Here is a 71,755-nt window from a genome sequence, read left to right as displayed (position 1 = left end):
AACTGGGAGCAAGAGGCGTGCAAGAAGCTGAGAGTGAGTAAGCATCCTGCTGGAGGACTGAGAAGTACAAGCGTTACCAGACATCAGGAGGAAGGTCCTGTGGTGAGGACAAAGAAAGTGTTGGGAGGAAGCCATGGGGAAGTAGCCCAGGGAGTTGTAGCTGTCACACAGCTGTTCCAGGAGGCACTCTAGACAGCTGCAGTCCACAGGGCCCTGGGCTGGAACCCGGAGTAGAGGGCAGGTGTGGGTTCCCCCGAAACCTCCCAACTCCTGATTAGACACAGGAGGAATTGACCTGGACTGTGGCTTCTACCAGAGGGGAAGGTCTCTGGGCTGTTTTCCGACCCACAGGGTGAATCTGTGAGGCGAGCAAATCTGCCAGTAAGAGAAGGACCTATCACAGTAGAGGAGGAACTTTGTCACACCATCTTTAAAAAAGGGAAGAAGGAGGATCTGGGGAACTATAGGCCAGTCAGCCTCACCTCAGTCCCTGGAAAAATCATGGAGCAGGTCCTCAAGGAATCAATTCTGAAGCACTTAGAGGAGAGGAAAGTGATCAGGAACAGTCAGCATGGATTCACCAAGGGCAAGTCATGCCTGACTAACCTAATTGCCTTCTATGATGAGATAACTGGCTCTGTGGATGAGGGGAAAGCAGTGGACATGTTATTCCTTGACTTTAGCAAAGCTTTTTATACGGTCTCCCACAGTATCCTTGCCAGCAAGTTAAAGAAGTATGGGCTGGATGAATGGACTATAAAGTAGATAGAAAGCTGGCTAGATCGTCGGGCTCAATGGGTAGTGATCAATGGCTCCATGTCTAGTTGGCAGCCGGTTTGAAGCGGGGTGCCCCAAGGGTCGGTGCTGGGGCTGGTTTTGTTCAATAGCTTCATTAATGATCTGGAGGATGGAGTGGACTGCACCCTCTGCAAGTTTGCAGATGACACTAAACTGGGAGGAGTGGTTGATAAGCTGGAGGGTAGGGATAGGATACAGAGAGACCTAGACAAATTAGAGGATTGGGCCAAAAGAAATCTGCTGAGGTTCAACTAGGACAAGTGCAGAGTCCTGCACATAGAACAGAAGAATCCCATGCACTGCTACAGACTAGGGACCGAATGGCTAGGAAGCAGTTCTGCAGAAAAGGACCTAGGGGTTACAGTGAACTAGAAGCTGGATATGAGTCAGCAGTGTGCCCTTGTTGCCAAGAAGGCTAATGGCATTTTGGGTTGTATAAGTAGGGGCATTTCCAGCAGATCGAGGGACGTGATCATTCCCCTCTATTCAGCATTGGTGAGGCCTCATCTGGAGTACTGTGTCCAGTTTTGGGCCCACCACTACAAGAAGGATGTGGAAAAATTGGAAAGAGTCCAGTGGAGGGCAACAAAAATGATTAGGGGGGCTGGAGCACATGACTTAAGAGGAGAGGCTGAGGGAACTGGGATTGTTTAGTCTGCAGAAGAGAAGAATAAGGTGGGATTTGATAGCTGCTTTCAACTACCTGAAGCGGGGTCCAAAGAGGATGGAGCTAGACTGTTCTCAGTGGTAGCAGATAACAGAACAAGGAGTAATGGTCTCAAGTTGCAGTGGGGGAGGTTTAGGTTGGATATTAGGAAACACTATTTCACTAGGCGGGTGGTGAAGACCTGGAATGGGTTACCTAGGGAGGTGGTGGATCTCCTTCCTTAGAGGTTTTTAAGGTCAGGCTTGACAAAGCCCTGGCTGGGATGATTTAGTTGGGTTTGGTCCTGCTTTGAGCAGGGGGTTGGACTAGATGACCTCCTGAGGTCCCTTCCAACCCTGAGATTCTATGATTCTATGATTCTATATATATTATTGATGTATAATGCAACACATCCTCCCTCTTTACCCTACCTGTCCTTCCTGAACGAGCTATTCCCCAATATTCCAGTCATAAGGCTTATCTCACCAGGTCTCTGATGCCAATTAAGTCATAATGTAGCTTATGGACTAATGCTTCACATTAGTTTATTCCCCGTACTCCTTGTGTTTGTATGTAGATATCTAAGCTGTTGAGCAGATTGCCCCACTTGTTGCTCCTATGACCTTTTTGTAATTTTTCATGTCCTCCCCAACATCTAAATCACGTTTTTATACTTACCTGTGGGCTTTTTTCCCTTGCCCCCTTTGACCCTAGGTTGAGTCAATGTTCAAAGATGGCCGTCATCTTCTTGGGGTGGTGGACCCCATCTCTTCCCAGCAGACCTTCCCAGAACCGCTTCCCATGGTTGAGGAAGCCACAGCTCTCCTGTTGACACCATCGGTGCAGCCAGGCATTCATCTCCAGGAGGCATGTGTCCCTGCCTAGTCCTTGCCTGAGTGAGGAATCAGTAATGTAGATATATAGGGCAGATGTCTCTGTTGCTGGGAGCTGCCAAATCATAGGCAATGGAGACAGAAAAGACCTGTTGGTGCATCCAGTTCATTCTTCCATCAGTGCAAGATTGCTTCCAACTGTACATTCACTGGTGTATTGTCCAGTCCAGCTTTATATGGTGTGGGCCTGATCAAAGCCCATTGAAATCAGTAGGAATCAGTCCATGGATTTCTAAGGGCTCTGGAGCAGGCTCTATGTCCCAGCTCTGACACTTCCATCCCTTTCTTTGGGAGACCTTCCCACAGTTGGACGCATTTCACTTCTGGGGGTTTTCCCCTTTCTCAGTTGTACATTTCCATTGCTCCTAGTTATCTCACACTAAAAGCTTCCTTTCAATTCTTGGTTCTTACCTCTTTTCAAAGATTCACAGGCTCTTTTCAGCACCCTCAAGCCATTAGCTGCAGCTTCACCAGGCTCTACTTATTTCCTCGTCAGTCAGTCCCTCCAGCCCCCTGAACATTTCTGTTGCTTTTGCTCAGGGGTCCTTCTGGTTCTCAGTATCCTTTGGCTAACAAGGAACCCAGAACTGACTCTATTGACAGCAATGAGACTGATATGTCCATGCAGTGTGATGTGAACAGTCCAAAGTCACCATGGCCTTGTAGGTGCTACACTACATTGCAAGCTCACGTTTAATTTATTTACTGACACTTCTCCTAGTCCTCTTTCATTGTTACAGCTTTCAAGGTTCCTTATTTTCACGGAGCAGTGTCTCATACTGTATGCTCTGCATTATTGTTCTCAAGGTATATTAGAAGACAGATTCCAAACTGGATCTCATTTCATTCTCTCTGCCTATCCTTCTAACCCAGAGGTGGGCAAACTATGGCCCACGGGCCCCATCCGTCCTGTGGGACCATCCTGCCCGGCCCTTGAGCTCCCTCCCATGCAGCTTCCCCCTCTCCCACAGCTTCAGGTCACTGCTCCTGCCGGGCAGCGTGGTGGTGTGGCTGGCTCCGGCCGGGCGGCGCGGCTGCCAGACATGCTGCTCTGAGCGGCATGGTAAGGGGGTGGAGAGCAGGGGCGGGGGCTGGATAAGGGGCAGGGGATCCCGGGGGCAGTCAGAGGACAGGGAGCAGGGAGTGGTTGGATGGGGCGGAGGTTCTGGGGGAGGCGATCAGAGGACAGGGAACGGGGGGGTTGAATAGGCGTGGGAGTCCCGCGGCACCTGGGAGGGGGCAGGGGTGTGGGATAGGGGTCGGGGAAGTCAGGGGATAGGGGGTGGGGTCCCAGGGGACAGTTAGGGGCGGGGGTCTCAGAAGGGGGCAGTCAGGGGACAAGGAGCAGGGGTGGTTGGATGAGGGGGGAGTCAGGGGGCGGGGGCCAGGCTGTTTGGGGAGGCACAGCCTTCCCTACCCGGCCCTCCACACAGTTTTGGAACCCTGATGTTGCCCTCAGGCCAAAAAGTTTGCCCACCCCTGTTCTAACCTCTCCTTCTTCCTTTGGATTATTTCTTTAACCTCACTAGTGTTCACAGAACCTCCCACTATCATCTCACTGGGGAATTTCTTCTACATCGTTAATGAAGATGCTACATAGGACAAATCCTAACGCTGGTCCCTGTGGTACCCACTGGGCCCTAGCTCTGTGTGATGCTTCCTGGGGCTACCAAGAGCTGTAAGGACCCTCACTCTCACCTGCCCTTAGTGTGAGGAAGCCTTGTCTGTGCCTGCCCTGGGTCAGCTCCCTGACTCCACTGGCAACACAAGCATGACCCTCTAGGCCTCACAAGTCCAGCTGTCACTTCAGGGGTTGCAATAGGCACTCTCGAGCCCTCGAAGCATTCACTGGAGTGTCCAACCCTGGGTCACTGGCCACTCTCAGAATTCACTGATCCTTGCTTCCAAAGAAATAATACACCCGAGCATACCAGTTCCACCTCAAAGCAGCACTCCACTTAACACGCAGCACTTAGGTATGTTGATAGTGAAATCAAGTATACATTTATTTAACAAAGCATAGGGATTCAAATAGTAGCAAGTAGAAATGCTGAAAACAAGTGGCTCTATATAAAATCATGACAGGCATTCTAGAGCTGAGATTTAATTAACGAGATGTTCACATGTCTAATAAAGTATTGCTCATCTAAAATCCCTGCAGTGCTTTACAGCCAAGCAGGCTGTGACCCTTCTTTCATGAGACATGCATGCTGTCAGTTTGCTGCCTCGGTGAAGGATTCAGTGTGTCTCTTTGCACTTCAAGAAATACCAGACCATTCATTTGTCTTTATTCATAAACAGGGCAGCCCCTGCTATGTTTTATCTTGTAAATTTCTTCTCTTTGCTTAATTCACACCTGGCTTAGTATGCAAATAGGCTACAGTGTGAAGCTTGCAGTACACAATACACATTGTTCCATGTGCAGGCGGTGCCCGACATAATGAGACCCTAGCCTCCAGGCACTGCTGTAATATATAAACAATAATACAGCCGCAAATCTAATATGTTCCTTACAAAATCCCAGTGTTGTTCGTGATTCCATTTATTGTAGATCTCAAATGCTTTAAGTGCTTGTACAGTTTTCACTCAGAGTAACACTAGCAGCCTGGGTTTCATTTTTGAAAGTGACTCAGGCACTCATGGACTTTCAATGAGACCTAGGTTCCTAAGTCACTTAGGTGCTTTTGACAGCTTTACCCTCCATGCTTATGTAGGCAAAACTCTCACTGACTACGAAGGCAGGATTTGGCTTTAGATGTTTTCCTCTTATGCCAACCCTGAGGGTGGGGCTTGTGGCGGGACAGAAAGGAGGAAGGTCTAGATGAATAGAGGGATAGGGGCTAGAGCAAGACAATGGAGCATTTTGGGATCATTTTGTCACTGACGCTGTTGGGAATTGAGAGTGAGTCAGCTGCAGCCCAAGGTGTAACTGAATCAGGCCCCACCAGGACTACGTTGTGTCTTGTCCTGGCTTGCAGAGAATGACTTATTGAAATTCTCTTTGCCGGTTACTTTCAGAATCATGACAGCTAATGTATTGCACTTTCAGGCCCAAAATAGAACTTTTCCCAGAGTAATTACTTTCGATTTACTTGCAATAAATACACTGCTATTTTTCCCTTTCCAATAATTGAACTTATTTATTTTTAACTAAGATTGAACATCCTTCTGGAGTGTGAAATGAATGGGATTGCCTTGGGGGCTCAGTACAAATCATTCATTGCTACTGAGTCTCTCAAGCCCAAATTAGCCCTGATGATCCTTCTGCTGAGCTCAAGGACCAATTCCCTCTCCTCCTGGGAGCAGACCATTGTGTCCCCTAGGGATCCTCCAGGCACCATCTCCTCTGGGTGAGCTCCCAGCAGGGACTTCATGTTGATGATGTCACAGGGAGGAGGTCAATGACTGAGAATCAAGCCCACCTTTCTTGTACCATTCTTAAAAGAAAAGACACCTCTCTGCTGTCCAGTCTAATGTGGACTCCCCCACTCTCACAGTAAAAGTCCTTTTTCAAATGAACAAATATAATACAAACACGCAGCACCTCTCCCCTGTTAAGTTGTCAGCAGTGAGGACTGAACCTGGGAACCACTGTATCTAAAAATATAACCCTTTGCTGCCTCTCAAAGGTGGTAGCAGACACAAGCTCTTTGTGGTGCAGCCACTAGAGTGGGACCAAGAGCAGCGTTGTGTTCATCTCATGTCCTTCCACTACAATCCTAGATTTGTCCAGTGTTGAGCACATGATATGGCCTGGCCTGTAGCGCTGGTGAGATGGAGGTACTATAAGGTGGGTGCAAAACTAGTTGGAAAACCATTCCCGGAGAGTAGTTACCAGTGGTTCACAGTCACTCTGGAAGGGCAATGAGTGGGGTCCCGCAGGGGTCAGTTCTAGGTCCGGTTCTGTTCAATATCATCATCAATGATTTAGATAATGGCATACAGAATACACGTATAAAGTTTGTGGATGATACCAAGCTGGGAGTGTTTGGAAGATAGGATTAGAATTCAAAATGATCTGGAGAAATGGTCTGAAGTAAATAGGATGAAATTCAATAAGGACAAATGCAAAGTACTCCTTTTAAGAAGGAACAATCAGTTACGCACACGTACAAAATGGGAAATGACTGCTGAGGAAGGAGTACTGCGGAAAGGGATCTGGGGGTCATAGTGGATCGCAAGCTAAATGAGTCAACAGTGTAACGCTGTTGCAAAAAAAAGCAAACAATGTTCTGGGATGTATTAGCAGGAGTGTTGTTAGCAAGACACGAGAAGTAATTCTTCTGCTCTACTCCGCTCTGATTAGGCCTCAACTGGAGTATTGTGTCCAGTTCTGGACGCCACATTTCAGGAAAGATGGGGACAAATTGAAGAGAGTCCAGAGAAGAGCAAAAAAATGATTAAAGTCTAGAAATGTGACCTATGAGGGAAGATTGAAAAAACTGGATTTGTTTAGTTTGGAAAAGAGAAGACTGAGAGGGGACATAACAGTTTTCAAGTATCTAAAAGGTTGTTACAAGGAGGAGGAAGAAAAATGGTTTCTCTTAACCTCTGAGGATAGAACAAGAAGCAATGGGCTTAAATTGCAGCAAGGGAGGTTTAGGTTGGACATTAGGAAAAACTTCCTAACTGTCAGGGTGGTTAAGCACTGGAATAAATTGCCCAGGGAGGTTGTGGAATCTCCATCATTGGAGATTTTTAAGAGCAGGTTAGACAAACACCTGTCAGGGATGGTCTAGATAATATATAGTCCTGCCACGAGTGCAGGGGACTGGACTAGATGACCTCTCAAGGTCCCTTCCAGTCCTATGATTCTATATTGACTTTTGAGCTGCCAACTCTTGTTTGGAGGTAATTTAAACATCTCTAGGTTGCCAATCCTTCTCTGCGGCTGTGGGAAGCCATTTGGCAAGGCCGATGTGCATTTTGATGTCTTTGGCGATAGCAGGAGTGTTCATGTTGCGTTCCAGCAATTCTCTAAGTCAGTGAATCCTGATGAACTCATACCACTACAACATAGCCACCTGGTGTAAGCCTGCGTTACACGGGGTTAACTGATCTAATGGTTGAAGAGACTGAATATTCATGGCATACACGGTGAGTGCTCGGTGCAGGTGCTGTGAGATACAGAATGGCATGTGTGCTGGAAGGGAATGATCCGGGATAGAAATGCACCACTTATACCCTACAGCTCTGCGGGGACTAGGAGAAATACTCCTCCTCCCAGTTGCTTGGGACATCTTATCTCTGCCATTGGAGAAGCAAGATGCTAAACATGAGGGCCTGTGGATGATTTTGGGAGTCCAAATTCAGATGCCTTTAAAGGGCCTGATGATCAGAGGGAGATGCTCAGCACTGTCTGCAAATCCGGCTCCTTTAGAGTGTCAACTTGGGAATGCAAAAGCTGAGACTCCCCAAATCATTAGTCACTTTTGGAAAGTGACCTCCATGGTGAGCAATAGGCCAGAGCCAAGTGGGACTCCACAGGTGAGCACCCTGGGGCATAAGGAGAGTTGACCTTTGTAACCCTCTGGGATTTATTCAGAGAGGAATGAGCAGAGTCTGCTTCAGCAGCTTGGTCTGTCCCTGCCAGGCTTTGAGCCGAGTTAGATTACGAACGCTTTGGGGCAGGGACTGGCTTTTTGTTGTGTGTGCAACACCTCGCCCAAAGGGGCCCTGTGCCCTGACTGGGGACTGTAGGTGCTACTGAATAAAAAAACAACCCTGAATCTACTGACAGCAAAAGTAACTAGGCCCAACTTTTCCAAGCAGTTCTCTGATTTTTGGGTGACTTAGTTCTGAGATGCCCAGTTCTAGAGGTTCAGCAGGTGTCGACGTAATATTAGTCCACTTTTGAAGGTATGCAGCTCCTAGCTGCTACAGGCTGGAGCTACCCATGACCTAACAGCGGACAGTTCTCAGGGCTGCTAGCAATCCCGAGAGCCACGCTGGCTGCTGGAGACAATGTTCAGTACTCACTAGCTAAGTGTCTAGGGGTAGAAGGCATCCACCCTGTTCCTGAACACAAGTGGCTTTGCTGTGACATCTGCTTTCAGTGCTCCATACAGGGGAAGATCTGAAGACTGTCTCCACTAGCTCGATATTCAGCGTACACCCCCGGGAATGTAGAAATCCCTTATGCTGATGAGATCCATTCGGACTTTGCAGTGGCTTAGGCTGGAGTGTGTGTGAACTCGTATTTCAGTGGGTAAATAGGAGCTGGACAGGCTGCATGTCTATTCTGGCTTTGACAGACTGGCAGGTTAAGTCAGCCATGCTCCACTGGTCAAGTATCCTTTCATTTTTCATTTTCACTGCACTGCCTTTGTTTCCCTGGTAATCTAATTCCTTTGCCATCCCCTCTCCCTTGTTCCCCTTTGGCCACAACACCTCTGCCTGACACATGATATTACCACCATAGATCACCACTTCGAATGTAAAGTTGTAATTACTGCCAAGTAAATACCTTGCACTCGGGAGACAAACTCCGGCTGTTGCAGATTCAATGTGTCCTCCCAGCAGACAGTTCCGAGCTGCTATCTCCTTAGCTACATGGCTAGAATGCTAAAGGAGCAGCCGTGAAAGTCCTAGGGAAAACTGCCACAGGCACAGGTTTGAAGTGTTAGTCTGAACTTTAACAAAATCAATGGGCACCCGGGCTGTGCTATGAATACTGCTGAACTTTGTACTATTATCAGAAATAACTGTGACTGACAAAAATTACTCTCCAGTAACCTTTCCTGGGGCCCCGTTTTCTCTTTAGTGATACACATTTTCTGATATAATCCAAAGAGGTAATTAAGGTACCACTGATTTCCTTGAACTATTGCAGCACAAGAAGAATGATCCCTTTTTATAATGCCAGCAGGGCTCCATTTTCCTCTCAAGGTGGATAAACACATTCCTCCCGTCTTGCCACAGGGCATGTGGAACCTGGAATCCAAATTGTCCCACTCCATTGTGTTTGGCGCCTGCCCTTTGACGGGGCATCTTTTGGTTTTTTATCTCTCTCTTCTCTTCTTGACTGGCTGGAGATCTTATCTCTGCCAGACGATGTGCATCGGATAGTCTAATCCTTGAACAGAAATAATGGCTAAACCTGTAATAAACAACTGCTGTGCTTGCACCCACCCTTTCTCCTCCTCCCTCTGTGTCTAGGAGAGCAGTGGTCACAACACCTGGCCTTTGCGCCATCTCTGAAAGGGCGATTGACTGAATGCCTAGCCTTATTGGCAGTGTACAGTATATTTTTAACACAGCCTCACAGATTCAGGCAAATGAAATACAGGCCAAGAACTTGCATTCTGCAAAAGCCCACAGCAAGAGGTTAACATGAGCCCTGGAGCTGCCTGATTCTTTCCCCTGGAGGATGTATGCAACTGGTTAGAGAACAAGGATGATTTTGTTAGGATTTGCCAAGTATAGCTTTGGAGGCATTTGTAAATTCCAGTCCACTGGGCCTGGGCTATGATATTCTGTCACTTGTGCCCATGCAGATATATTTGTTGGGACCAGCTCAGACCTTGTGCCCTTTCACTTTAATCATTGGCACCTTTCAAACTACTGAGCCAACTCGCTTCAAACTTGGCTTGTTTTGTAGGTCTCATTGAGACTTGAAAATCAAACCAAGCTTGAAGAATTTGGGCCTGATTCTCAGCCCCCCTGCATCTCGGGTGGTGGCATACACCAGTGCGAAGTGGAGTAGAAAGCTACTGCATAGCGGTAGCAATTTACACCCAGTTTTCACTGGTGAGAGTAACAGCACAAGGTGAAGCCAAAGGAGAATGTGCCCTTGTGTGTACAATGCTGTGGTTTACTCTATGTACGGTTTGTTGTATAAGAAACTCTGGTTACTGTTCTAGCACGTGTTGGTATTTAGCAAATAAATTATGGTAATGCAGAAACAGACCATGTTTTAGGACTAAGTGCAAGAGAGCAGAGAGAGGCTTGGACTTTCGCCCTTAACTTGCATTTCTCCATGTCTGTGCTTGCTATCTCAGTCCTAGTTTTGCACTGACACTGGAATATAAAGGAATAATATTTGTCAATGTATCCTGGATGCTTTGTCCTCAAGGACTGTAGATACTCTAAACTCACATCACCACTTCATTGGGGCAGTCTCTCAGGTGAGAGGTACAGTGACACCAGGACAAAAACCTGTTCCAAATAAACACACCTGGGCCCTGACATCCCTCCCCCAAGCAGGCAGAATTGCAATGTTTAAGATCTTGTCTGAAAAACCCACCCCATGAATTGCATGGCCCTTCATTACATAATCAGAGGCGAGGGGCTGTGGCTTGAGCATGAGCAATCTCTGCTCACCCGATGCTTCTGCTGATACGCCATCCCTGACAGAGAAGGTAGAGGTCCCGGTGCTATTCACAGCCTCCCTCTGCAGAAAATGTATTTGCCAAATATCTCCCCTCCCACAGTGCTGTCCTTTCCTTTCCATCTCGTTACAGCCCCTGAAAGGGTAAAAGTCACAGGAGCCGCAATTCAGGGAAGGTGTGTGTGTGTGTGTGTGGGGGGGGCGTTGTTCCCTTTGCTGTTCTGGGAGGACACCTAACAATGCTCATATAGTGTCATGCGCTGCACAGCTATGATAACATCACCCTGCCAGGACTGCTACCCGGCGGCTGATTACTGAGCGCTCATCTCACAGAGGGGCCAGCGGAGGCCCAGCAAGCCAAAGCGTGGCTGTGTCCATGGGCGCCAACTTATATGGGCTCCTGGGGCTTTAGCCCCAGGAATATTCACAGTCAGGGGCTCTGCTCCAGCAATATTTGGAGCTAGGTTTCTCCCCTGCTCTGGGCTGCCGGCAGCCGCCGGGAGCCCAGAGCCTTTTAAATCCCAGCCGCAGCCGGGAGTCAGAGGGCTCTGGACTGCCCGCTGCGGTGGGGAGCCCAGAGCCTTTTAAATCCCAGCCGCGGCCGGGAGTCAGAGGGCTCTGGACTGCCCGCTGCGGCGGGGAGCCCAGAGCCTTTTAAATCCCAGCCGTGGCCGGGAGTCAGAGGGCTCTGGGCTGCCCACTGAGGCGGGGAGCCCAGAGCCTTTTAAATCCCAGCTGTGGCCGGGAGTTAGAGGGCTCTGCGCTGCCCGCTGCGGCCGGGAGCCCAGAGCCTTTTAAATCCCAGCTGCGGACGGGAGTCAGAGGGCTCTGGGCTCCCCGCGGCTGCCAGCAGCCCAGAGCCCTTTGAATCCCAGCCCCTGGCCGCTGATTGCCCCCTCCCCAGACCCCTGCCCCAACTGCCCCCCAGGACCCCCACCCCCTATCTAAGCACCACTGCCCCTATCTAAGCCTCCCTTCTCCTTGTCCCCAACTGCCCCCTCCTGAGACCCCACCCAGCTTCCCCCCAGGACCCCACCCCCTACCTGTCCCCTGATAAACCTCCTGGACTCCCATGCCTATCCAATTGTTGCCTGTCCCCTGACTGCCCCTCCGAACCTCTGCCCCATCCAACCCCCCCTGCTCCTTGTCCTTTGACTGCCCCCCGGAACCCCTACCTCTTCTCCAACCCCCAAACCGCTTACTGTGCCACTCAGACCAGCGTGTCTGGCTCCGTGCAGCTCCAGACAGTTCCTGCCATGCTCCCCCATGGAGCCCACAGCCCTCTCCCACCCCCAGCACCTGCCTTCCAGATTTGAACACCTCAAAATTCAGGAGTGCTCAAGCTCGGTTTGGGCAGCTTTTACTTCATTTCTCCCAAATCAGTTTCCCCTGCAAGGTGCCAACTGAAGGTGTTGGAGAACAGAGAGATCGGGTGGCCTCCTAATGCCTGGAAAAGAGACAAAGGCCGGAGGAGGGAGTGTCAGTGCCTGTGCGGACTTCTGGGAAGTGCACGGTGTGGAAGGGGATGCTGTGATGCTTTGGAACAACTCCATACAAAGCCAGTCAGGACTCTGGGGGAGCCTCCTCTCTTGGAGCATACTGTCTCCAGGGCAAGAAGCTTACACCTTCCTGGGTCTGACCTCGTAGCATTCAGCATGCCCTTCCACACTGCACTTTCCAAAGTGAGTCTGCCCAGGCTGGTCCTGGGGCAACCAGAGGTCCCTGCACCCCAACTCCGCAGTCAGATGTGACTCTCAGCCAGACAGTAAAACAGAAGGTTTATTAGATGACGGGAACATAGTTTAAACAGAGCTTGTTGGTACAGAAAACAGACACAAACACCCTGTCAGCTGTGGGCGATCACTTTTCCCAAAACGATCACTCCAGATCTGACCTCTTAGTCCTCATCCTTAAAGGAAACCTGCACAACACCTTCAAATAAGGAGCCTGGGAGCTTAAATTCATAACTGTCAAGGACACTAAAACTCATGGACTTAATAAAGACACTGGATTTATGGCTTAGTACAACAATCTGTAACTTGCTAATCCCCCTTTTTTGTCCTGTAACTGCAGCAGGGGTAATGGGCCACTTCACCTTGACTGGTGCCTAAGGCCTGGTCCCCACTAGAAAATTAAGTCAGTTTAACTATGTTGGTCATCGGTGTGAAAAACAGCACTAGGTCAATGGAAGAATTCTTCTGTTGACCTAGGTACCATCTCTCAGGGAGGCGGATGCCTATGGGCGAACCCCTCCAGTTGGCATAGGTAGTGTCTACGCTGAAGTGCTACAGCAGTGCCACTGTAGCGTTTGAAGTGTAGACAAGCTCTTTGAATATGTGTTGAATATGCTAAGCCAGCTGTTTCACCTTATATGTAGCGGTGATGCTCTGAGTACCTTTCTCAGACTTGAAGAAGAGCTCTGTGTAGTGCAAAAGCTTGTGGACTTGTCTACACTGTGGCACTGTAGTGCTTCAGTGTAGACACTGCCAATGCTGATGGGAGGGATTCTCTGCCAGTGGAGGTATCCACGTCCCTGAGCGGCAGTAGCTAGGTCAACAGAAAAATTCTTCCATTAACCTAGCGTTGTCTACATGGGGACTTAGGTCAGCTTAACCACACCATTTATAGGGGGATTTTTCACACCCCTGACCAATGTAGTTAAACCAACCTAATTTTCTAGTGTAGACCAGACCTGTTTCTTTCATCAGCAGAAGTTGGTCAGATAAAAGATATTACCTCACCCGCCTTGTCTCTGAAATTTATGGATCCTTCTTACTTCTCTCCCTTTCAAATCAGCATTCGTTCTTAGCTCCATAGAGAGAACTTTGATTGAATCAATTCCTTCTATTTAATTTGCATTTATTAAGTATTATTAATAATGGCTTAAATGGTAACAATTATTAGAATTATTAATTCATCCATTAATCAATGCAGTATTAATTAGATAATAATTAGTCAATGATGAATAACCTCACAGGGCATTTTAACAAATGTAATTTAGGTGCAGTGAGGAAGTGAAATGAAAAACATGGAGCATTGTTAAGATTGCTCAGTGTAAGGGGGTGTCTTTGTCTTAACTGACATACAATTATACATCTAGCTAGCCCCTATTCCCTTAATTTCTGAGTATCTCACAGTCTTTAGCTTCATCACCCTCCTGTGAACTTACTTGCAGACGGGAAACGAATGCCCACAGAGTGTGAGTTTTAGAGCCAACGCTGGAACATCTGCCCCGCTGTAGTGCAAGCTTGAAGCTGTAGATCTGGGCTCTGAGATCTGCTGCAGCTTTAGTCATGTGGACATACCCTAAGCGACTAGCCTGATGCCAGACAAGTAGTTTGGGAGGGAGGAGGAAATTCATCCTACAGCTTCTGAGTCCTAAGCAAGAGCTTATCCACACTTGAAACGTCACAGTGGCACAGCTGCGGCGTTTCAGTGTAGACACTACCAGCGTCGACGGGAGAGGTTCTCCCATCAGTGCAGGGAATCCACCTCCCCGAGAGGCAGTAGCTAGGTCGATGGACGAATTCTTCCGCTGACCTAGCGCCGGCTACACCGGGAGCTAGGTCGGCTCCGGGGTGTGGATTTTTCACTTTCCTGAGTGACATAGCTGGATTGATCGAGCTTTTTACCATAGACCAGGCCTAGCTGTCTAGTCACCACGCCACCCTTCTTTACACGCCCTGTTGTGCGTGTTGAACTACTCGAGTGCTTGCTCCATCAGGCTTCTTTTCTCCAAAGCGCCTGGCGGGCTCTGGTTGGACAAGGTGGGGTCCAAAGCTCTGGTTGTTGATCCCTTTAAGCTCTGGTGCATTCAAAAGACTTGTCAACTGGGCGCAAGCAGTTGCAGATGGAAATGCCTGGAGCCTGACCCTAAGAATGAAGTGGATGTAGCATCCCTCAGACTGCGCTAACATGCTTATCTTGTGGCTACTGGTATTCAGATCCAGTTCCAGCCGGTGTTGTACTGGATTTTGGACGACTCTGCAGATAAGATGCTAAAAGACAGAGGAATACAACACTGCAGGGAGGCTAGCAGGACGGCATGAAACCCTGCACCGCTCGCTCGGTCATGAGCTTGAATCCAGCCTGTGTCCTGTAGTGGCTGAAAGTTCTCACCCTGAGGGTGGCCAGCTGGCCTGTTGAAATACGGAAGTGGGTCTGGGGCCGGGTGTTGGCATCACAAAGCCCCCATCCCTTGCTGGGAGTTTGAGAGGAGAGACCACAGACAAGTGGAGCAAGGAGACTTCGTTTCCCTGTTGCTCTATTAGTGGGTGGGACGAGGGGTGCGGTGGAGCCGTGCTGTGGCCCTTGCTTGGCAGGACTGTCAGGCAAACACCTCTCAGCAGCACTAAACTTGCTAAAAGGTAATAAATGAGTGTTGGAAAAGGGCTAATAATCAAGGGCAATATGTTAACCCCCAGGCTATTAAAGGTCGGGGGGTATGTAGAGTCTATGCTCAGTCACCCGGCTTTACTCTTCCAGATCTGCAGCAAGGAGAGAGCAGCACCAGCCACAGACTCCTTGCAGCCCAGGGGAGAAAGGGAGGAGACCCCCACGGACCCTTTAGTACGAGGATCCTCCAGTGCTGGGACTGTAGGAGGCAGCAGCAGCAGAAGGGGGAGAGGGGGAGGGCTGAGAGCCAGCACATCAGGCCATTTTATGGGGTCAAATCCAAGTAGCCTCATGCAGCGATGGGGCGGCGATGCCAGCACGTGGCCCGCAGAGGTGGAGGTGGCCCTAGCCGCGAGTGTTGTGTGTGAAGCCTGGGGCTGTCCCACCCAGTTCAGAGAGGGAGCTAACGTGGGCTGTGCTGCATTGACCAGCAAGGCCACTAGAAGAGCAGTGCCCCCGCCCAGCGCTGAGAAGAGAAGGAGGAGCCATGGGAGCAGAGTGCCTCCTCTCTGCAAGCTATAATGCCCCAGAGCTTTGACTGGAGTGGTTGATGCTTTAAGAGTCGTGCTCAGGGCCACTGTCCGCACTGGGGTCTCCCATAGAAGGTGGGCCGCGTCTAAGCTGGTCATTGGAGATGACAAGCAGGGGCATAGCAACCAAGGCAAGGTGGTATTTGCCTTCATCTGATCTACCAGGTGTGGCTGAAGTGCCAATCCCCCAGTACTGTGAGTGCTGCCAGGTTCAGCCCGGCCACTCACGGCAGGGGAGTTTGCAGAGCCACAGACCGGTCTGGCCCTATTTTCTGAGGCTATGTCTGCACGTACAAACTACAGCTGCGCTGCTGCAGCACTTCAGCATTGACCTGCTCTACAGTGAGAGCAGGGCGTCTCCGGTCGCTGCAATGAATCTACCTCCCCAGGAGACGGGAGCTGGGTCAACGGACGAATTCTCCCCTCAGCCTAGCTCTGTCCACACTGGGGGTTAGGTCGGCTTAACGACATCTTTCAGGGGTGTGGCTATGCGTATGTCAGTTCTCAGTGTTGACCAGCCCCGTGCATTCAGCCCTTGGAGACTGTTTCAAAGAACCTTCCTCTGCTGCTGTGTCAATGAACAGTCCCCCTGAGAAGGGCCCTGGGTTGAAATCTGTTTCAATTAAGAGGGAACATGTATTCCCCTGTATATAGAACCTTTCCAGTCACCTCCAGGACCGTTTCTGTTCCCTCCCGTGTAAGATTTAACAGTATTTTTTTCCCCGACTGATACTCACCTGGGATCTCAAAAAGGCGTTAAAAACTGGTACAAGCTTCGTTTTGCCACAGCTACAAGTTCTGTTGGATTTGTAAGTTACAGGTTCCCTTCAGACCTCTCCACTGGCAAAGGCTTGTCGATTTGTCTTTCTGGGCAGGGATCATAACATTGATCTGAGGTGTTTCATTATCCAACCTCAGACAAGGTTATTTAGTAAAATAACAGAGGCCCGAAAAATGTCTGCATTCAAATCCCATGAAAACGTGTGTCTGGGCACTATGAATGTTAATTAGTACTGGGATGAACTGAAGTTAAATCATGTCACAGGCGGAAAACGGCACAGCTTTGCCTGCTGTATGGAACCAGGGATCTAGTGGCAAAGTCCTGGTGGAAGCACAAGGACTTTCACTGCTTTCCAGATGACTTTAACGGTGATTTCTCAGCGTCACTTCTCTCCAGATAAAGCTGCCACAAAATGAGCTGCTGGTCTTCAATGAGGCAGATAAATGAGATGGTTTTAGGTGAGGCATATTGAATACTCCTTGGGCTTCTCACTTTCTCGCAGAATAGGCTCCCAATCACAAGTGGCAGTGATGTTTGGGAAATTAGTTCTGTAGCAAAGGTGCTGCTTGGGGCTTGTCGGGAGCTGGGCTGTGGTTATCATATGGGTCCTATTAATACCGAATAACATAAGGGTACAACCCTCCTTGCCCTGGGATAGTTCTCTCAGGGGTGCTGAAATGGTTTTTAAAAGTTCTTTTGTCAAGGCCGTGGGAAGGTTCCATACTCAAAGGAACTCCTGTGAGCAGCAGTGCCAGGGGCAGGGTAGCACATTGCAACTAAGAATGAAAGACCCGATTCGCTTCTCCTCATCACCAGTTATATGCCAGGGTAACACCACTGGATTCACAGCAGCTACCTGAGATTTACAGCAGGCTATGAGAGCACAGAACTGGGCCTCCACTTTTTCTCAAGTGTCCAGGTTTGAGCTAGAGGCGCTGATCCCTAGCACATCCCGTTCAGACAGCAAAAGATGGGCCTGCCCCAAGAGCTTAGAGTCTCCATTGAAGACAAGATGCAACACATGGGCGAAGCTCACAGGGACGCAGGCCAGACTAGCAGTAACACGAACATGCTGTGGCACTGACATGTTGCGTGCGCCAGTTGTAGGTACGCAGGGAAGGTTCATTTCCTTTCAGATTCTCTCATCTCTGTATCCTCCTTATTTGCTCCCTTTACTCCCAGATAGTTTGACAGCCATGTGGAGTCTCTTGCAGGCTTCCTGCTTCCGAGAAGCTGCTTAAAGAATTTCTTCTGATTTGTTTTAAGGTTTTTGATGTCTTGCTCTTCAGCTTCTCATTTGGCCTCCTCCCGACCATCTAATTTTTCACGCTCCTTCCAGTCTCTGACGGACACCTGTTAGGCTCAAATAAGCTCTTGAACCTTGTCATTTAGCACTGGTCCACATGTTCCCTTCCTGCTGCCTTTATAGTTCAGGGATACGCATCCCTTCTGGGATTCTCTTGCAGTTGTTTAAATAGCCTCCATGCTGCGTGAATGGACTTCAGTTTCTTTTTTGGACTAGCTTCCCCAGCTGTCTGTGTGTTTTTAAAAAAAAGGTCATTGTTGACTATTTCGCTGTTGGCTGTGTTCACCCTGCTCTGCAATAAGCTTCATACAAACCTAGTGCTAATTGTCCTCAAGCTGCAGAATTTCTTTTTGTGGGGAGGGTTTGTAGACAAATCCCTTGCTTCACTTGTGAAAATATGCCAAAGCCGCTATGTAACTGAGCGTGGAATGGGCCCCGGGTAGGGTGGGGGAGGAAGAGATGAGGTGGGGAGAGTCCAGGTTTATTTCATAAAAAGTTTTCCTGCAACTTTTGCCTTTTCCTAAGTAAAAAATTAAGACATTTATTACAATATAATGAGGTAGAACTTCACTTACATACCAATAGGGGAGCTGACAATAATATATGGCTTTAATTAGCAATCAGGATTTGAGGAACAACCTATTATGCTAATAGTTTCAAAGCTGCCCTGTAAAAAGAATGCCTATGGAGAGATTTGCTAATGACAAGGAGATCTCCATTTTGTAATATAATCATGTAATTCTCTAGACAATAATTACACATTTGCCTGCATGTTTGTTATGAAACTCTGGACTTTAGTGCCGGTGCTGTGTACTCCCAGTGGGACCCAGAGAAGAGGATAATGACCCATAAGTATTACTCCAAAGGAAGTGAAGTGATTTATTCTCTGGCACTTCCCCATCCTGTCCTTCAAACACTTAGGCCCTGAAGCACCGCAGAGTCCAACTCAATGAGCAGTGCGGTCTCATCCAGAGTTCATTTATACGGGTTTGAACCAGCAGCACCTCTGCTGCTGTCAGTGGGATGACGGCACATGAGGTAAGAATCAGGCCTGCCAATTCTAGACTGAACACAAATAAGAGACCCCCTTAGCCCCCGGAGGCAACTCGTCTTGGGCCGTCACGGTAACGACTGTGTAGTGTCTTACAGTGGTTCCCAACATGAATAAATCAACTCTCCCGACAATCAGGAAAGTTAGCGTGTCTGTGGCGGAGGAACGGGCCCCAGGAGACCTTCCAAGTGCTTGGTGTAGATACCAGGCATCGCTCTCCAGTCATGGCTCTCCTAGGGCCAGTGGTGGGGGGTTGCTGTGGGTAGTTGACCTGCAGCTGGATGTGACTCAGGCTGGTCTCTGCTGACCCCCAAGTCATGGTCAGTAGAGTGTGAGCTAACTTGACTCTGCACAACCATGTTCTAACCCAGCGGTTCTCAAATGTTTGCACTGGTGACCCCTGGGACACAGCAAGCCTCTGAGTGCGACCCCCCCCAATTTAAAAACAAATTTTTTATATTTAACATTATTATAAATGCTGGAGGCAAAGTGGGGCTTGGGGGTCAGGCCAGGCATCGATTTTTTTACTGGAACGCCGAGTTGAAAAAGGACCCTGGTGGCTAAGGCAGGCTTCCTACCTGTCCTGGCTCCATGCAGCTTCTGGAAGCAGCCGTCAGGTCCCTGCGGCCTCTAGGCCAGGAAGGCGCCGCGCGCTGCTTCCACCCTGAATGCTGGTAAGTGCCACTGGGACCCCGCACCTCAAACACCCTCCCACACCCCAATCCCCTGCCCCAGCCCAGAATCCCCTCCCACACCCAAACTCCAACCCAGCCCTACCCCAGAACCTGCACCCCCAGACAGAGCCCTCACCCTCCCCACACCCCAACCCCCTGCCCCAGCCTGCAGCCCCTCCTACACCCCAAACCCCTCATTTCTGGCCCCACCTTGAGCCCACACCCCCAACCAGAGCCCTCACCCTCCCTGCATCCCAACCCCCTGCCCCAGCCCCAGCGCAGAATCCCCTTCCACACCCAAACTCCATCCCAGAGCCCATACCCCCTCACCCCAACCCCTAGCCTGCAGCCCCCTCCTACACCCCAAACCGCTCATCCCCAGCCCCACCCCAGAGCCTTGACCCCCAGCCGTAGCCCTCACCCCCCTCCCGCACCCCAACCCCCTGCCCCAGCCCTGTGAAAGTGAGTGAGAGTGCAGGAGAGCGAGCGACGGAGGGAGGGGGGATGGTGCGAGTGGGGGTGGGGCCTCGAGGTGTTTGGTTTTGTGTGATTAGAAAGTTGGCAACCCTACCCCCGCGTAATAACTCGCAACCCCCTGAGGGGACCCCCAGTGTGAGACCCCCTGTTTTGTAGGGAGGACAAGCCCTTGGGGAGAGAGCAGATAAACAGGATTAGGGCATTTCAGAAAAGCTTAAACCTTTTCCTTTCTGAGCTAGCCAGGTCCCATCCACCAGTCTCCCTACAGGTAGCCTCATTGGCTGGGTGCAGAGTTTTAACTGAATTTCCTCTCTGCAGTTCTGGGTGTGGTTCTGGCTACGGAGGGTGCAGTCAGCTCCTTGTCTGGTGCTTTTACCCTCCTCCGGGCCAGGGCTCTGGTGAGAGGTTTCCGGCTCTCGCTCTCTCCCAGCACCCTGCTCTGTCCCCAGGTTTCCTCTCATATGAAACATTCCACTTGCTATTGGTCACTGCCAGTCAATGACTCCATGTCACTGAGATGGCTGCCAGCTCGGCTGACCCCTGGGATCAAACTCCAGTAACGCAGTGGCAGGGGAGGTAACTTCAGTATGGCCAACCCTAAGTGCTCAAAAGCCATGAGACTGGCTTTGAAAATCAATAGGTTTGGGGTTGTGTTTATTGGTTTTGGAGGCTATCTAGTTTTGGAGTCTGCAGGAGTCATTTTTTCCAACTTTATTCTGCAACTAGCACTAGAAACTTCCTTTTTTAAAATGCAAGCTGAGGTTCTTACATAGTCACATGACTCCAGGAGCTGGGGCTCCATGGAGAACACCAGAGACATGAGACTTGAAAGTGCAATTCTATCTCATTAAATAAAAACCAAAAGAGTTGGCAACTCTGTGGGACCTGCAGGGCTAAACACAGCGGTCTCTACAGCCAGGATCTCAAACTGAGAGCTGCTACAGACCCATCTGCATTGGGGGACATAACACACATGAACAGTGGGCAGCAATGCAGATGCCCAGGGCTACCTGCAAAGGCTGTGTGGTAAGATCCTAGTCAGGTTCAGGGCTCTGGTGAGGGGCCAACATCCCATATAAAATACCCAGCATCCATATAAAATATCCTAGCTGCCTTTGTGACCAGTCAGCACCCGAGGGACACAGAACACCTTGAGGCTGCTCTAACTTACTCACAGATAGGGCTCGGTGTGATCATCTAGTTTGACCTCCTGGGATCAGGGGAACAGAAAGGTGTCTTTGCCCCAACCCCTCAGGTCCTGTGCTGAGCGCAGCATGGCTGGACCCAGGATTAGAGTCCTATTGTTCAAAGCAGTGGTTTTGGGATGGGGTAAATAGAGACATGATTCACTGTGATCCTATCATGAAAGCCACCTGCCGGCTTCCCTTTGTTACTGTGCTTTAATTATATATTTCCTGCTGATCCTTTGATAAAGCCTGTTACGTTTAATACAAGGCACTGAATGCAGATCAAGCACCGATGTGACAGCGACAATGCTCACCTGTGCAGAGCTGGCTAATTAGTAACACTCTCCCCTGGCTCCATGCTCCCCCTCCAACAGTGCTGAGCTCAACTTCGAGCCGGACAGAAATGAGAAATAAAAGCTACGGACCCTTACGCTGTGTTGCTGCTTCAGCAGCCTGGAAAGGTGCTAGAGAGGGATTCATAGCAGGGACTGGTTCTCTGCACACACGCTCCCAGGCTTGCTCGGTAAAGTCGCGGCCTGGTTTCAGGATTGCCAGAGCTCCATGGAGGCAGGCCTTCCTCTTGGGTGAGCGAAGCAATTGTCGCCGCTCGGCCTCAGCTTTAGCGAGCTCGGCTTATTGCACAGAGAAGTAGATTTTACGGCCAGACGGGATATTTATGATCATCTACAGCCCATGTCCTGAGGTTGAACCACAGCTTTTTAGAAGGAGGCATCCAGTCGTGCTTTAACGATCCCAGGCGATAGAGAATCCACTGTGTCCCTGGGTAAATTGTTCCACTATTTGGCAGCAGGATCGCCACATGGACCCCACCAAAGGTGCTGAGCGGCAGAGACACCAGACAAATTGTGCCTGAGGCAATGACCTCAAAGCAATTTCCATGGCCTCACGGCAATCCTGCTCAACGCTGAACTAACAGAGACCCCTGAGCCTCAGACCAACTTCTACAGACTCAACCTCACTGCGAACCCTGAGCTTACCACAGACTCCGCTTGGGGCAGGTTTCTAGCAGAGACTCCTAGGGATTCACACCTCCTTTCCCTCAGGCAGTGAGCCCACAGAAAGCACCAGGACCAGTGTCCAAGGCAGCGACCCCCATGGAGTCACTACGGTCTCACACAAACCCAGTCTGACGCCAGGGCCTCTTAGAGACACTCAAAGTATGACACCATCCTTGCCTGAGGAGATGACCTCACAGACACCATCAGGGCCTCACACCAACCTCCGGGTACTGACCTCATAGCGACGCCCTGGGCCTCAGACCTGTTCCTGTGCAAAGGGCTCACAGAGCTGCCAAGCCCTTAGCCCAAACGGCTCTCTTGCAACGAACCGACACAGACCCCTGGGCTTCAATTCACGCCACCCCTGCCAGACACATTAACCACTTGGTAAATAGTTCAGATGGTTAATTGCCCTCACTGTTAAAAATGTGCACTGTAGTTCCAGTCTGAGTTTATCTAGCTTCAGCTTCCACCCACTGGATCTCAGTCTGCTTCGGTCCGCTAGATTAAGGAGCTCTCTCACATCAGAAACCTACTCCCCATGGAGGTAAATAGGCCGAGGTGCTTTAGTCGTGCTGTAAAGCAGGTTTTCCAGGGCTGCAGGGGGTTGCTGGCACCAAGGTGCCCAAGATGCCTGGACACAAGCTGTATAGGAGGCTGCGATCCTGGCCTGGCAGAGCAGAGACTCCCCAGCCAGGACCGCAAGGAGGAGGAGAAGCCCTCGGCCACAGGGACGGCCACCCTGCAGCTGAACAGTTTCTGCCTGGGGGACACCCCCACGCTCCGGGCTGGTGAGTGAGTGGAGCTGTAGCGGGCTCCCTGCACGGTCACAGGGCCGAGGGCACTGGATCCCTGCAGGCGCAAGGTGTGGGGAAGGCTGGGCGCCCGCCTGTGGAGAATGGGCAGAAGGAAGGTTTGATGCAGTGTTTCTCCACTGGTGGGTCGTGACTGCTGGGGGTCACAAAAGGCAACCGGGAGAAGGGGAGGGCAAGAGCAAAGCCAATCTTGCTTCCCCACTCCCTGCCCACCCTTCCCCTTCAAGGTCGAGTATTCTCTGTCTGCCTCTCAGGACACGTGCATACAAATCAGTTCTATGGCTGATCAATGGTAGCACCGAGGCATAGGAGTTGCCAACTTTCTACTCGCACAAAATCGAACACACTTGCCCCGCCCCTGCTCCCGCCGTCCTCCAAGGCCCTACCCATGCCCCGCCCCTTCTCTGAGGCCCCGCCCCTTCTCCGAGGCCCCGCCCCACTCACTCCATCCCCCTCCCTCTGTTGCTCGCTCTCCCCACCCTCACTCACTCGCTCATTTTCACTGGGCGGGCTCAGAGGGTTGGGTGCGGGAGAGGGTGAGAGCTCCGGCTGGGGGTGCGGTCTCTGGGGTGGGGCCAGGGATGAGGGGTTTGGGGTGCAGGAGGGGGGTCTGGGCTGGGGGGTGGTGCCAAGGGATTCAGAGTATGGGAGGGGGCTCTGGCCTGAGGGCAGTGGGTTGGGTGTGGGAGGGGGTGAGGGCTCTGTCTGGGGGTGTGGTCTCTGGGGTGGGGCCAGAAATGAGGGGTTCAGGGTGCAGGAGGGTGCTCCGTGCTGTGGCTGAGGGGTTTGGAGTATGAGAGGGGACTCCGGCCTGGGACAGGGGGTTGGAGAGGGGTTGAGGGCTCCCACTGGGGGTGCGGGCTCTGGGGTGGGCCTGGGGATGAGGGTTTTGGGGTGCAGGAGGGGGCTCTCAGTTTGGGGGGGCTCAGGGCTGGGGCAGGGGGTTGGGGCGCGGGCTTACCTTGGGCAGTTCCTGGTCAGCGGCGCAGCAGGGCTAAGGCAGGCTCCCTGCCTGTCCTGGCACCGCGCTGCGCCCTGGAAGTGGCCAGCAGATTTGGCTCCTAGGTGGGGGGGCCAGAAGGCTCCACATGCTGCTCTCGCCCGCAGGCACCGCCCCCCAGCTCCCATTGGCCGTGGTTCCTGGCCAATGGGAGTGCAGAGCCTGTGCTCGGGGCGGGAGCAGCGTGCAGAGTCCCGTGGCCCCCCCACCTAGGAGCCGGACCTGCTGGCCACTTCCAGGGCGCAGCGCGGTGCCAGGACAGGTAGAGACCAGCGGCGTATTATCGCCTAGGCCAACAAGGCCTAGGCCTAGGGCGGCAAATGTGCAGGGGCGGCAAATTTGCTCGTGACCCCTCCCCAACTCCACCCCTTCCCCAAATCCCCGGCCCGCCTCCTCCCCCAGGCGCGCCACGCTTCCCTCCTTCCACCTCCCTCCCAGGCTTGCCGCGCGAAAGCGCTGGAAGGGAGGGAGAAGCGAGTAGCGGTGCGCTTGGAGGAGGCAGAGCAGAGGAGAGCTGGGGCCCGCGGGCATGGGGAGTAACCCGGGGGGGCCGGGAACCGCTCCCCGCCCCAGCTCACCTCCGCTCCACCGCTGCCATTCCCCACAACTCCCCTTCTCCCCGCTCCCTCCCAGGCTTACCGCGGGGGAGCAGAGGTGAGCTGGCAGGGGGTGGGGGGGGCGGCAATTTTTTGAGGGCCTAGGGGCGCCAAATTTATTAATCCGCCACTGGTAGGGACTAGCCTGCCTTAGCCCTGCAGCACTGCCAACTGGATTTTTAATGGCCCAGTTGGTGGTGCTGACCGGAGCTGCCAGGGTCCCTTTTTGACCCGGTGTTCCGGCCGAAAACCAGACACCTGGCAACCCTGCTGAGGCAGCTTTTTACTCTTCTAGTAACTGAGGTGGAGGGAGAAATGAACATTTGGGTCTTGGAATGAGGGGGTGCCCAGGGGATCAGGGTGAGAATCACTGGGATAGTGGGTATGATGTGGCACTTAGACTGCGGTTTGATACCTCTGAGGGCTGCTCTGCACTGCAGCCGGCGTGTGACGGCCACATGAGCGGACGAACCCCATCTAGCTAGCTCAGAGCTAGCTTAGGTAATGACAACACACAAGCTGGGGCAGCATGGTCGTCTCGTGCTGTACCCATGGTCCTCCGTGGCTGGGGCTAGCCCATGCTGCTGTGGCTTCAATACAGGTGTTACTCAATCTAGCTTTGACGGAGGGTAAGTCTACGAGGCAGCTGGAACATGCAATTCCCAGCTCGGGCAGTCGTACACATGCAGGCTGTCATCATGCTAGTGTGCTAAAAACAGTCGGGTGGCCATGGCCACGACACACCTAGGATCTTGGGGGTTGCTGCAGCAGCCACATGGCTATTTTTAGCATGCCAGCGAAATCAGAGCTAGTCCATCCCCGTCTGCCTGTGCTGGGAAGTCCACCTCAACTGCGGTGTAGCTGTGCTGGGAGGACAAAATGTGCCAGTCACTGTGAGGCACTCAGGGACTGTAGGGATGAGGGCCAGAAGCACTCTGAGTAAAATTCAGGGAGAGCGCAAGGCCTCCTGCTTATGCCAAACGACAGTAGTGGTGCTTAGGCACAGGTCAGAATTTCACCCTTTGTCTTGGGATACCTTGTTAGTCTAGTAATGAACTGCAGCTTTGGAGGGCGGGTTGCACCCAGCCTGGTTCTCCAAAGCTAGACAGCGCTGGAGGCTCAGGACAGGAGAGAGCGAATGGCTGGGAGAACCTGAAACCCCTTAGCCCCTCTTACTCCTGAGCTGCTGAAAAGTGCAGGCGTGTTCATTATCTTGCAGAGAGAGGCAAGCCCCGGGGTGTGCTCTGCCTGTCTTTGCTCTCTCTTGCAGCAGTCTCCAGGGATTGTCCAAAGGCTGTCAGCCAAGCAGGCGGCTCTCATCTCCCTCTCCCTCTCCCCAAGCAAGGGGGAGGCAGGTGGATTCCAGCTCCAGCGACTGGTTCCACAACAGAGAAGCTCAGCGGTGACACCCCGGTCAATTAGATTAACAAACTGCTGGAGATGTGAGCAGAGACGCCCCATGAAGTGACGGAACCCTAACAAAACCTCCCATCACGGCAACAGGAGGAGGAGGCAGCAAAATCTGAGCAGCGCAGGGTCAGTGTGTGGGGAGGATGAAAAACAATCAAGGATAAGACCAGACAGATACAGGAACACTTCGGATCTGCAAACATTATTAACTCGTTCACTGCCAAACCCAAGAGAAGACACTTGGGACTCAGATTTGCTAGTGATCTCGTAAGCGGTACAGTATGTCCAATTCTGTATGGCCCTGATTTCCAGAGGTGCCTGGCACCCACAAATCCTGATGAAGTCATGAGGTGCGGGGCTCTTCTTAGAAAGCAGGTCCCATCTGTCCCCATCACGCAACAAATGCTCAGGAATTCCAGAAAGAGCTGCTTTCTTCTAACGCTGAACAAGGAGTTGTATTAGAACAAGAAAAGCAGATGCTCAGTTCAGCTGCTGTAAATCAGTGTAGGTCCAGCCATCTCACGCCAGCTTAGGATCTGGGCCAGAAAATATTGTCACTGACCTACTCTGCTATACTGCAGAGATTCTGCCTAGACCCTCTTCCAGCCTCCATGCTGCTTATGTTCTTTCCTGATACACATTTAAAAGAACGGCACATACACTCTTTTGTCTACCCATGCCTCTCAGGCAGCACTGATGTGGTTAAATGTGTAGGTTTCTCCGATGACTTTGAGATGTTAGCGCCAGCACGGAAAAAGCTCTCAGAGAACTGACCAAACTACCTGATGGTTTGACTCTGGAGACCACGAGAGAGCAGTGTTCCAGGATATCAAAACAAACCTCTTCAACCAAAGATCACGGCCCTTTAGAGTGAGACTACTTAAATACACAACCAAAGCATATATCCTGCAGCCAGCCAGAGACAGAGGGGATCGATAGCGGGAAAGTACAAAGAGGAAAATAATGATCTTTCAAGATTACAGTAAAGAAATCAGAGATGAAAGCCAAAAGTTCAAGCAAGCCCACATTTCAGCCAAACAGCAACATACTGAAGTCTTATGTTTTCCCATCTGCACGGGATTCCCACTCATACACAAGTTCAGGATTCTCAGTTTCGCTGAACCTGAGGGAGCAAAAGAATGTCAGAAAACACGATAAACAGAGGTTTTATTTTAGGATAAACTACAGACACAGCGCTAGATTGTAACTAGGCCATAGGAGATATAGAGGGGCGTAGGAGTCAGGGACAATCCCAGCACTTGTCTTAGACAATATATCTTATGTTATAGGTAGCTGAGCGCTACTGTGATTCTATTGTCTAGAGGAACCTAGGGACACTCAAACACAACAGATTGTTGCAACAGACATTCTAGCTTGCACCTGTGTCTGTTTAAATAGTCCAGGAATTTCTGCAGAGCTGCTGAGAAAAGAACGTGCTGCAGAGCTGCTCCTAGAAGCTGGCTAATGGCTGCATGCACTCTACACCCTACTTGGTGTCTCCTTTTCTGTGCTTGTGTGAAAAGCGAAGCCTTTGTTCTGGAATCTCAGGGGTCACGTTGTGCTGAACCCAAGTCCTAGACCCATCGCAGACACTCACGGTCTCTGGGTCTGAACTTTGAGGTTGCAGCTCATGACTCAGCGAGGGAATGACACATCATCAGCTGATCCTACACACCTCCCTGCAGGTGCCCAATCAGAATGTTCCTCAGGAGGGGGCCTACCCCTCCCCTGCACCTGGCCCCACACCCTACCCCCACACCCTGTCTGAGCTCTCCCCTTGCTGCTCCCCCATACCCAGTTCTGAGCTCAGACCCAGCGAGGCGGTCAGGCTGAGGAGCATTGTCCCCACCAGGGGCCGGGCAGTTCTAGGAGCCCCAGGCCCCATCCTCTTTCTGCGTCTCTGCTTCCCCAGGAAGCACAAAAAGCCTGTATCCAGCCCCCCCACCCTCCTGGGGACTGGGAGTCACTGGTGTCCCTGCTCCACTTCTCCTCAGGGGCTGAGGGTGCCCGGTGCCTATGGGCGCCAGAAAGACTGCTGAGGTGGGGGCCCAGGGCCAGCTGGGTCAAATTTTTAGCTGCTCTCATGGCTGCGGGGTGGTGGCTCTCCTCCCTACCCTCCAGGCATCCCTTTGCCATCCGACACAGCAGTGATCCTTGAACCCCCCTGCACGGCTAATTCTGACCTCACGGGCTGGCTGGCGCCCAGGCTGCATACCCGGATGGGAGTGAGGCGAGGTGGGTGGGTAACTGTGCCCCCGTGTAAGTGTGAAGGGGGCAATTGTCTGAATTTGCCGAGGTTCCAGTTAGCTTTAAAAGCTAAAATCTCACACTCTGGACATGCCAAGGCGATAAACGTTCCAGGCGATATTTGACTGGAATTGAATAACACCAACCCCTTTTACTGAGTTCAGGCAGTGTTCGTTCACTAATTTGAACTCTGGGTTCTTTTTGGGTCTGCTTTGACCTTGGATGGCACTTTTCACATCAGCACACGTAGTTGTTCTTAGCCAATCACCAGTCTAGTATTTCACCAAGAACCACACTATATAACTACCATAATCAATAGTTTTATAGATTAAATTTTGATATCAGAGGTTCTCAGCATGTGCTGTATTGCAAGTGATGGACATAAACAGCATTGAGGCCAAGCAGTTATACCAGAGAGCGACACAAATCCCCAAGATTTCTTCTTGTATTTAATTAGCAGAGGGCAATTTTTTGGAACAAATAATTAATGTTTTTGGACAACAGTTTTGGGTTAGCGGAAAGGCGAATTCGACATGAATTTGTGAATAGTGTTGGACAATTTTTTTCCTTTCAGGACTAGATTCACAAAGGGACTTACGTGCCATTCGAGGACAAGGTAGTGCCTGCCCCGCCCCACCCCGCCCGTGTAGCGTGTGTGCTAGGGAACTCCTGGGGTGTTGTGCTCTGCCTGGTTTGGAGAGGGGATTTGTATTTAAGTCTCCCTAACTACTGGGCTATTCTAGGGTGCGTTTGGCTCAATCTGCAGCCCCCCCAGGCCTGGGGAGGGTGAAGAACCAGAAGGAGCAGAGGTGAGGCTGGGAGGGGCTGAACTCTGGCCTGGGGACTGCAGGGGATCTGAAGTGCGGCGGGTGGGAGCTGATGGAGTGGGGAGCTGTATGGACGGTGGGTGCTGAGCAGATGGGGTGAGTGCTGGGAGGGTGAACTGAGAGCAGTGTCGGTCGATGCGGTAGGTGAGTTGAACTGAGGGGGTCTGAGTGGAGGGGGGTTGGGTGGGGACGGAACTGATGGTGTGATGAGGCACAGGATGAATTGCTGGGCAGGAGATGGGCAGATGTGTGGGTGAGAGCAGGGGCCAAAATCCCCTTACCCAGTACGCGTGGGAGAGCGGGCGACAGTAATGTCACATGGCCACTCCCTGGGGATGGGCAGGGGGAGCTCGAACATCAAGGGACTGACTGAAAAACACAGCGTCATCTTTTTAAAAAATGTCATGATTTTGGGGGTCTGACTCGTGATTTTTGGTCTCCTGTTACCCGCATACAGAGAGACGTGTGTCTGAGACCCAGGCATGCAAATTGTTTATAATTTGGGGTGAAAGCTGTATGGGGCTTCTTGGGGGTATCAGGAGGTTTGATCTTTGTAAAGGGTAGTTTTCTGGCTCTCACAGCAAGCTATTCCTAAACAATTTATCTGACTTACTGTTCCACTTCTCCCACCGCTGGCACTTAATACCTTCCCAGGACACAACAGGCCAGTGGTGGACGCTGCACAGAAAAACAAAGTGTTCCTCTTTGTTTGCCACGTAGCCAGCCAGAGAGGGACAGACAGCTCTGATCACATGCAAATCCTGAAAGGTCCCGCCTACGCAGCAGTAGTTTGGAGCATTGTCCTAAGCACCTCTTTCCCCATTCCTGGGGGAACAGAGGCTCCAGCCTCTGTCCTCTGGGGCTCCTGAGCCAGAGTGTCTCACATGTGGGGGATATGGATGTTGATCCCCCATTATCTAGAGTTTGGAAAAGGTACAGCAGTGCTTAGCTGTGATTTTGGTTGCCATGGAGAGGAGGAACAGGCTGACTGTGTCCTGATTTTAGGTCCTGACAGCCTAATAGTTATTAGTTATCTAGTCAAGTGATGGTTAACATTGACAGCTCTCAGACCCGACGGCCCTGTAAACCATTCACGATTCTTTGGAACTGCCAGGAATCACGGTGCCGCCAAACGGAACCGATCTACACTGCTGAGGACCATAGCACTGGAAAGGTCTCAAGAGAGACTAAGCAGGCAAGGCCAGCACCTCAACTGGTGCAAGTCCGCTGGAGTTAGTGGAGGACCATGGTACAGAGAAGGGTGCATGTGATCTGCCAAGCCACAGAAAGCACCATCAGCCTCCTCCATCCTCTCTGGTCCTTCACACTACTTGCTTCTCCCCATTGGCTTAAATGAGACTCTGAGCTCTTCAGGGCAGGGACAATCTCCTGGTGCACCTGCACAGCGCCTAGCGCAATGGGGTCCTGAGCCAGGCTGGAGCCTCTGGCTGCTACCGTAATGTACTGTGAGGCCTTACACTCAACCCCGTGGCAGTTGTCTGTCTGTCTGCTTGCCCGGAACACGACTTGAACGCCACAGCCAAGATGTCAGGGAATGCTCTAGACTTCAGTGGCCAGAACCCTATTGATTTTGGTGAACGTCAGAAAAAACTGAAAGGCGGAAATGGAGGGCGCACAGAGAGTCTGGGCATCTGGAAAACAGAGCCAGAGCTTCAACCATCTCTGTAACTGGCTACAGGCCACAGGGTCTCACACTGCATTGCTTCTGTCAGCCGAGTTCATTGCACTTGCCAGGCTCTTTGCATCCCCCCAAAAGCGCCCTGGATACCACCCTCCCATCCCGCTCTATGGCATAGAATCTCGGCAACCCCTCCGGTGATGTTGCACTCCATATGATTTTATGAAAATATGCTAATGAGTGTGAATATAATGTAACTGGAATATGCTTCATGCAAAAGGTCTCTTGTAAGGTATCATTACAAAGCTTATAATTTACTGAGTGTGTTCATCCTATTTGTATGAATGTATCATTCTTGGATCTGACACTAGGGATATAAAATATAACTCTGAGGTCCTATTGTAGTTATGCAAAGTGTGGGCTAAAGGATGGCTTGAAATCTTGATGGCTCCCATTAACCAGGACAATTGGTTGTAAATGGCTCTGTGTTACTTGTAAGTCTCCCTATATATGTGTGTGCTGGCAAGTGGGCAATGAAGTCTTACAGTGACATGTGATCATGTCACCTGAACTGGAATCCATCTTTAACCTGGTGTCTTTCCATTGAGAAGGAGGTGTGGGAATCCAGAGAGGGACAAAGGATTCCCACCTTGTGCAAAAGATATATAAGGGGGTGGAACAGAAGAAAGGTGGTTGCAGTCATGAGAAATCCCCTAGTTACCACCTGATCTGGAACAGGGACTGTACTGAGGAAAGGACTGAGCCCAGACTAGCAAGGAGTCTAGTCTGTGAAGGAAGCTTATTGGAAACATCTCTCAGGGTGAGATTTACCTGCATTCAGTTTCTTAAATGTATTAGACTTAGACTTGCGTGTTTTTGTTTTATTTTGCTTGGCAACTTACTTTGTTCTGTCTGTTATTACTTGGAACCACTTACATCCTACTCGTTATACTTCATAAAATCACTTTTGCTTATAAATTAACCCAGAATAAGTGATTAATACCTGGGGGAGCAAACAGCTGTGCATCTCTCTCTATCAGTGTTACAGAGGGCGGACAATTTATGAGTTTACCCTGTATAAGCTTTATATAGAGTAAAATGGATTTATTTGGGGTTTGGACCCCATTGGGAGCTGGGTGTCTGGGTGCTGGAGACAGGAGCACTTCTGAAGCAGTTTTCAGTTAAGACTGCAGCTTTTGAGGGGCATGGTTCAGACCTGGGTCTGTGTTTGCAGCAGGCTTGGGGGTCTGGCTCAATGAGGCAGGGTACTGCAGTCCCAAGCTGCCAGGGAAAAGGGGCTCAGAGGTAGTCTCAGCACATGAGGTGGCAGTCCCAAGGGGTTTCTGTGACTCAACCTGTCACACCCCCACCTTTCCTCACACCAGGGGCCTTGTGTGCCCCCTGTGCCAGGTTGCTAGGTGTGATCCATTGAAATGTAAATGCTTCATGATAATGGGTTGATGCTCCTGGAATTTCATGCAAGAAAAGGAAACGCAGCCAAGCAGGGTGGAGTGGGGTAGCTGATAAATCCCATTTTGACATGTTTGGAATGGAACATTTTAATTTTTAATTTTCAAATGACTTTTGGTTTTGAATGTTTAAAATGTAGCCTGAAATTCTTTGTTAGACTGTAACATTTCAAAAAAGTCATAACTGAACCAAAAAGTCCACATTCAAATAAATTTTGTTGAAATGAAACATTTTGAACATCCCCAAAATGATTTTTTTCCCCCAGAATTTTTCTTTGTGGAGACTTTAGACATTTTTCTCTCCGATTTTGAATGACGCCACATTTCAAAATCTGGAAATCCTTTGTGAAATGAAATTTCCATCCTCTGCCCAGCTCAGTTCACTTTAGCCCTAAGAATTCTAACCCAAGCAAACTTTTGACCCTGAGAAAGGAGAAAGGCCATAGTCTCCATGAAATCCACTAGGGAATTTGCTGTTGCTATCGATTTTTCATGGAAGGTGTGTGTATATTGCCGTGATGGGTGGCAGGGTAAAACCCTAAAATAGATTAACAACAGAGTTGAATGTTGTACTGGGACACATGTGGTCCACCATGTCCAATTTTAATTCTGTCTGATCTCTTTTTGAATTCTTTGACACAAGCCGTGAAAGGGAGTGATAAGTGACTGACGTGGGGAACACCTGTGTTTCGTGGTCTGGTAGGCCATCAGCTGCAGATTATATCAGTTTTAAAGTTAAAAATGTGTTTTAAAGGAGATTTTCTCAGGGTGAAAATCAACATTGCGATTGATAACTGGAAGGGGTGTAGGGGTGGTGGCCTATTAAAGGCTGAAAAACTGGTTTGATTCACACACAGAAAATGCCCTTTAACACAGGTTCCATACCTTAAACCCTTTATAATCTCTTGCTTATGGTGTACATTTGGGGCCCAGGTGGGGTGACCCCTGGCTAGGCTGCTGGGGGCCAGGGATGGGGTGTCTGCCTGGGCTTCTTGGGGGGCGTCAGGCGGGAAGAGTTTAGGGAGGAAGGGGTGAGCACAGTCCAGGCTGCTCCCAAATCCAGTCAATGAACCCCCCTCCCACTTTCATGATGACTAGCCTCCCCCCCGCAATTAATGCAGGATTCCACCCTCCCCAGACGGTTACTTGCGGCTGGGCCTTCTGTACTTTAGGGTTAGCTGGGGGCAGAGCAGGAAGACAAGGCAGCATCGTCCCCCTGCCTCACCCTCCAGCAACTCCCGTATGTGCCGCGCTGCCCTTCCCCGCAACATCAGAGAGAGAGAGAGGCTGGGGGTCGGGGGGCTCTCAGGAGCCAACAGGAGTTTTCAGGGAGAGGAGGCGAGGGAGAAGCTGGGCTGCCGCTTATCCACAAAAGGGAAGGGGGAGAAAGCCCAGCAGCTCAGGCTGGATCTGCTCCCTCCTCCCCTCCGGAGAATCAAGCATTGGCCTGGCACTTCCTCCTGCTTCACCCGTTCCAGTCTGAAATGCCCGCCAGCCCCTGGGCAGGGCGCCTCCTCCTAGGCCAAGCCCCCCTGCTGCCTGCAAGGCAGGGGAGGGGAAGGGGGCGCAGAGCTGAAGCTGGAGGGTTCATCCGCAGCAGCCCCACCCCAAGCACTGCCTGGAAGCAGGACAGAACGTGGGCCGTACTGCGTGGTCCATGCAGCTCGGTCCAACACAGACCGGGAGAGCAGGACAAAAGGCACCGGGCACAGCGCGCCGCCTCCACAAGGACAGGGCTGCAAAACACCTAGCGGGCTAATGGGGGTGAGACCACCCAGCCTGTCATGCAGGGCATGGGTCATTCTGCCAACCAAGAATAACTAAAGGAGGGCAGGTCCAGAGACTGCATCAGCGCCCCCAGTGGTTGGTGATGGCCCGATTCAGCTCTGCATCCCAATGCCCTGCCTCAGGCCTGGCACCGGTTCTAGATCTGCCCCCCGCTGACATTATCTACCTAGCTGTCATGGGGGGGAGGGTGTTGATCCTGCTCCCCGTCACCATAGCAATGGTGAAGTTAGGGGAGCCTCTGGCTCTTGTCCCTTTTTGAGGTCAGACTCTGAGTGCTGGTTGGTGGGCTTTGAGACACGGGGGGCTGGTTCTTTGGGGAGGTTAGTAGGGAGCTGAGACTAGAAGGGGTGTTTGTTTTGGGAGGGTCATTTGGGAAGAGGAAGGTTTTTCGACCATTCCCTAAAGGCCCTGGATTCACTTTATGGGCATCTGTTCCGTAGCCGGGTCCCCTCGACTGAGAATGCTCTGTCCCAGCTCTCACTTGCTCTGCTCCTGGGCTCTGAGATCTGCATTGTCCCCTAGGAGCCTAGTTGTTAAGGGGGGAGGAGCTGGTGGTTCATAGATAAAAATTTGGCCTTGATGTAGCTGGGGCTTGACCCAGTTCCTGCTTTACAGATTAGGACCAAGGCATCATTCTGGCATCGGAAGCGACCTGGGAGCCAGTGGAGGGACTGGAGCATGGGCCAGATGTGCTCACAGCAGCCTGAGCCATGGTGAAGGCAGGCAGCCGCAGTCAGTACCAGCTGGAGCCTGGCCATCGTCTGGACGTTCAGCTTCAGCTCCAGTGATCCCAGCGACCCAGCCAGGAGGTGAGGAATGCAGGGATCACTGGGCCCAGGGCCTCATCTAAAGTGCTGTTTCCTAGAGTGCTGGAGGTGAAAGACGTGCTGGTACCTGGTCACTCCAGCCTAGCGAGGAGGCACACAGGGTTCCTAGGTGTCACACCACTTTGATGGGGCTGGATCAGTTTGCCAGGAGGTAGAGACAATGCCCTGGGCAGCTCTTCAGACCATTCCCTCTCCTGAACACCATCACCTTGGGCTTACCAGGCTTCACCAAAGGGCTGACGTCTAGGCACTCTGAGGTGTCAGTAGTGGTGTGGGCTGCACCAGTGGAGAACGAGAGACACAGCTGAGCGTCACCGGCATGACTGTCGGCAACTCATTGTCTCTCCCCGCGGCCCACAAGGCCCCAGCCCCAGGAGACAAGCTGCATTTCCACAGCCTGGGGGTCAGACAGCAGGAAACCCACCCAGGGGGCCTCTGCCACCCACCGTGCACTATCACAGCAACACAGTGGAGGTGGGGCTGCGAGGGCAGGCCTGGCATCTAACTAACAGGTCTGTGCACATGGCCCAAGCCCGGACGTGGAAGGAGCTGGGGGCAGCCACCATTCTACTCCTCATACCCGGGAGTAAGGACCGCAGCCCAGCAGCAGCAGTGTGGTTTCTCTGGCTGCTGGTCCCTAGCCCCCAGGATGGTGCGTGCAAGCTTTCTCCTGAGACCAGGATCACCACTGGTGGCTCTGCTCGGTGCTAGGACTGCCGGCGGGGTCTGTGCCCGGGGAGCCCATCAGGCTGCGAGCATTCTGAAACGAGAGACAAAGGGTTAATTTAATGTCAGGTGCATGGTTCCACCTAGTTCCACTGACACCAGTTAATGGTCAGTTTACAATAATTACTCTCGTCTTTCAATGTAATTAAAAGATACCTGGAGCCTTATAGGACTGCAATGAAATATATTAAATGACTATTACTCGTAGAATTCCTACATTAAAGTTATTAATTAGACCTCCCTAATTACTACAGGATTTCATTATTACAGTAGATGGTGTTTAATTGCTAATAATTATTATCTGTGCTAGTGAAAGTTGGGGACAGGCTGTCCTGGAACAGGGTCACCATTTCCCTGTGTCTGGGCTTGTCATTTGCATTAATGCCATTATTCCCGTTTGTCACCCCCACTTTGCCCTGTGAACGTGAGCACGTGGTGCCGGGCAACGGAGACTCAGGGCCGTAGCTGTCTAAAGCCATCAAAGAGATGGAAAAGGTCGGTTATGCCCTCCAGCCCATCTGCCAGGGGCCAAGGCAGGATTGGTCCCCATGGCACATTTCCTGACTCATCTCACAGCCAGGGAGCCTTTCCGGAGAGCCAGGAGAACTTTTCCATTTTCTACATTGCTCCTCGTTGCACCCCATTGCTCCCAAGGTGCACCCACAGCTGCATAGTTCACCAGCAACGTCAGCAGCAGCAGAAGCTGTCGCCTGGACAGGATGCAAGCGTTTGCTGTGCAGTCACGCTTAGACGTGACAGAAGCTTGGTCGTGTCTAGCCGCAGACTCCACTGTCACGACCACCAGTGCAGCTGCACCGGGGTGAGTGAGGATCCAACTTTTCCCAGCATAGACACAGCCCTTGTTACGCTCCAGTGAGATGAACCGTCCAGCGCCACCTCTTAGGATGATCGTTTCAGACCCTCATCCATCGGCGCTGAGTCCGTGGGTGCTCTGGCGCTGAGCACCCACCCACCCCCCGTCGATCAGCTGTTGGCGGGAGGCACTGTGCGGGAGGGGGTGGAGTGGGGGTGGGGCATTGGGGCACCCACCTGCAAAGAAGAAAGTCGCCGCCTGTGTCCTCGACAGACTCAGTAAGGCCTCGAGCTTGCCCAGAATGCTGGCGGTGCTTAACTTTCCACACTGAGGGATCACCGGGCAGAAAGCTAAGCACGTGCAGACGCCTTGGCAAGACGGGGGCCTAAGACATCGCCCCATTCGTTAACCTTTGGAAAGTTTTGGGTTGCTTGGGTCTTTGGACAAGCACAGAGCCGGACTGTGAGCCTTTTACTCCATCCGGTGAGCAGTAACTTGCATGAACAGTTTCAGCAAACTGCTCCCTTACTCACCAGTAAGGGGGTCACAGTCGGGCCCAAAAGAACCTAAGCTTTCTAAAGAACAAGCCCTTGTATTCTGCAGAATCTAATGGGGCCAGCAGGAAATGGCCAGCCTGACCATAGACAAAGAATGGACAATGCAACCCCCCATGACAGCCGAGCTTCCTCCCTGCCCAGCGAACCCCCCACAGTGAGCCAGCTTTAAAAACAAAGCACTCTGCTCAAAATCTCGCCCTCCAGGTTCAAACCCTGTCCGTGTTTGAAAGCAAGTGGTTGCCCTTCCCCCACACTGGGGATTAACTTTAAATCAGAAGCCAAAGGCAGTGACACTGAAAGTGTTTGTATTAATACGCTCACAGTAAAGCTGCCTGCTTGGGACCCCACCGCTCTGAGACGCGCATTTAATAATATGCCATTGCAAGATTTGTGCAATGTGGCCTTGTACATTATTCATGTGAGTGTTTGCTTTTCCTTTCATCGCTCTTTCACTGGCTGCACGGAGATGGCTCTTTAAAGGTGTAAAATAGGAATGTGCAAAGCTTCGATTTAATAACCCCTCGCCAGGATAATGCACTCTCACAGATATAGGCTAATCCAGAGCTGGATCACACCTTCTTGCAACATTTAACCTTATGCATAGGCCATCTGGAATGTTTCTATGGTTACCTCCTGGCGTTTAGCTTTCGGGGTATTGCTAATGCTGAAGTTAGATCAGTTCTTCTTGGAACTTAAATTCTGGCCTGATTTTCAGAGGAGCTGAACTCCATCAGCTCTGCTGGATTCACTAAGAGCCGTAGGCGCTCAGCGTCTCTGGAAAACAGGCCCAGCTGTTATTACTCCAAAATTTCTTGCAGTGCCAGTAGCTGCTTGGATAGCATCCATGTACTTCTGTACCAGACATGGACTGGCTCCAGAACTTGTTTATATGCCCCAGCTGTGTTCATCATAAGATCCTTCGATGCTCTGCCAGTGCCAGGTATGGCTCAGGTTCGCTAAAAAGGGTATTTTACACACAGGGCGACCATTCCATTATATCTCCCCCTTTACCTTCTATATTCCTGCCATTTACAATATTTACACTATCATGCTCTCTTTGAAGTTCCAGCCTGTTAAATGTCTCTGAATCGTACTGGTTTTTTTCAATTACATGAGCTGAGTGCTTAACCGCTTGGTCATCTGGCTGTCCGTTAGTTGCAATGACTGGCTGTGGTTGGTTTGGAATCTGAATCGTCTTCTTGTTCTGCATCTGCCATCTGTAGAGTTTGCTCTGTTGATTGTTCTTTCTGAGGAACAAACTGTATATGTTGATGGTTTCTGTTGAACTCTCCACTGTCTATCTCGATCACGTATGATCTGGGTGCTGAATTCTTTTTCTTCATGACAGCTAGAGTTGTACATTTCTTTTCTCTATCCAATTTGACAGGAACACGGTCAGCAGGTTCTAGATCTGGTAGTTCTTTGAGTGACGTCTGTTGTGAAAGTGTTCATAAGCTCTTTTAGCTTTTTTTTTATCAATTTGGATATTTTCTTCATGTCTAGCCACTTTGGAGATAGATTCTTTCCCAAAGTTGGAACAGTAGTTCTGAGCTGTCTTCCTATCAGGAGATGTGCTGGATTATATCCAGTAGTGGATACTGGGGTTGATCCATAACTCAGAAGAGCAAGGAATGGATCTTCTTGCTGTAGCATTTTCTGTACAGATTTCTCAGATTCTCCATTTGCTTGTGGTTAATGTAGGTGCTAGCAATAGGATTAAAATCATATGTCATTCAGAATGACTTAAATTCTGCTGCAGTGAACTATGGTCTGCTGTCTGTCATTAGTTATTCTGGAATACCAAAGTGAGCAAAAGTGCACTTTAATATCTGGATAAAACTGCAACATGTTATCTCTTTCAAGTACATTATTTCTATATATCTGGAAAAATAGTCCACAATGACCACATAATGATGTCCTCTGAGGTCACATAAAAAATATGCATCTAGTTTCTTCCAAGGTCTGTCTGGTAGAAGTACTGTTACCAAAGGTTCTTTGTGTTATGTTGGTCTGTTAGTTCTGCGATATTCACAAGCAGATACTTTTATTCGTTATGTCCTTGCTGATGCCCGGCCACTACATTGACTGGTTGGCCTGATCGTGGCATTTAGTTAATCCTTGACATCCTTCATGGATGAGGTTTAGATTTCTCCTCTCACTTTGTTTGGAATTATGAGGCAATTGCCTTTAATCATGAGTCCATTTGACTCGCTTAATTGTCCCTGCTCCCTAAAGTCGTCTCTTGTCACTTCCTTAGTGTCCTTCAGATACTTGGGCCAGCCACCCCATTGTAATTTAGAACTCCCTGAAGTTGCATGTCTGTTGAGGTTGCTTTTTGTAGCTGGAGTAGTCTCTTTTCTGGCACTGATTGGTATGTGTCCACAGCATCCATGTATGCCTTGACATCAGGTTTGAGGGTGGTCGGGGTGGTTGAGTGTGATGCTGGGCACCATGATGGAGTGTCTGCTACTACCAGATTTCCTCCAGGAACGTATTTAGCACTTGGGTTAAATCACATTAATCTTAGCAACAGACGTTGGTATCTTAGTGGTGTTTGCTCAGGTCTTTGCCGTTGATGAGGGTTATAAGTGATTTATGATCTGTTATCAGTGTAAATGAATTCAGTCCACTCAGATATCTGTAAAAGTTCTTACATGCCCATATGGTTGCCAGACACACCTTTGCAATTGATGCGTATGGTTTTTCTGCCTCTGTAAGAGTGTAAGAGCAAAATGCAGCAGGCTTCCACTCAGAATCATGCTATTGCAATGATACACCAGCTAGGCCAGAGCTGCCTGCATTCAGACTGACCGTGGTTGGTTGGTTTGTTCACATTGCAGTACTTGAGAACTGGAGCTGCGGAGATAATTTATTTTACCTTTTTGAAGACAATTTGTTGATTTGGCCCCATAGTCAAGGTATGTTGGACTTTAAAAGTTCATTCCGTGGTTTTGTCACTGTAGATATTGACCATGGCAATTTACCATCCTCAGTTCTGGGACGTTAGTTGGTGCATTCAATTAGCAAATTGCTTTTACTTTTTCAGGGCTAGGACTGAGTCCATCTTTGTTTATTGTCTGTCTCAAAAACTTGTTTGGGGGTCAGCAGAAAATGCATTTTCCCTTGTTTAGCTTCAGTCCAGACTGACTGATTAGATTTAGGACTTTGTTGACGGTTTTGTTGTGTTCTTCCATCAAAGATCCATATATTAGATTATAGTCCATAAAAATGACACCACCATTTATGTTCATTAACAATTCTGCCATCTTTCTTTGGAAAATTTCAGGGGTATTGGTAATCCCAAAAGATCATCCTTGAAAGCAAAATCTCCCATTGGTTAAATGGAGTCAGTTTATCACTTTCTTTAGCTAAACAGATTTGCCAGAATCTGCTTGAGGCATCCAGGTCCTTTCACTTTGGGAAGGAAATCATCTAGTGTTGGGAGGATATATTTTTCTCTCACAATTGCTTCACTAAGTCTTTCCAGATCCACATAGATTTGTATTTTCCCATTTTTCTTTACAACTGGTACCACCGAGGCACACCATACTGTTGGCTCAGGGATTTTCTTGATTATGCCAGTCTGCTTCATTCTCTTTAACTCAGTTTCTACTTTATGAAGTAATGGGATAGAATCTTGCAAGATATATGTATACTATACCCTTCAACATTGTCTCTTAAGGTTATTTGTACCGTATAAAAGTCTAATATTACCAAGTATTCCATTCCTTTCGCATTAGGCCCATTGTGGCTGTGACTGAAAAGGCTTTTTTTGGTGGTCCATTGTTTATATACTCTGAATGCAAAGCTCTGGGCTGGTCTACAATGAAGTGCTACGCTGGCACAGCTGTACCATGTAGTGCAGCCGGTGAAGACACTCTATGCTGATGGGACATGTTGGCATAGAACATCTTCACTAGATGTGCTACAGCAGTGCAGCTGCAGAATCATAGAATATTAGGGTTGGAAGGGACCTCAGGAGGTCATTTAGTCCAACCCCCTGCTCAAAGCAGGACCAACCCCAAGACAGATTTTTTCCCCAGTTCCCTAAGTGGCCCCCTCAAGGATTGAGCTCACAATCCTGGGTTTAGCAGGCCAATGCTCAAACCACTGAGCTATCCCTCCCCCCTGTGCTGATGTAGTGCTGCTAGTGTAGATGAGAAGTTCTCCCATCGGCATAATAAATCCACCTCCTTGAGAGGTGGGAGCTATGTTGGTGGGAGAAGCTCTCCCACTGAAATAGTGCTGTCCACACCGGCGCTTTGGTCGGTGTAACTTATGTCACTCGGGGGTTGCTTATTCACACCCCTGAGTGACGTAAGTTATACCAACATAACCTATTGTGACAAGTTCTCCCCGGGGTGCCACCTGGAACTGGGGTACCACTGAGCCCACCTGACCCACCACCCTGGGTTCCTGTTACACTGTACTGCTGTGACAGGCCCTCAAGCCCCTCCAGCACATACACAGGTAGGGACACACCTAGGTGCAGCTACACACAGATGCTGAGAACAGCTTGGCATGGGAAGGCTCAGCCAAGGCACCTCCCAGTTGCTAAGGCACCCACCCCCCTGGAGTGTAAACTCCAAATTACAGCGTTTTAGAGATCTGTACAGCATAAGCTCATGAAATTCCCCCCATCCCTCCATGTGGAGAAGAATATACACCGCTTTCTGCCCCAAGTTACGACTCCCACATACTGGTTTTAGACAAAGCAAAAATAAGTTTATTAACTACAAAAGATACATTTTAAGTGATTATAAGGAATAGCAAACAGATCAAAGCAGATTACAAAAACGCAATCTAAGCTTAATATACTAAAGAGATTGGATATGAGTAGCAAATATTCACCCTAAATGACGATTTAAGCTGGTTGCAGACTTTCTTGCAGCTTAAAAGCCCAGGTTTTCCTTTCACAGGCTAGAAATCCCTCTAGCCTTGGTTCAGCCCTTCCCTCCCAGTTCAGTCCTTCTTCCTCAGGTGTTTTCAGGAGTCTCCTTTGGGTGGGGAGTCAGTGAAGAACCTCAATGTCACTTCCCTGCCTTAAATAGCTTTTGCATATGGTGGGAACTCTTTGTCTCCAAGCTTGGTTCCCAGTGGAAAAACACTGGTATTCAAAGATGGAATCCAATACCTGGTGATCCGGTCACATGCCCCTGTAGTGCTACAGCAGCCATGACTCTGAGGCTGTTTGTAGAGTCTTCAGAAGACTCCCCAGGAAGACTCCTCGATGGGAGATTAGCATCTGCTAAGACCTATTGTTCTCCCTAATGGCCCTTGCCAGCCAACCATCTCGACTGATTGCATTCTACCTAATGGGTGTTCCCCAGGTGCAAACACATTTATAATAGATGCATAGACAATATTCCTAACTTCAGATACCAAAATGATACATGCATACAAATAGGATAATCATATTCAGTAAATCAGAACCTTTTCAATGTTATCTTACATGACCTATCTTGCATAAAATACATCATAGTTATGCCATAATCATACCATAATAATATTACTACAAAGAATATGGGGGCATAATGCCACATCTATAGTGTAGACAAGCCATTTGTCTTTGTTAGTTGTTTCTATGGTGAACTTGTCCATTCAGTTCAGAATACCTCCAGGGCTAATCAAGGCTGTGTCAGGTGATTTTAGCTCTGGGAGGGGTTGAAGGTGATTGTAAATCACTTCTGAGATGACTGTGATGTCAGCTCCTGAGTCAATTTTAAAGTATCAGAGGGGTAGCCGTGTTAGTCTGGTTCTGTAGAAGCAGCAAAGAATCCTGTGGCACCTTATAGACTAACAGACGTTTTGCAGCATGAGCTTTCGTGGGTGAATACCCACTTCTTCGGATGCAATTTTAAAGTAAATAGTTTGGCCATGAATATGCACTCCCCAGGCAGGCGCTATGCCATCACAAGTTATAGATCCCAGAAACAATGACTCTTGATTGTCTGTAATCTGAGTCAACTCCCTGACTGCTTTGGTGCAGCAAACAGCTGCAAAATGCCTGTATGTGCCTCTGGCTGGACATACATTATCTCTTGGGATATGCCTTTTTCCACACCTTATGCATGTAGTATGAATTGGTCCCTTTTAGCCTGGGCATTCTCTCTCTGCCCAGGGATTTTATGGTAACTACTTTTCACACTCAAGTGTCTGTTTACAGTTTCTAAGTTAGTTTCAGGATTTTCAAGTTTGTCAAGTTTCTGTAGGTTTTGCTGTTTCACTGTTTTGCTATTTCAACAGCTGTGGCTAGGGTTAAATCTCTCTTCAGTTGTAGCTGCTGTGGAAGGTTTTTACCTGTTAACCCACTAACCAGACTGTCTCTTATATTTTCAGGTTTTGCATTCCCAAAATCAAAGTTTTCAGCCAATGTATCCAGGGCTCTTATAAAACATTCAACATTTTCCCCTGGTGCTTGAATTCTCTGGTGAAAACATGCTCATTCATAACCCACATCTTTCTGAGGTATAAAGTATGCATCAAACATAGCCAGAACCCTTTCATAGTAATCTTTGTGACTGTCTTCAGTAAAGTAAGAGGATTTAAAGATATGCTCTGCCTGATTCCACATAGCATAAATTAAAGAAGATGCCCTGTATATCTCCTGTTTCCTGGTGGAGCTTTGTAGTAGTTTGAAATCTTGCAAAACACTGCTTTCACTCTGTCCATTGTGAAAATTTGTCAGATCTCAAGTTCTCTGGGGAACTGAAGAGAGGCATGTTGATGAAATCCTGAAACCTTTGTTGCTGTTCCTTCTGTTTCTGTTCTAGGTTTACTTCTGACACCATGTCATGTACTTCTGTACTTTGATATGGACTGGCCACAGAACATGCTTATACACAGCAGATGTGTTCAGCATGAGATCCTTTGATGATCTGCCAGGTCCGGCTGAGGTTTGCTTTAAAAAGGCTTTTTACACACTTTGCCATCTAGTAGCTGAACAGTATAATGCAGATTAGCATTCCACTACAGATAGCAACATAAAATGGATTCTCAACAGGTGAAAGTCCCCATGTCAATGGTTTCACGTCTAAGAATTGAGATGAGAACTCTTGAGACAACTCAGAAAGCTACTCCACAAATGGCTGTGGTAAAAATGATGCAGGGTCATGCAATTTGGTTATTTCCAATTGCAGGGCTTGGAAATATCTGAAATCACTGTTAAGAAGCTGTTCACAAGCAAAAGCTGTTTTAGCTTTGAATGGTGGAACATCGCTTGGGAAAGTAGGTAAGAACTGGGCTCTTTCCTTGTAGCTAGAGGTCAAGCGTATTCATATGACTGCTGATATTGCGAAGAAATGCCACTTACATCATGAATGTTTCATTATTCAGGGGTGACAGTGGATCGGACATCCTTCCTTTCCTAAAATTCTCTGGGCACAGGGAGAAGACCTATAAAATTGTTCTTGGCTGAGTCACTGTATGTTTGCATTCAGTGACTAATAATGGTGATGAACTTCCTTAGATAAAATTCTGGCTGGCCCGTGTTGGAGTGCGCGTGCAGCAATCAAGTTTATCCCTTTAACTGCAGCCTCTGCTAAGGGGTTGCGGTTGAAATGTGCTGTGAGTTTGAAAAGGAATGTGGAGGCCCATTGTCAGCTTTAATCAGAGCTGTCACTTCTTTTTCTTTTCAATCTGTGTTGTGTTGCCAATTGTTACAGAAACAAGCTTTTTCAAGTCAGGAGCTTTGCCTGATCTGTCGAAAATGTCACAACTTGCTTGTAAATATTCCACCCCCCCCCGAAAAAAATCTGTGTTTCAAAAACCAATTATGGCGGCTGAGTGACAACACTGTACTTATCTATCACACCGTTCACACAACCTGGGCACTTAAAAGCAACTGAGTAAATAGATAAGTGCATTAAATCTCGCACTGTCCAGGCGATAAACAAATTATTCTTTCCATGCATATTTCATCACAGAACAATGACCTCAATTCTGACCCCAAATAAGTAGTATTCTTCCACCAGTAAATTCAAGATGTAAACATAACACAAGCCCTTTTGTAATAGAAGCATAACAATTATATATGTTCAGATTCATGATTCATGCTGCATAAGAGTGTTTGACAGAATTTCTGGTTCCAATGTTAATTTAAACCCTCATCAAAGAAAGACTAAAGCACAATCTGGATTTCTGAAATTTTCTTTAATAGACAAATTCTTTATGACATGACAACAAATTTGGCAACCCCCGGCCTTAGAAAATACCTTTAGCAAAAAGCAAATTGAGTATAAAGATTGTACAAGCTCCTGCAGCTCTCTCGTGGAATAGAAAGCCAGCTAAATATCACATGAAAGGCATGAATTATTACAGTACCTAAAGAGATCAAATGTGACCTAGTACTTCTCCAGGAAATCCAATAGAAGATGAAGCCCTCAAGATAATGAAGCCATCAAGTAACTTGCTCCTCTTAAAACTGTAAATGGAGGGAGTGATGATTTTAATTTGCAAACCGTGCCCTAGTCCAATCTAACAAGCAGGTTTCATATCTAGAGGGAAGCATTAGCATGCAAAGGCAGAGGTTACAGAGATGTCACAGATTACATTAACTAACACAGATCCTCTGAACACGGCTGCCCACAATGATGAAATTATGTGGCCAAGGCACAGGCTCCCCATGCAAGCCAACATTTTGAAGAGCAGAGTGCAGCCAGACTTGGTTTGATTACAACTATTTACATTTGCACTTAAAAGGGTGTATTACAGGAGATACACGGGCTGTACAGGCAAACGGTGTGAGCAGGTAGAACGTACATGACTTTGCACAGATAAATGATGCAGAGGGGGCGTGTGACACAGGGACGTTAACAGCCTATGATGTCACCATCAGCCAAGCCAGTGACTGGTGCAGTAAGGCAATGCCACCCACCCACGCCTGGCTCACCTGTGTGTCTGCCTGCTACAGCCTGAGGGTGAGCCACAGCCAGGTGGGACAATGGAGGGATCTCACTTGTCAGGGACAGAGTGAGAGGAGCACAGTGGCAAAGATGTTCACTCTCAGGGATGGCAAGGGGGCACGTAGGGGGTCAGACTGAGCTGCCAGGCGCTGCCCAGAGTAAGGGGCGGGTGTAGCTGTGCCACCCAGGAAACGGTCTGGGAAGGGATTGTGGCTCAGTAAGCCATGGAATCATTGGAAGGGGCCTCAATAGGTCACTGAGTCTAGCTCCTTGCATGGAGGAAGGACCAAGTCAACCTAGACCATCCCTGACAGGTGTTTGTCCAACCTGGTCTTAAACCTCCAGTGATGGGGATTCCACACCATCCCTTGGAAGCCTGTTCCTGAGCATAACTACCTCAAGACATAGGCACCAACTTTTTGTGGTGCCGGCGAGTGCTCGACACCCGCCCCGGCCCTGCCCCGACACCACCCCTGCCCCCATTCCCACCAGGGGCGGCTCCAGGTACCAGCGCGCTAAGCGTTTGCCTGGGGCGGCAAGCCGCGGGGGGCGGCCTGCCGGTCGCCGTGAGGGCAGCACTCAGGCTACCTTCAGCGGCATGCCTGAGGGAGGTCCGCTGGTCCTGCGGCTTGGCAGCAATTCGGCAGCGGGGATGCTGAAGGTGCGGGATACCAGTGGACCTCCCGCAGGCATCCCGCCAAAAGCCGCCTGCCTGCTGTGCTTGGGGCGGCAAAATACATAGAGCCGGCCCCGCTTCCAACCCCTTCCCCAAAGTCCCTGCCCCGGCCCCGCCTCATCCCCGAGCGCGCCGCATTCCCCCTCCTCCCCCTCCCTCCCAGCGCTTGCCGCTGCAAAACAGGTGTTTCGTGGCGGCAAGTGGTGGGAGCTAGGGGGAGAAGCAGGGACCTGGCACCCTCAGGGGAGGAGGCGGAGGTGGAGGTGAGCTGGGGCGGGGAGCTTGGCTGCCGGTGGGTGCAGAGCACCCACCAATTTTTCCCCGTGGGTGCTCCAGCCCTGGAGCGCCCACGGAGTCAGTGCCTATGCCCTGAGAGTTAGGAAGTTTTTTCTAATATCTAATCTAAATCTCCCTTGCTGCAGATTAAGCCCATTACTTCTAGTCCAACTACCAGCGGATATGGAGAACAATTGATCACCGTCCTCTTTATAAGAGCCCTTAACCTATTGGAAGACTTTCCTTAGGGTCAGGTTTTCTAGACCTTTGACGATTTTGGTTGCTCTCTTCTGGGCTCTCTCTAATTTATCCACATCGGTCCTGAAGTGTGGTGCCCAGAACGGGACACAGCTCTCCAGCTGGGGCCTCCCCAGTTCTGAGCAGAGCCGGCAGTTACCTCCTGCGTCTCACATACAACACTCCTGACCCCCCTCACGTCCCACTTGCCCTGACGGAGAGGTGAGGAGGGGGAGTAAATGGCAACTCATACGTTACTGGGGGCTACTTACTTACCCCTTTGTGTCAGCCCAGCTAGTCAAGGCACTGCCCTGCTCCACTCAATCGCTCTGCACCAGACCTGTATCCAAGATCCAGGTGGATCTCACACTGGTGTCTGGGGCGTTTGTGTGGGACATGGGTACGGTTAACCCCAAGGGATCAGCCATTCTGTCTTGCATCCCCAGTGCTCCCTGCAGACCCCCAGCAAGAGTCCTTCTGAATCACTGGATCAGGAGATGTTTACAATTAAAATCATCTCTTTTTTAATGAATGTTTATTCTCCTTAAGAAAGTTCCAGTCCTCACACGAATCTCATGAACCCCAGACAAGGTGCGAAACGCTCTTTATGCATTCCATGGTACGCTGCAAAGAAATCCTTATCTACAGCAGGCCCCCAAAATGCCATGGAAATCATCACAAGAAATTAAGATAAAGAACTCCAGAGTGTGAGAGTACCGGTCAAACGGCATAAATGAGACATTTGAGGGCAGTTCATCAGCACTCACTTTAGATCAGTTCTAGCTTTGAACAAAGCCCAGCAAACAGATAGTGCCCCATGCTCCACCCAGGAAACACGCAGTTAGTGATGGTCAGAAAATAGAGTTTTTTCCTGAGGAAAATTTTAATGAAAAAAATCATTTTTGTCTAAATTTTCCAGGAAAAAAAATGGATTTTTGGTGACAATTCATGGTCTCATTCTCTTCTATAGGCTGAGCTCCTTGGTTGTGCAACATCTCCCGTCATGCACCACTCTTGGAGAGGAGAGATGGTACTTTCAAGGGAGTCTCTTGCTGTGACATGTCATGGGAGATGTAGTCCAGAGGATACTCCAGCCTATAGAGGAGAATGAGAGTGTGGGACATCCAGACTACAACTCCCATGAGGCATTGCAGCAGCATTTCTGAATCAAAATATTTCCATTTTCTGCTGAAATATTGTGTGTTCAGTTTTCCAGTGAAAAATCAAACTATTCCTCAGAAAGCAGACACTTTTCCCACCAAAAAAATTAATTTAATCAAAACCCAATTTCCTGTCAATACATAGTTCTGATGGAACATTTTCAACGAGCCCTACAAATAGCATCTAAAACATCTTCAAAGGGCCTTCGATACTCTCCTTGCCTGGAATGAGCTACCATACTACCTAGCTGAGATAATAAGGTGGCTTTGGTGGAGGAGTAATAAAACAAGAGATAGCGTTTCTGATCCTTAATTAGTCTTAATTTTGCAGGGAATAACCAAGAGGATTGCAAGCCAATAGACACACATTCCGGGCACAAAGCCAGCAGTTCTTTTCTTTGCTTTTGAATAGCTCTGGAGATGTCAGGGAAAAGAGAGAAATCTATCTGTTAAAAACGTTTTGTTCCTATTCATTCTCCTGAGCACAATCCTGGCACACACCATTTAAAGGGTGATGCCCGACCCCTGGTTTCAGAGGCTACGCTGCACAAGAAACTGCGTGAGGGTGATTTAATGACAGGAGGTTAATAAGAATATGGAATATTTTTATCATGCAAAGCGGAGGATCAAATATAGCCAGAACACTCAAGAAAGGAGAAATCTTTTCAGGCAGCTCATCTCTTACAACAGACTCTGAGATAAGTAGGAGCCTTATCCTGTGGGATTATCCCTGTTTTTGTATTTCTAATTTGTGGTGCTGCTATGGATAGGTGCTCTCTACATCTAAATAAATAAGTGATTCAAGCGCATACAGGCTCCTGTGGGTCTAATTTTTGGTGTATTAAAGAATTACCATAATAATCGCGTTAAAGTTCTTGCACTCTCTGTTTGTGCGTGTCTCTCATTCAACAGCTCCGTAGATGATCTTGCGTTTTAATTATGACGGTTAAGACTCGTGATACTTGACTCTAAATTTGAGATGACACCAAATCCAGTGTGGATGAAAAGGAAACGCATTTAGGGACCAATTCTGATCAGCTTTAGCCTGGGGAGGGCATGCAGCTGTGGGCTTTCCGTTCTCAGAGAGAGCATGCTAACAGTCTCTGTGCTAGCTAGATGGACTTTATGCACCCCAGCACACATAGACTAACTCATCATCTGTGTCCTTTTCTGGTTAGTTTTAAGGTTTCCCCATGTAAGAACCCACAGGCTGGTTCTGAGATTGCCAAAAGGCCTTTTCAGTTGTTGTTTGGCATCCTAAAAAGCCAAGGACTCTACCAAACCTGCTCTGCCTCCCAAGAGAAAGCAGTGGCTGACAGGCTGATGGTTCCAGATTGCCACATCTGCTCCCTTACCCTTCAGTTTGGATAAACATGCCCTCAGCAGCTGTGTTGGAAAGGGCTCCAGCATCTAATAAAACCATAAATACAGTCCCATCTAGTCTAGAATGTGCTAGTAATACTGTTAATTGTAAAGGAAATCTCCTGATGAGCCATCCCGTTTTCATTAGGCAACAAGTTAGGAAGAAGGTGGATGTTGGAGGTGGCTCATGGCAAAACCCACACGGCTGTGGAGAAATTTGGGTTTTAAGGTTGACTGGCAATTGGTTATCAAGAAAATGAGAGAGCCACGGGGATCAGCGCAGCAGCAGAGATATACCGTACTGTGGTAGCCCTATGGCCTTTGAACAATTAAGAAAAGAGCTCCATCTTCATTTTTTGAATGCGTTAGCAGCTGAGAGATAATGCTGTGTGATGCATTACAGCGAGGCTGGGGTTTTGCAGAGAAGATACTACTCAGCCAACGACGAACTCACAGAGGCTCCATCTCATAATTGCTTTATTATGATAGACGATTTCTGACAGCAGGAACATTGCCCAGTGGAATGAAAGCATTGGCCGGTGGCTGAGCGTTGTAAATGGGGATGTTCACAGAGTCCATGCGATGCCTTAAGCTCTAAAGAAGGGCTAAATAAAGGATGGAAATATAGCCAAACAATAGGCCCATTGCTTCCTGCAGGGAAGGAATGCCCATTGCTTCAACCATCTTGGAGATGGGCATAGAGAGTCCTTCCAAAGTGAACACAAGCACAGACAGAGCCTGCTGTGCGGGCAGAGGAGCTTTCAGGCTCCAGAGCAAGGACAGAAGAAAAAACACAAGGATGGAGCCGAAAGAGGCAACACCTTTCCCATCCTCCACCCTCTGGGCCCAGAGAAAATAGCGCTCAGGTAAGAAGGCTGGCCAGGAACCTAGATAGGACTTGGAAGGTCTAAGTTCAGTTCTCTGCCCTTCCCCAGAGCTCCTGCAGGACCAGATGGGTCACTGAGGCCTGAATGCATACAAAGAGTTAAGTGCCTGAGTCCCTATATCAGGACAACGGTGATGCACAAAACTCCCACTGAACCACTGTAGATTCCCAAACTTCCTCAGTGCCTAAACGTTAGCAGTAGATGTTCTCTCTGCACCCAGGGGCGGCTCTAGCCATTTCACCGCCCCAACCACGGCGGCATGCCGCGGGGGGCGCTCTGCCGGTCGCCGGTCCTGCGGCTCTGGTGGACCTCCCGCAGACGTGCCTGCGGAGGGTCCGCTTGTCCCGCGGCTCTGGTGGACCTCCCGCAGGCGTGCCAGCGGATGCTCCACCGAAGCCGTGGGACCAGCGGACCCTCCGCAGGCACGTCTGCGGGAGGTCCACCGGAGCCTCCTGCCGCCCTCCCGGCGACCGGCAGAGTGCTCCCCGCGGCATGCCGCCCCAAGCACGCGCTTGGCGTGCTGAGGCCTGGAGCAGCCCCTGTCTGCACCTCTATTTCAGCCTTTGCTAATTCAGCTGCTAATTTTGCTGCATCCACCTAGGGTGTGATCTTCAGAGATGTGGAGCCCCTACTGCTTCACTGGCTTCAGCTGGAAGCAGCTCTGAGAATCAAGCAAGAGGTTGCAAGTTAGGCACCTGAAAAATAGGGCAGCAGAATTAATGGGCACTTGAAAATTTGGACCCTAGCCTATCTGGACCTCAGTTTCCCTATCATGCATCCCGACCGCATACAGGCATTGCAATGCTAGTTCTTAGGGCATTGGGAGGCTCTTGGATGTGAGGGTAATGAGCATCAGAGTATAACCTATCAATAAATAACTCCTCTGACTTAGGTTATGTCAACACTACAACCTTACCTAGCTGTACCGCTGCAGCTGCATCGCTGTACGGTCTCCCATGTAGCTGCTCTATGTCGACAGGAGAGAGTTCTCCCTCTGGCATAATTAAACCACCCCCAGCGAGCATCTCCCACTGACATAGCGCTGTCCACACTGGCGCTTTTGTTGGTGAGACTGACGTCGGTCAGGGGGGTGTTTTTTCACATCCCTGACTGACAAAAGTTTTGCCAACAAAAGTGCTAGTGTAGACAAAGCCTGCGAGTTAGTAGAACGAGATGCAGAGGACACTGCGGTGGTGTTAGATGAGGAAGTGCAAAGCCCCAGGCACTTTCCATTAGAGCTGAAATAATTGGCTGCACCCATCTCGGCTGGATTTTCGCCTTTACTTTGTCTCGTTGTCTTCAGGCTCCTTTAAGATAATTGAAATTTTCAATTTGATGCCTGCGTCCCTCTCTGCTGCTCCATAACTCCCCGCGCCACACAAGGGCTTTTGTCTGATTTACCTTAATCATTCCAACAAAAATGCTGCCCACCTGCTCTGGCCACAAATGGCCGTCCCCAAGCTAGCTCTTCTCTTGGGGTTTGAGGTGTGTAACGAAAGAGAAACGGGGTGTAGTATTATTATTTATAGTGCCATGGACCAGGATCCCGCTCGCCAGGCGCTGTGTGAACACAGAACTAAGAGCCAGTCCCTGCCCCCAGGAGCTGTCTGTAACTCCTAAGGTACAAACCAACCCTCTCACATCTGGATATGAGGCTCCGCCCCCTCAGCGGTTCCTCCCACTCTGGTTAACCGAGCTTCACACAGGTGACTCTTTCAATCCCCGCCCCTGCCACCTGTCTGTCTCTCCGGCCCTGTGGTCATTTGAGTTGCTTTTCTCTGAAGTACCTCCGCTCTGCAGACCCCTTTCTGAGGGATGGGGGTGCTAGAACTGCAGACAGCATTCACGTGGGGTGATGCCAGAGCCAGAGAGCAGGTTCTGCTCCAGGACGTGGTTTGTCTACACTGCAGTCGGGAGCTGTGACTGCAGCATGTGTAAACACATGGTGGCTCTAGTACAGACCCAGGGTCTTGGGCAGATGGGATTAGCCTGTGCAGTTACCTGTGTTGCTGCAATTTCATTGCTATTGTTACTCAAGCTAGGTTTGATCTGACTATCACACCTCTCAGTTGCAGTGTAGACAAAACAGCCCCAGATCACAGGATCTTTCATTAACCTCCATAGTGCATTTCCTATGTAATTTGCTCCCTGCTATCACCCGCAGGTCTCTTCCAAGGCTCCTGATTCCCAGCCCTTGCCTTTCTGCCCAGCAAGCACCTCAGACTAGTTCCCCCGTTAGCTTGCTGTTTTCCAGGCGGCATCTCACTTTATTTCCTGCCCATTTTTCTCTCCTCTCTTGCTCCTTCTTTGTATTATTAATTTCCTGCCCTGCTCCACACACACTCTCAGACGCTGGTGTTTCATTTCATTGCCAGCTCAAAGAAAGACGCAATTGCTTCTGAGCACAGAGCCTGGCATTCCCCTGTCTCCTTGCAGTACAAAGAGTGCTCTCCGAGGCACTCCACAATCACGGCATTCCGTAATATTAACTGAATATTAATCCTCCTTCTCTGTGCTCAACTCTCCCTGGGAATCCTGTGTGTGTAGCCTCTTCCCTGCCGGCAGATCCAGGACAGGTCTATGCGGGCTCCAGAGACAAGGATGAAGGTAAGAATGTACCAGGTGTCCTTGTCTCCAAGGGGAAAGCAAAAAGCCTGGATTTTCTTCTTGGGACATGACAACCACTTCCCACCCTGAGTGTATCTCTGTCATTTGCAACCCCCAACAAGTGCTTTCTGAATTCTGGGAACCAGTGTAAAGCTTTGCCAGGCCCAAGTGTTCATAGATCGTGCATCAGGCTCCCCAAAAGCATGAAATTAAATAATCAGCATCTTGGGTTCTTTTTATTTGCCTTTTGGTTGTTATTATTGTTTATTTGAATTACTGGCGTGCCTCGAAGCCCAGTTCTTGAGCAGGACCTCATTGTGCTAGGGGCTGTACAGATGTAACATCGACAGACCCCGGTTGTCAGCAGGCGGGATCGAATGTGGGACCTCTGGAGCTTAGTGCATGAGCCTTACCGCATGAGCTAAAAACCAACTGCCTGTTGGGATGTAGAGCAGACTCATTTTTCTCTCTCTAAGTGGTCTCGGTGCCACTAGATGGGACAGAACACCACACCCAGATGGTGTGTCGGTTACATAGACACAGAACAAGAGTTGTCCAACGTTTCTCTGCAACCATGAAGCCTAGAAACATTGTTTTAAAGTGGAAGCTGATCCCTTGGCTCCTGGAGCAGGGCACCAAATAGTGTGGGACTCAGGACACAATCACAAGAGTTGGCAACACTCTGTGTTCCTGCTTTAAATGACTCCACGCAATAGTAGAGCAGACGAGTTGCCTTTCACAGATTCCAGGACGAAGAGGAGCCATACGGCCAGGTAGTCTAAGCTCCAGAGGGGAAGTGACCTACCCAAGCTCACACAGCCGGGTCGGGGCACAGCCAGCATTAGAACACAACGTCTCTAACTCCTAGGCTGGAGCCCCACTGTATTACCACACAAAGACCTGCTGAGCCATCTCTGTCACGCCTCTGCTCTGTTCACAATCACTGGGTGCTGCCCCTAAAGCTCCTGAGATGCAGGAGGCAGAGAATTCCCCAAAGCCTAAGCTGAGCCCAATCAATGATCACCAGGAGCCTTCATCAGAAAGCAAAGGGGGACTCCAACCCTGCCAGGAAGAGAGGCCCCAGGGTAGCTGCTCCCGATGGGCCTTGGCTCAGGAAGGCCGAACCCGACCAGGAAAGAGAATGCTGCATCCCATTCTCCTAGAAGGCCCCAGGTTCCCACAATCTCAGCAGCTGGGCCCCCTCCCACAGGTCTCCCTGGGCCATGGCTCTGTACAGGCAGGGCCTCACCCTAGCGACACAGGTAGCTGTGCCTCCACCCAGGTCCCCTAAAACTCTCCTCGTATGAAGGCAAAATGGCTCAGAGATCAGGAGGCCATGGCCAGTAATCTCATTCGCTTCACCGTGGCCCAGGGCCTGGTAACTCATCTCTACAGGAGTTTAGCTTTAATTGCAGTTGTAAGTTCATTTGATCTCCATAGACACTACAGCCCCTGCCTTTGGGGGGGAAGGGAAATGACTTTTCATGAATGGCGGAGCCTGTATTCATGAGGGACTTGCTCTTTCACCCTCCCTAGGACAGCGGGGGGAAGTGCTGCTCTCCGGGGCTAACTGGCGGCAGGAGGTGCCTTGTGCATAGTTGCTGCTTTGGTGGGGATCTAGATTCCACGGCACCAATGGCATCAAAGTCACAAACTCCCCACTATGCCATGAAGAATCGGGATGCAAAGCGCTGGGAGGTCTCCTAGGCCATCCCCTGTAGGCAGCATCGGATTGTCTCCCACACTCCAGTTGAGTCTCTCAGGTCTTTATAAACCTCCAGATGAACCCCCCTGCCTTATACGCTCATCATCAGGTTTTCCAGCCGAGATTTTCTATCGCTTCATTCCCTCTCATTACTGCTACTCCCCCCCGACATCGAATGCCTCCCTTCCCCACCTCAGTGTTTACACCCTTCCAATATATGCCGTTGGCCCTGTCATCCATTACTCCTCATTTAGCCGATAGGTACATATTTATCTCTTTGTATCTTGCCTCATCCATCAATCCCACCAGCCCCCTGAGCATCACTGCCGCTCCTCTCTCCAGGCCCACCCATTCATCTCACGCCGTTATTGCATCTGTTTGAGTTATATTTGATTATCTCCTGTCAGATCTCATGCCACCCATGTGTTTTTGTTGTGCTGGAGACGCTTTTAGGGAGCTGTTTGTTACCAAGTTTCACAATTTATGCTGATTGCCATAGGGATGGAGGAGGATACCCTGTGGGCCTGGTGCCCCCTTCATCTCTGGTTACCATGGGGATGGGGGAGAAGATCCCCCTGGCCTGGTACCCCCCTCAATCCTGGTTACCATGGAGACGGGGGAGGAAATCTCCATAGCCTGTGCCTCTCCTCATCCCTGGTTACCATGGGCATGAGGGAGGAGATCCCCTTGGCCTGATGTCCCCCTCCATTGGACTCCTTGGGAGGCAAAGTTCCCCTCACACCAGGATCCCAGAGAGGCCATGGAGAGAAGACAGGCTAGAGCAGCGTTTCTCAAATGTGGCCACCAGGAGCTTTTCCTGTGGCCACAGAGTTGTGGGCGGTGATTGGGGGGAGCGGGGGCCGGCAAGGAGTGTTAACATATAAATATCACTTTTCACAGAAACAGACTTACTAGCTAGCAAGTCTAAAAAAAAAAGCAGCCGAAAAAGCAAAAGAAACAACACCAACAAAAAGACAAGAACATGCAAAGCACATTATTTGTTTCTATTCTGTGTAGTTGCAGTAAAGAATAGAGACAATTGTACATTATTTTTATTATTGAGCCTTCAGTAAAAACCTACATACAGAAATTACAATGATCTGGATGCGTATATGGGCTCATTTATTTGTTTTTCCTAAAGTTAATTAAATATTTTTGGAAAAATTGTCAGAGCGGCCACCAGCAAGAGTCGGTGGCTGCGTTCTGAGGCCACTAAAATGTTTCTTGTGAGACCCCCGTGGGCTACATCAACCTCTGCATGCCCAGGGAGGGGATGTGGGGAGGAGCCCAGCACTAGCCCTGCAGGGTGGATAGAAGGGACATGGGACGGGAGGAGGAAGGAGCAATGGGAGATGAGGAGTGAATAGGCTGATAGTGTTTGGTGGCCTAAATATGTTTCAGTTAATAGGACCCACCATCGACACCCCAGACACCCTATTCACCCTCTCCTGTTAGTTACCAAAAAGAACAGGCTGTGACACTTTCTTGAGTTCTCCAGAACCACCAACCACTGTGTTACCCCTTTGCCTCAGCCGGTAAGAGCTTTCCTGGAGCTTAAAGTGTTTATCTGTTTAGGGGGGAGGGATAGCTCAGTGGTTTGAGCATTGGCCTGCTAAACCCAGGGTTGTGAATTCAATCCTTGAGGGGGCCACTTAGGGATCGGGGGGGGGGAGGGATGTTACTTTGTCCTGCTGTGAAGGAAGGGGACTAGACTCAATGACCTTTCGAGGTCCCTTCCAGCTCTATGAGATAGGTATATCAGCTCTCTGCCTCACCAGAAAACTCATTGAGACTCTCCCAGTGTCAACTTTGCCTTGTAGGTGCCATTCAGTGAACCCCCAGTTCCTGACCCCCCTTGGAAGGAATGTGCTTCTGCAACATCCAGCCCACATCAGGGGTGCCCACAGAACTACCAATTCTGCTGTCTCCAAAGAGACAGAGTACACCCACCCTGCTGCCTCAGCTGAGGACACACCTTGCTTTACTATCACAGCACGGAGATGACTTTATGGTACAGCTACATTGAAGTTTATTTATAAAGACCAGACCTTGAAGTGATACTGAGCAGGGATGATATAAATGGAAAATAGTTACAGATAAAACAAGAAGAAAACATGCTTTCTAGCGTGTAAAACCGAGCAGATGACAGCCCTGGTCTCAGGCAATTTCTCGCCTCTAGTCAGTCCTCAGCATTCTCACTCCTCGTGGCTGGGGGGATTCACCTTTCACAGATTCCAAGAGCACTGGACCCTTTTGCCCGTAAGTGATAGATAATCAAGGAGTCCCCTTTCTTCCCTTCTATAGTCCAGAAACCCTTGGAAACGCATTCTTTGAAAAGCAGGCCCAGACAAAGCTCCTCTCCCCGGCTGCTAGTTCTTCAGGGTGCAGGCACCAAGCCTCTTCTTCATCTTCTGGCCAATTCACTTTTACTATTGGTTTGATCACTTCGTTTCTCTTAGATCAGTGGTTCTCAAACTATTGTAGTGGTGACTTCTTTCCCATAGTAAACCTCTGAGTGTGACCCCCCTTATACATTAAAAACACTTTTAAACATATTTAACACCATTACAGATGCTGGCGGCAAAGCGGGGTTTGGGGTGGAGGTTGACAGCTCGCGACCCCCCATGTAATAGCCTCACGACCCCCTGAGGGGTCCCGACTCCCAGTTTGAGAACCCCTGTCTTAGATGGAAACATACTTTCATTGTCCTTTGCTTGTAATCAAGCCATGCTGTTTTTTCATTCACCTGTTAACTTGATCCATGTAGTCAGAAAGGACACATTCCTTTATCCAGGGCAGGCTTCTTTACTATCTGCTTCCAAAACTCCAAGAGAAACTCTCCAACCGCATCTTCCACAAACCCACCCCACAGACCTTTCGAATGATTCCTAAGATACACAAACACGGGAACTCAGGCAGACCCTTCAAGAGGCCCCGGCACTCTTACTGAAGGAATATTGGGACTCATAGAAACCATCCTCAAGCCACTCACCACACAAAGAGCTAGCTTCCTCCAGGACACAACCGACTTCCTCCAGAAACTCCACAATATTAACAACCTCCCTCAGAACACCAGCCTTGCTGCCGTGGATGTCACTTCCCTCAACACCAACATCCCTCGCAATAATGGTTTTGGTGCCTGCCTCAAATATCTACAAGACAATGGACAACCCTCAGAGATCCACCCCAAACACATCGTGGGTGGCAGCAGGGTCTCCAGAGCTCCAAGCTCCCATGGGCAGTGAGGGGCCCCTGAAGTCTGAGACGCCATGGGTGGCGAGGGGACCCCAGAGCTCACAGGCAGTGGGAGAACCCTGGCACTGTCCACTGTAGCAGCGGCAGGTGCTGGACCCCTCCTCCCCAGCAGGGCTTGGACTTTCATCCCTCTGTCAGCACCATTTTGTCACAATTATTTTTAGTAAAAGTCACAGACAGGTCACAGGCAATAAACAAAAATTCACAGAAGACCTTGACCTGTCCATGACTTTTACTAAAGATAATCATGACAAAATTTTAACCTTAAATATGTGTTAACTACTTAGGCTAAACTATCTGTTCACCCTTGTGTTTGGCGGTGATTCTTGGAGTACCTTTCCAGACCTGAAGAAGAGCTCCACGTAGCTTGAAAGCTTCTCTCTCTCACCAACAGAAGTTGGTCCAATAAAAGATATGACCTCACCACCTTGTCTCTCTCATATTCTGGGACCAACACAACTGCTGCAATGCTGCAAACAACGTTGAATCCCAAAGTCAGCCCCTCCCAGCCCCAGGGCCATAGGCTAAAGGTATTCTATTCAGTTCTATTCACGGCGAGCCCATCACCATGGTACCTGAGTAAATGCCAGTTCCCACGGATGACATGAATTTGAACCTTGTCATCACCTCCTTTCCCACTACTTGTGGGGGTATCAGACACTTTTGCTATATGTCCGACCCAAGGTCAGCTTCTAACCTCAGCCTCCTTTCCTAGCCCTGTGACTCAGTCTCCACTAGCCCCTCACTACCCCGTCTCCTCTCCCAAATGCTTTCTCCAAAGACAGAACAAATGACAATAGGAATGTAGCTTTTCAGGGATGAATGGAGCCCTGAGGTATCTGAGATTCACGGCTGATGTGTGCCCTTTCTCAGCTGCAGATGGTGTCCTAGGATGTAATGGGATCCGATGAGTAACCATGGTGATGTGCTCAGATGTTAAAGTCATTTCCACATTTGGGCCCCCCCGGATAGATCAGCAGGAACCCCTACTGCATCTTTCTCTACAGCACTGAGCTGGGGTCACCCACTGTATCAGCTGGATGGATCCTTGCTATCAGTCCCAGTGATGACAATGCCAGGGCAAAGTTGGCAGGACGGCAGGAGCCTGGCTGACTTTCCTGCTAGTATCCCCACCTCCCCCTTGCTCCAGCTCCTTGGGAAGGGTGGTTTGTCCAGGAGCTATGGCTATGTTCCTAATTCCAGCTTGGTCAGTGGGTATTATTCTAAAAGACACCAAGCAGTTCCATCATTTACCTGGATGGCAGCCCTGTCCAGTGTAGATTGATGTCAGATAATAGCCCTGGGAATGAGGTAGAGCTGGTGCATATTGACAATGGAAGTGGGGGTTGAGCAACAAAAAAAGCCAGAAGCATTGATGGCTTTGGCACAGGGACACGGTGCATCCGAAGGACATGAGAGAGAGAGGGCACAGGATGCTCATTTGCATTCTGTTTCAGCAGATTGGACTCTGGGGCACTAGGTCTCCTCCTGGAGATTATTGTCTTTGCATTAGTAGATCTGGGATCCATTCCAATTATACCAGGCTTTCCTTTTTCATGTCTTCCCCAGGGAAACATTACGGGATGTGGACTTATCCTGCTAGACACCAGCTAACCAGGAGATCCAACTGGGTACATTTCTGAGAAAAATATGGGAACATACCCCCTGAGCACAGAGAGAAGAGAAATAACCAAGGTAAACACATACATCCTGTCATCCTGAAAGACCCCCAAAGCATCTACAAACCATTTATCACCTCACTCACTGTCAGACATGTTCTTGTATAAGCCATTTTCTCTGAGGTATAAAGGTATGCAGCCAGAACCCTTTCATAGTCATCTTTGTGACTGTCTTCAGTAACATCAAAGGGGGAGAGGGATAGCTCAATGGTTTGAGCATTGGCCTGCTAAACCCAGGGTTGTAAATTCAAGCCATTTAGGGATCTGGGGCAAAAATCTGTCTGGGGACTGATCCCGCTTTGAGCAGGGGGTTGGACAAGATGACCTCCTGAGGTCTCTTCTAATCCTGATATGCTCTGTCTGCTCCCCCATGGCATAAACTAAAGAAGATACCTGGATAGCTCCAGTTTCTAGGTGGAGCTTTGTAGCCATTTGAAATCTTACAAAATACTGCTTCATCTGTCCATTGTGAAGCTTTGTCAGAGCTGAAGTTCTCTGGGGCATTGAAGAGTGGCATGCTGATGAGATCCTGAAACCTTTGTCCCTTCTGTTTGCACACTTTATTGCTATTTCCTTCTGTTTTTGTTCCCTCCTGGCACTAGTTTATTTCTGACGTCCTGTCATGCTACTGTATGAAATATGGACTGGCTACAGCGCTTGCTTCTGAATGAGCGACACACCAGATGTGTTCATCATAAAATCCTTCAGTGCTCTGCTAGGTATGACTGAGGCTAGCTTAAATAAGGTATTTTACACCTAGTGGCTGAACTGTAGAATACAGTATAGCAATCCATTAAACCCACCACTGAAAAACAGCCACCTCTGAAGTAAAGCTTGGCAGTTGTTTAACAGCATTCAGCAGCATGTTACAAGAGCTGATGTTAAGAAATGAAGAAGCAGCAAGTTGACAAGGCAGGGGAAATATAAGGAGACTGAATGAAATTACCCAGTTACTCTGGGCAGGAGGCTGGGATTGAAGCCTGCTCTTGCTCTGTCAGTAGTGGGCAGACATGAAGCTCCCAGACAGGATCTCACTAATCTTACAAAGCTCTGGGGAAACACAGACAAAACCCTAAATCAAATCACCATAAACTTTCCTGGCCTGGGAGCTTGTGCCAATGCTATCAGCTGGCTTGAGGGTCTTAGAGGTACCAAACCTAATTACCATCTCATCTTTTATTACAGGGGGGTTAATGCCAGTGCCCAGGGATGGATGGGAAGCCTATGTTGGTGTCATGGGCCTTTTGGAGTGAGCAGGACTGAGACATACAGATCGGTGGATCCCTCCCACCCCTTTATCTGCTTCTGACAGCATCCATAGGAAACTTGGTTTTAATAGCTCCATATTCCTGCTCCCTGGTCCCATGTTTCACTCACTGCTCCTGGGAGTGTCTCTGGCCTCGCGCCCTTTGTAGTTTCACCTGGCACTCAGCCTGTTCCAGGGGCACTCACCTTCACAATAATGACAAGGCTGCAAACCAAAGAGCCATCTCCGCCGCAGACACGGACACAGAAAGTAGGTCACTCAGGCAGGAGGCAGGAGATCAATGAGTTGCCTTTTGTGTCATTGGCTTTGCAAAGCAAAGGACTATTCTTTTTCTCCTTAAGGAACAGGACAGAAGAAGTTTAACAATGAAAATAAAATCATTGGCTGCTGTGATACACATGCTGTGGGAGCTTCCAGCACGGGGAGCAGAGAAGCTACTCCTGATGCTGGGTCACCAGGTGTCCCTGAACCAGTTTAGTTGGATCTAAGGCAGGAGGGGATTCTGTCATATGGACGCGAGGGCCAGTCCTTGCCTGAAGGGACCAGGGGGCTATTTCTCTCTATTCCCCAGATGTTTGCCTGTTATGGTCTGGGAGGGCATAGTCTGCGGCTAGCAGAGTCAAGATTTGACAGCAACAGCATCCGAATGCAAATGAAAGAGCGCAACAGCCCCTGAATACGGGCAGGGAGGGGTGTGTGCCCAGGCCGTCCCCAGCCCACGGAAAGGTCACCAGCCACCTCCAGGTTAGCATTGCTCCACCCACTCCAGCAGGCTTTGGCTACACCAAAGGCCATCCCTGCTCTCCTTCCAGAGTCTCAGCCAAGCATCCTGCACCCAGCCTGTGCTGTGGATCAGGAGCTGCTGCAGAGGGGGGCGTGCCTGCTCCGCTGGGACAGGGTCAACTGTGTGTGACGGGTGATAGCTCAGAGATGGGCTGTGCCTTGCTACGAGGGAACCCAAACTGTCAGGAATGTGAGTGCACATGTTTTAGGGGCACTATGGTATTTAAATCAGAGAAGCTGGCACAAGCCCCCCAGGTGGTGGGTGCTGGGAAGGGCCAGTGGCCAAGGACTCCTGAGGGAATAGCCATGAGCCAGCGGCAAGGACTTTGCAGGACAATAATGCAGGGGCTCCATGGCCAGCAAAAGCCGGATTGCAGCTAAGCGGGGTCCAGACGGGTAGCATCTAGGCACAGGGAGAGTAACTGTGTCTGGGCCGACACGGGAAGCTGGAAAACCCAAAGTAGGAAGATTAGATAGTCTGGAGGGGAGCAGAATAACGGACGGGGAAATGGGGCAGCTATTCAACGGGGCGCTGGGGACACAGAATTGGACCCGGCGGGAAATGCAGTGGGAATGCCAGGTGGTTTTAGTCCCTGGGCAATGGACTTTAACTCCCCCTACAGGCTGCGTCCGCACCAGCAGCTCCCAGGGAATCTCCCTCTTTGCACTAGCTCCAGTGCTAGTGAGGTGGGAGTGCTGGTGCAGGCAGCCGTGTGTGGCCCTGTCCCCAGTGCTAACGATTCGTGGAGACAGAGAGTCCAAGGCCAAGAGGGGACTGCCGTGATCATCTAGGCCAGGGTTTCTCAACCCGTGGCTCAGGACCCAAAATTGGGTCACCAGAATGTTTCAAAGGGTCGCATGGCAGCCATTTTACTCCCAAGGGGAAAAATTAGTGGGTGGTCTGCACCCACCGGCAGCCAAGCTCCCCTCCCCCCACCTCCTCCTCCTCCCCGAGAGCTCCGCGTCCCTGCTCCTCCGCCTACCTCCCAGCGTTTCCCGCCCGGCCACCGCCAAATAGCTCCGGGGAGGGGGGAGAAGCGGGAACCTGGTGAGCTCAGGGAAGGCAGGGAAGAGGTGGGCTGGGGTGGGAATTTGGAGAAGGAGGTGGAATGGGGGCAGGAAAGGGGAGGAGTTGGGCTGGGGACTTTGGGAAAGGGGTTGGAATAGGAGTGGGGCAGGGGTGGGAAGAGGCAGGTTAAGGGTGGGGCTCATGGAAGGGGTGGAGTGGGGGTGGGGCGGGGGCAGAGGTGGGGCCTGCTCCTGTCCGACAGGGCTGGCTGTGCTCATCTCCCTGCTCCAGGCACTGCAACCTTTGGGGTCCCAGCGCTGCTTAGGTCTGGCCCCGCCGTCATGATGCGGGAAGTCTGGGTAGGCCAAATTTGAGTGAATGGCCCTGCAACCCCATAACCCAGGTCACAACTTCACTCACACACATTTGGTATCGTCAGGGGGGCGGGGCCAACCCTGAGCAGTGCTGCAACCCCAGAGGTTGCACCGCTCAGACCTGCAGGAGCCGTCACTGTGGGGTGAGTGCCAGGCAGCACCTAACCCCCCCAGAGGACAGAACCTGACCAAAACCACCCAGCGCCTCCACCCCAGACTATTTACTGGGTCGTGATAAGCCACGAACATTTACAAATGGGTCCAGAGCCCAAAAAGGTTGAGACCCACTGGCCTAGTCTGACCTCCTGCATAGCACTGGGCAGAGACCTGCCCCCAAATAATTCCTAGAGCAGATCGTTTAGAAGAACATCCAAGCTTGATTTAAACATTGTGAGTGATGGAGAATCCATCACAACCCTTGATAAGTTGCTCAAAGGGCTAATTACTCTCACTGTTAAAAATCGACACCTTATTTCCAGTCTGAATTTGTCTAGCTACAACTTCTTGCCATTGGACCGTGTTAGACCTTTCTCTGCTAGAGAGAAGAGCCCATTATCAAATATTTGTCCCCACATAGATACTTATAGACTGTGATCGTGTCACTTCTTAACTTTCTCTGTGTTAAGCTAAATAGATGGGGCTCCTTGAGTTTGTCACTATAAGGCATGTTTCTTAATCTCTTAATCATTCTCATGGCTCTTCTCTGAACCCTCTCAACATCCTTGTTGAATTGTGGGCATCAGAACTGGGAGCAGTTTTTCAGCAGTGGTCACAGCAGTGGCAAATACAGAGGTAAAATAACCTTTTTTATTCCTACTCAAGATTCCCCTGTTTATGCATCCCAGGATCGCATTAGCTCTTTTGGCCACAGCATTGCACTGGGAGCTCAGGTTCAGCTGAATATCCACCATGCTTCCCAAATCTTTTTCAGAGTCACTGGGGTAGCGTTCCCTCATCCTGTGAGTTTTCTTTCTAGTTGTGTGCATTTACATTTAGCCATATTAAAATGCATATTGTTTGCATGTGTGCAGTTTACCAAGAGATCCAGATCACTCTGAATCCGTGACCTGTCCTCGTCATTATTTACCACTTTACCCAGTTTTTGTGTCATCTGCAAACTTTATCAGTGGTGATTTTATGTTTTCTTCCAGGTCATTGATAAAAAATGTTAAAAAACATAGGGCTAAGAACAGATTCTCTGTGGGACCCCACTAGAAACACAGCAGCTCAATGTCCATTCCCTGTTTAGAGTTACATTTCGAGACCTGTCAGTTAGCCAGTTTTTAACCCATTTAATGTGTGCCATGTTAATTTTATATTGTTCTCGGTTTTTTAATCAAAAGGCTCTGCAGTATCAGAACTGTGACCTTTATCAGCCAAACTTGCAATCTCATCAAAAATAGATTTCAGGTTAGTGTGACGGTGGGGGAATCAGTGCAGGCTGGCTGTGTGTTGCAGTCGCTCTGGTGCTAGTGAGTTGGGGGCGTTGGTGCAGGCAGCTGTATGTTGTCTGATGCTGCTCAGTGCACAAAAGCCTCTTGGAGAAGGGGACTGTGGCTGTGAGGATTCTGTGGTCCTTTTCCCACATGGAGAGGGTCATTCAGGCCACAGAGCTTTTATAAAAAGGATTTCCAGCTCCCCCCTCGCAGATATACCCATGTGTGGGGAAGAGCTTTGTGAGATCCCCTGTGGAGTAGCCTCTGAAGAGTGGGTCACCCCAGTGGGATGAGGTATGGCTCCACCCTTTCACTCTCCAGGAGCTGAGAAATGAATGTCTGTCTGATAGACACACAGATCATCATCTAATCTAATCTATCTATCTATCTATCTATCTATCTATCTATCCTCCTGCAGTATGTCCTGGATGTGTGTACGCAGTAACAACCTTGTTTCTTTTCAGAGTAGCAGCCGTGTTAGTCTGTATCCGCAAAAAAAACAGGAGTACTTGTGGCACCTTAAAGACTAACAAATTTATTTTAGCATGAGCTTTCGTGAGCTAAAGCTCACTTCTTCGGATGCATAGAATGGAACACACAGACAGGAGATATTTATACATACAGAGAACATGAAAAGGTGGAAGTATGCATACCAACAGGCAGAGTCTAATCAATTGAGATGAGCTATCGTTAGCAGGAGGAAAAAAAACTTTTTGAAGTGATAATTAAGATGGCCCATAGAAGGTGTGAGGAGAACTTAACATAGGGAAATAGATTCAATTGGTGTAATGACCCAACCATTCCCAGTCTTTGTTTAAACCACAGTTAATTGTATCTAGTTTGCATATTAATTCAAGTTCAGCAGTCTCTCTTTGGAGTCTGTTTTTGAAGTTTTTTTGTTGCAAAATTGCCACCTTCAAGTCTGTCACTGAGTGGTTAGAAAGGTTGAAGTGTTCTCCCACTGGTTTTTGAATGTTATGATTCCTGATGTCAGATTTGTGTCCATTTATTCTTTTGCGTAGAGACTGTACGGACAGTCTCTACGCAAAAGAATAAATGGACACAAATCTGACATCAGGAATCATAACATTCAAAAACCAGTGGGAGAACACTTCAACCTTTCTAACCACTCAGTGACAGACTTGAAGGTGGCAATTTTGCAACAAAAAAACTTCAAAAACAGACTCCAAAGAGAGACTGCTGAACTTGAATTAATATGCAAACTAGATACAATTAACTGTGGTTTAAACAAAGACTGGGAATGGTTGGGTCATTACACCAATTGAATCTATTTCCCTATGTTAAGTTCTCCTCACACCTTCTATGGGCCATCTTAATTATCACTTCAAAAAGTTTTTTTTCCTCCTGCTAACGATAGCTCATCTCAATTGATTAGACTCTGCCTGTTGGTATGCATACTTCCACCTTTTCATGTTCTCTGTATGTATAAATATCTCCTGTCTGTGTGTTCCATTCTATGCATCCGAAGAAGTGAGCTTTAGCTCACGAAAGCTCATGCTAAAATAAATTTGTTAGTCTTTAAGGTGCCACAAGTACTCCTGTTTTTTTTTCTTGTTTCTTTTGACTCCATGTGATGCTGCCCAAAGCTGTGATTCTCCCCAACACACAGGTGTGACTGGGAACAACAAAGAGCTGCCAGCCGGTCTCAGCCCAAGCCGCCTCCCTATGATCATTAGCTCTTTTTGCTAAATGCCCCCTTATGGCTGCAGATAACTAATTACACATGAGAAGGTGACTTCCCTGGCGCTTGGTGGATTGTACCGAGCTGATCGTCTCCTGCTACCAGAGCCCAGGAAGGAATGAGAGCTCAACAAACATGGGCCAAGGAGATCTCTAAGTGGGACCTTTACAATGGGAAGCACACGCTGGCTAAAGCGACAGGCATCCTGAGAACATGCTGCCTCCTTCTTGCGCTGCATTTAGACCCTGTGCTGTGCTAATGACAGGTTACAGGCCAGCGGCGCTTGAAATAGCTGCATATCTTAGGGGAGCCAGTGCTGGGCCATGGGGAGCTTGTGTTCGTGTTTAGGAGAAAAGCCCCTGCATGGGTCATTGAGTCTCAGCCCTCTGGGTCTAAAAAGCATAACCCCAACTGCTTGAGCTCCAGCAACTGCCGCCCAGCAGCTAGCAGTAGCAGACTCATCAATCGCCTGGGGCAGTCGCTGGCCTACGGAGTGGCACCGACCCGGGTTAACGTGGGGTTTGCATTGACATTTTTCACAGGTTGTTTTTGTTATCTCAGGAAGCATTTATGGAGCCCAAATAATGTGAGAGCTGGTGTTTTCCAGCTATTTCCTGTCTCTAGGAACTGAGATGCCATGAATAACATGGAAACCCTGCCTTATTGTAGTCCCATTAGTGAGTCTCTGAAGCATAAAAAAAGCCATTGGAAAAAGTAAATAAATGCTAATTAAATTAACCACCAAACTAGGTTAATGTGGCGCTAACGGTTCCAATCCCAGACGTGCACGCGTCAGGAAACGCAGAAACGAAGGCTCTTACAGTAACTGCATCAGCCTTGCGTGGTGCAGACAGGATGGCAGCTTGGCTCCTATTGGCCGCTGAAGTCCAGAGGCGTCCTGCCTGAACAGTCAGCGGATACAAGGGCAATGGCATGAATATTGCTTGGCACTCACCAAGTTCCTCAGTTAGCAATGTGGAAAGGTGGTCCTGGGGCCAAGTTGCTGGACTAGGATTTAGAGGGCCTGTGGGTTTGATCCTTGGTGTTGGCACAGACAGCCCATCTGACCCCAGGCAAGCCATTGTCAAATACTATGATACTACCTTGGTCTGTTTCAACTGTGAGATGGCTGAGGTAAGAGCTGTCTCTTACTCTGTCCGGGTATAGGAGCCACCCTAGTGGGACATCGAGCTGCTAATGTCATTGTAGCCATGGGCCAAACAGAAATATCCCAGAGTGGTAATGAACTGAACTGCAATGTTATGTGCAGTTGCAAAGCTGTGAACAAAGTGCTAACGGCCACTAGTCATATAACAACCAAACTAGTGACCCGAAGCATTCCACACAATGCCCTGCAGGCAATATGGGCAAGCGAAGGCTACTAGGGAAATCTGAGCTTGGCATTTCCTGGTTTGGACGATTGCAAATAGCAATCTAGGGAAGAAAAGTCCAGGGATGCCACCCAATCTTTGTGTCATCTGCAAATTTTATCAGAGACGATTTTATGTTTTCTTTCAAGTCATTGATACAAATGATAAATAGAGTAGTGCCAAGAACAGCTCCCTGCTGAACCCCACTAGAAACAAGCCACTCACTCAATGATGATTCCCTGTTTATAGTCACATTTTGAGATCTATCAGTTAGCCAGTTTTTAATCCATTTAATGTATGCCATGTTGTTTTTGTATTCTCCTAGTTTTTTAAATTATTTGTGGGTACCAAGTCAAATGCCTTACAGAAGTCTAGGGGTATGTTTACAGTGTGGGCTGGGGGTGTCAGTTTCAGCTCCAGGAGGCATGCCTGCACTAGCTCTGAGCAAACTAAAAACATTGTTTAGCCACAGTGCCGTGAATGGCAGGAGAGGCTAGATGCTAGGCATGTACTTGGGGTGGCTTGTCCCTCCTGCAGCTTGTGGCACTGCAGCTACACTTTATTTTTAGCAGGTATGTCTCCTCATGCTGGGAACTGCACCCCCAGTTTGAAGGGTAGCCAGGCCTACCTTAGGCATATGACAACTGTGCTTTGACCTATAGCTACCAAATTTGTGATTCCTCCAAAAAGAGATCAATTAGTCTAACAGGATCTCTCTCCCATAAGCCCATGCCATCCCCAGTTTGCACACAACCTATAGTGTAGGCAGGATGTGAGTGAACCTCATCCTCCTTCTGACCCTGCTGAACTGCACCCTGTTTAGGCACTAGGAGGGCTGACAGATGAGTGCAATAAATATGCTAATGAGCATAAATTAATCATTCCTAATTAAAAAGGATCAGGAAAAGTTCCCATCTCCCCATCCGTGTGTGCAGGCAGCAGCTCCAGCCGCTCCGGTGCGATCAGCACTGGGGCTTGGTGCTGCAAATCACGTTCCAGTCATTAAACAGCAGGGAGGATTCCCAGCTCCCCTAGCCCAGGTACCCTCTGAAGCAGCCTAGAACAGCAGGCCCAAAACACAAGGAAATCGAAGCAAGACACACAGGGAGGTGGTTGATAAAACATGTAACAGCCATGACCCAGTGATGCCAGCAACAGCCTGAACAACACAGTCCAAATGGCAGGTGCATAGCAGCAGGCCCTGAGTAACTGCATACACCCATGCTATGCACACACACAGACACACACACACACACACACACACACAGGAACTGGAATGCTCAGTTGATGGAGCAGGGAATGCACAGGAACAGGGGCAGGAAGCAATTAGCAGGAAGACACCACTTGCACACTGATTCTTTTCTAATTGCACCAGCATCGGCTGCACTGGCGAAAAGCAGGATCTCAGTTTGTGAAGAGATTCGGCTAATCCCACCTTAACCCGGGGCTTTGCAACTGCCTGCGTCTATCACAAGTGGCTGCGCCTTCCTGCTCTGGCACCTTCCACCAGCCATCGGACGCCGGCCTGGGCACCATGCTCGTGCCAAGGCATTGGCCAGGAGATACAAGGGGCTGGCAGGCCCCTAGTGCCGCACAATGATACAATTAATGTTTTCCTTCCCTTTCTCATTGTGGCTGCTGCGAAGGCACAAAGGCAGCTGTGGAGCGATGGATCGTGTGCTGCCTCCTGAAAGGGAACCCCTGCCAGCTGCACAATGGGGCCTGCTGCTCGCAGAGCTAATTATTTCTGCTTTGGTAATTAGCAAATGACACACAAATAAAACACTGGGCGTGACAGCGCAACGGTTGGGTGGGAGAGACCCGCTCCTGCATATTTGTGAGGCTCGGAAATAGGTGCCTTGATCAGTGGTGCAAATGGAATCCATTTCTGACCAGTGCGGGGGAGTGGGGGTGGGGAGCAGCAGCTAACAGGGGGGCACGTGATCTCCTCATGTGACCCTCCACGTGACTCCTCCCTGCCCCGGCCTCCCCGCTCTCCCCGCTCCCTCCCCATGATCTCTGTCCTCCTCCTCCTGTGCCAGAGACTTTGGGACTGCAGCGGCGAAAGGAGCAGAACGTGGGGCCACTGGGTGCCCTGTCCATGCCCGCAGCTCCTCCGGCGCGGCTGTACCACCCCCAGCCCCTCCACGCAGGGTCTCCCCTGTCTGGGCAGCAGCCCCGCCAGAGCACAGGGCGGGGGCAGTACAGCCGCGCCGGAGGAGCTGCTGGTGTGGGGCAGCCGGTCAGGGCTGTCCCTAGCGGGATGGGGCGCCCGGCACAAATCAGCCTCCCTGCTAGTCTCCTCACTGTCTGCCCCACGCTCCCGCCTGCCCGGATGCCGCTCGCTTCCTCATCCACCCCGCCCGCTGCTCTCCTCCTCGCCATCTGCCTGCCCGCCCGCCCGCCACTCGCCTCCTCACCCCGCCCGCCTCCCGCCTCACCTCCCCACTAGTCTCCTCACCGTCCATCCGGCGCGCCCCCCAGTCTGCCCGACCATCCATCTCCTCCTCGCCATCTGCCTGCCCGCCTCGTCACCTTCCTCCCGCCTGCTCACCTGCTGCTCGCCTCTCCATTTGCCTCCTCACTGCGCCCGCCTCCCGCCTCACCTCCCCACTAGTCTCCTCACCATCCATCCGGCGCGCCCCCCAGTCTGCCTGACCACCCATCTCCTCCTCGCCATCTGCCTGCCCGCCACTTGCCTCCTGACCCTGCCCGCCTCCCGCCTCACCTCCCCACTAGTCTCCTCACCGTCCATCCGGCGCGCCCCCCAGTCTGCCCGACCACCCATCTCCTCCTCGCCATCTGCCCGCCCGCCGCCTCACCTGCTGCTCGCCTCTCCATTTGCCTCCTCACCCCGCCCGCCTCCTCACCTGAATATCGGGACAAACGGCGTCCCGATCATACATCGGTCAGGACATGGGACAAAGGGCTAAATATCAGGAGAGTCCTGATTTTATCGAAGCTAGGGGCCACCCAAAGCGCGGGGCCCAGGGCGGTCACCCTGATTTGTGCTACCCGAGGGATGGCTCTGCGCCCGGTGGCACCGTGTTCTGCTCTTTCCCCGCTGCGGTTTCCGGGACAGCCCTGTGGTGAAAGGAGCAGAACATCTGCAGCTTCTCCGGCAGCTGCACCACCCCCAGCCCTGTCCTCCGGCGGGGCTGCTGCTGTACAGCCGGAGCCGGAGGAGACGCAGCTCCGTGGAAGGGCAGGGGGCGCGGCTGGGGGTTCTGCTCCTTTCCCCACTGCAGTTCCCGGGACAGCCCTGAACCACAGCAGGGAAAGGAGCAGAACATGGGGCCACCTGACAGCCCCACATCGGCAGCTCCTCTGGGGCGGCTGTTCCACCCCCAGCCCCGCCCCCACCCTGTCCTCCGTCGGGGCTGCTGTACAGACGGGTAGGTATTAGCTATAATCTGCCTTGCACAGGGTCACACAAGTTTCAGCATGAGCTAGCAACCAAAGTACGTGTCAGGGCTGAATCCCCACTCTGGCACTCTGAGTGCGGAAGTTGGGGGCCCGCAAGGATTCTAAAAATTAATCTGGCCACTCCAGGCTGGTATCAAATTCCCAATGTTACAGCTTCTCTCTGACCTTGGCTGGGTAGATGCTGCCACCCCCTTTGGACCCAGGAAGGAGCACTTGGGAATTCCTCCCTGTGGGGTACCCTCAAGCCCTTTCACTCCCCTCCCGGGAAGAGCTGAGAAAGAAAACAAAGGAAATCAGCTGTTGCCACCAGCTAATTAAACAACATGCGCACAAACCTCTTAGGACACCAAAAATCCAGTCCTGTCCTTAAAAAGGGGAAATTTTATTAAAAACAAAAAGGAAGAAAATACCCCTGGAACTTGGGCTTTTGCTAGATATTAAAAGAGCAATTCCAAACACAAAGTACCAAGAATAGCTTCCTTGGGGTCCAGCTTAAAAGTTACAAGCAAACAAAAGCACAGACGAGATCCACAAGCCAAAATAAAGAAATAAACCCGATTGCGTCTTTTTAAACATTCTCTGTCCCAGTGATTTCTTCTAGGTTTGTAAGCTGAATTTGCATACCTGGCTGAAGCCTTACACAGCATTCCTGTGTATAGCATTGCTGCTCCCTGTCTCCTTCTCTGGAGAACAACAGACAAAGGGAAGTTTTTTCCCCCAATTTTAAAAAGTTCTAGCCCTCCCATTGGCTCTTTTGGTCAGGTGCTCACCTTTTTTCTTTTTTCTTTTTTGTACCTATGCAGGGAGACTTTTTAACTCTTTACAGGTAAAGCAGGCAGA

The 71,755-nt window shown here is 49.8% G+C and overlaps 1 long non-coding RNA gene across 1 annotated transcript; it reads left to right on the top strand.

Moving 5' to 3' along the window:
* The first annotated feature begins 22,341 nt into the window (after positions 1–22,341).
* Positions 22,342–59,533, top strand: LOC123350774. The gene is made up of 3 exons (XR_006573817.1): positions 22,342–22,473; positions 34,493–34,686; positions 59,439–59,533. It is a non-coding gene; the product is annotated as an uncharacterized LOC123350774 (long non-coding RNA).
* The last annotated feature ends 12,222 nt before the right edge of the window (positions 59,534–71,755 follow it).

Source organism: Mauremys mutica, chromosome 16 (assembly GCF_020497125.1).
Source record: "Mauremys mutica isolate MM-2020 ecotype Southern chromosome 16, ASM2049712v1, whole genome shotgun sequence".
NCBI lineage: Eukaryota > Metazoa > Chordata > Testudines > Geoemydidae > Mauremys > Mauremys mutica.
The sequence above is the reverse complement of the archived record's forward strand: the minus strand, read 5'-3'. Positions and strand labels throughout refer to the sequence as shown.